Source organism: Schistocerca nitens, chromosome 4, assembly GCF_023898315.1.
Source record: "Schistocerca nitens isolate TAMUIC-IGC-003100 chromosome 4, iqSchNite1.1, whole genome shotgun sequence".
Taxonomy (NCBI): domain Eukaryota; kingdom Metazoa; phylum Arthropoda; class Insecta; order Orthoptera; family Acrididae; genus Schistocerca; species Schistocerca nitens.
In genome coordinates, this window is record NC_064617.1 from 563535182 (window position 1) to 563607270 (window position 72089).

General features: G+C 44.8%; 1 pseudogene; it reads right to left on the minus strand.

Moving 5' to 3' along the window:
* Positions 1–32556: 32556 nt before the first annotated feature.
* On the minus strand, positions 32557–32673 carry LOC126253778 (5S ribosomal RNA; annotated as a pseudogene).
* Positions 32674–72089: the final 39416 nt, after the last annotated feature.

Genomic DNA, 72089 nt, shown 5'->3' on the forward strand with positions numbered 1-72089 from the left:
ATACGGCATCAATCTGCTCGCCAGTGTCTACGGCACTGTGAATTTCTTGGACAAATAGGGCGAGCTGAGTTTCACATGATCTCTGTTTGCGGAATCCATGTTGGTTATGATGAAGGAGATTTGTATTATCTAAGAACGTCATAATACGAGAACATAAAACATGTTCCATTATTCTACAACAGATTGACGTAAGCGAAATAGGCCTATAATTATTCGCATCTGATTTATGCCCCTTCTTGAAAATGGGAACGACCTGCGCTTTCTTCCAGTCGCTAGGTACTTTACGTTCCTCCAGAGATCTACGATAAATTGCTGATAGAAAGGGGGCAAGTTCTTTAGCATAATCACTGTAAAATCTTAAGGGTATCTCGTCTGGTCCGGATGCTTTTCCGCTACTAAGTGATAGCAGTTGTTTTTCAATTCCGATATCGTTTATTTCAATATTTTCCATTTTGGCGTCCGTGCGACGGCTGAAGTCAGGGACCGTGTTACGATTTTCCGCAGTGAAACAGTTTCGGAACACTGAATTCAGTATTTCTGCCTTTCTTCGGTCGTCCTCTGTTTCGGTGCCATCGTGGTCAACGAGTGACTGAATAGGGGATTTAGATCCGCTTACCGATTTTACATATGACCAAAACTTTTTAGGGTTCTTGTTTAGATTGTTTGCCAATGTTTTATGTTCGAATTCGTTGAATGCTTCTCTCATTGCTCTCTTTACGCTCTTTTTCGCTTCGTTCAGCTTTTCCTTATCAGCTATGATTCGACTACTCTTAAACCTATGGTGAAGCTTTCTTTGTTTCCGTAGTACCTTTCGTACATGATTGTTATACCACGGTGGATCTTTCCCCTCGCTTTGGACCTTAGTCGGTACGAACTTATCTAAGGCGTACTGGACGATGTTTCTGAATTTTTTCCATTTTTGTTCCACATCCTCTTCCTCAGAAATGCACGTTTGATGGTGGTCACTCAGATATTCTGCGATTTGTGCCCTATCACTCTTGTTAAGCAAATATATTTTCCTTCCTTTCTTGGCATTTCTTATTACACTTGTAGGCATTGATGCAACCACTGACTTATGATCACTGATACCCTCTTCTACATTCACGGAGTCGAAAAGTTCCGGTCTATTTGTTGCTATGAGGTCTAAAACGTTAGCTTCACGAGTTGGTTCTCTAACTATCTGCTCGAAGTAATTCTCGGACAAGGCAGTCAGGATAATGTCACAAGAGTCTCTGTCCCTGGCTCCAGTTCTGATTGTGTGACTATCCCATTCTATACCTGGTAGATTGAAGTCTCCCCCTATTACAATAGTATGATCACGAAACTTCTTCACGACGTTCTGCAGGTTCTCTCTGAGGCGCTCAACTACTACGGTTGCTGATGCAGGTGGTCTATAGAAGCATCCGACTATCATATCTGACCCACCTTTGATACTTATCTTAACCCAGATTATTTCACATGAGTCTGTAAATGAAGTAAATACTGATATAATGTTGTTCGTTACACTATCCTCAGGCAGCAATAAAAATATCTGCGCTTATACCCCTAACACTCTGTATCATAATGGTATTACGTTCCTGCATTAAGCAAACACAAATTCTTCTTTTTTAACTATCACATATATTTCGGAGATGTTTCACTATCTTCAGTGGATTCATTTACTTTCTGTCAAATAACGTGTAACATGTAGTCTACATAGTTTTGAGTTTATAGTCCTTACATTTATAAAATCATTAACAGAAAAAATCTGTACCTTGGCATCTTATACAAATGTTTATGTGGCTGTCTCACTCTTGTAGTATAAATGATATTTCGTTCCATTCTATCATTTGCAATTAAAACGACTTTTCTATATCATGTTAAGTATATTTACCAAAATCTTCAACTAAAAATGAAACTAATGTTTTTTTCTCTTTTTTTGCTAGCGGTATATTATAGCACTGTCATTACCAAAACATGTTTTTGTGTCAAACAAGAAGAATTTGTGGTTGCTCAAGGCAGAGTCATATGCCCTTAATTATGTATTAGGAAGCAAACACGAACCAAAAAGTGAGCTTCAACCACAAGATGAACAATAGATTTCCGTTTCATTTGAGGCATGTTGAGAACAGTTAACTGACTGTCATTTCGAGAAAAACGTCTGTCCCTGCGAATGTCTGATTCTCCCCTATTTTTCGCCGAAGGACTCCAGAGATGACGTTAAATATATCTGCGGTATTTCGCTGTGTGGCATGATCTTTGGCCCCGAAACCCGCTGATAAAATTATTGTCTCGTTGAAGCGCTCATTTTCGCGATCTGGTTGACACACTGAACAGCACAAATACGAGTGATAGACAGATGGCTCTTCATACTTCTAAAATATTCCAAATCAGCTAAATACAGAAAATAAATACGAAGAGGTCGCTTTAGAACTTTTGTACATGTCATCCAATTTCATCACCACAATGACATCTAGGGGCAGAAGTGATGCCCACAGCATTTTTATATAAACAGTGAGTCATCTACACATCAAATTTCGTTGATATTTCTCCAGGCATTCCTGAATTACGCTTTTAAATCACTCAGGAGTGCTAAGGGTGTCGTACTGTTATGGTAGGCTATTTTTTGCAGATTGCAAATGATACATGTGCTAAGTCGGGTAGGAATTGCTTCAAGTTTTTCAGAGATAAACTGATGTGTCACTGTCTACAGCCCCCCTCCCCCCGTCACCCCCTACCCCTCCCCGCCGCGCCCCTAAGGGTGCAACGTTGTCGGGACTGCTACCACTGTACCTAGCGATCCCGAAAACTGTCGACTGGTCTCACCCATACCACCATGCTTAGGGGTAGTAGTGGTATATCTCGCCTACCGTATTTTTATTCAAATAATTATAGAAATAATGCCAAGGACTGCCAGATTATCCGGCCGGTGTGGCCGAGCGGTTCTAGGGCTTCAGTCTGGAAACCACTACGATCGCAAGTTCGAATCCTGCCTCGGGCATGGATGTGTGTGGTGTCCTTAGGTTCGTTAGGTTTAAGTAAGTTATAGGGGACTGATGACCTCAGATGTTAAGTCTCATAGTGCTCAGAGCCATTTGCAGCATTTGAACTGCCAGATTTTTCAGAATTATCGTGAAGCTGCCCCGTGAGTCAAACAAACCAGTAATCATCCGTGCTACTCTTCTTTGTATAAGTGCAATATCCCATGTTAGTCCTACTTGGGTTTACAGTAATGACGTCGAAGGCTAAGCGCTTCGTCGGTTATGACATGCCCGCTTATTCGAAGAAACCGCACCAAAACTAGCGCCAAGGCACATTGCGGAATTGTCAGAAAAACATGAATGCGGGCTATCGGCCCGGAAAAACTAATCGCGGTCGTCCCAGGTCAACGTACTTCTCATGCTGCGTCGCCTCCCTTAGTTTCTTATCCAATTTCCATTCTAGAGACGCCTTGTGACGGTCGATGCGCTTCGCTAACGGGGCCAGTAGATACAATCGCTGGCATCCAGCCAGTCAGAGGCAGAGCGTCCGATGGAGCCTTATTCTCGCTCACTGAGAGCAGCAAAACGAGGGGTCACAAAGTACAGCATGATTTTAAATAGTGTTCGTGAAGAAGTATGCATCACAGCTGCCACACATCGTGTTTATACTATTTGTCGTGGACATTTCTATCCCAGTTTGCATAATAGTTCATCAGTAACAAATAAATACAGCACCCACATCGCACAGGGACTGTCAGATATGATAAAGTTGGAGATTTTGATAGTAGTGGACACTTTGGTTAGTCTTGCGTTTCGGCAGACGTGTGGTTGTTCCATTACTTTACGAAGAAAACGTATTCTGACAAAAAAAAGCAAAAAGGTGTAGTCCGAAACGTTGAAAATGATGTCATCACAATGCAGAACTATTAAACATGGTTCATATTTGACCTGAAATAGAAATTATAATACTTCTTCATAAATTTAATTATCTCTTGTGTTAGTTATATCTTTAATGGTTGGCTCGTATAGAATCATTGGTGTTTTTAGTCTCCTCATTGTTGTTGTTGGTGGCATCTCAGAGGACGCAATCGCAGTGTATTTTATAATGTGAAAGATTAAAATGTTCTTCAGGCTGCACTTCATTGATGTTGATTACTCATATAGCATACACATCTCATCGTTAGCTTTTTCTGGGAAACCAATCACACCAGCTGGCCGGGGTGGCCGAGCGGTCCTAGGCGCTACAGTGTGGAACCGCGCGACCGCTACGGTCGCAGTTTCGAATCCTGCCTCGGGCATGGATGTGTGTGATGTCCTTAGGTTAGTTAGGTTTAAGTAGTTCTAAGTTCTAGGGGACTGATGACCTCAGACGTTAAGTCCCATAGTGCTCAGAGCCATTTGAACCGTTTTGAACCAATCACACCCATGCGTGGATAGCCACCAACCTCCCATAACACATTACCACGTAGGTTCACTCATATACAGTTATGAGAAGACCTTTTTTTTTTAATTTTACAAGAAATACGAAATCCAAACTGAACGTGAAGCACACAAATTGGCAGAAGAAGGAAGCATTTGCTGTACTGTTTTGTAGCTGCGATATGGAAAACCATTAATGTAAAGCAAAAATGTAAGTTTTATTTTATCCATTAGAAGTGGTTGGCGAAAGCGTGAGGGACCGGCTGGAATAATGCCAGTAGGGATCGAAAGAGCGAAAGAGTATATTATTGCAAGTCGTCACTCGCTTTAATTATAAATGTGTGTCTGAGTGAAGCTACTCACGTATCACCGCAATCAAATAAAAACAGTGAGCAGTGGAGGGAGTATGAATGAGAACAGAGGCGTATTTAAGTTTACAAAATAATGACAAGTTTTATTAAACCTTTAATTATTAAAACCAGCTGATAAATTTTACACATAAATGACTAACACAAATCAGATAAGGAAGGTGTTTGATTGAGGTGGAAGCTATACAGATTCTACCCGAAATTAATCCCTTTTACAATGCAATCTTTGTTTACATGAACCAACTGTGAGGCCCAACTCTATCCAAATGGAATCAACTATACTAGAAACTATGGTTCACCTGAGAACAGGGAGCTGTGAATATCATGTAGCAATAGTACAGCCTGTGCAGCAGTATTTTACCCTCTCACCTTGATCCAGGCCGCAGCGGAAAACTGCGCGTTCTGGACGAGGAGCAGTCGCTGCGGCAGCTGTAATGTTCTGACACGTCCACAAAGATAAACGAACTGCGTGGTCTGGCGTTCTGATTATCAAAACGCGGGGAACTTCCCTGTCAGAGCCCTGAAATCCCTGCATATTTCAGTGTGAGGTGCACCAATTCGCTGGTCTGACCAAACCAATTTGACTCACAGGCACGACGTTGCGTGCTTGAATTGTCAAACGTCAGACGGCCGACTCGGGACGAATAAGTGTACCCTCACGACACACGACATGACCGAGATGATATGCAGGTCTATTGTCAGTAGAGTTTGAAACTGCAACAGGCTCTTAGTCCACCACAAGATACAGGCCACAAGTTCCACCCACTTGAGAAAGACCTGAAGTTCTACACCAGGAGAGGACCAGAAGACGAAGTCCTCGAAGAATCACCACCACTTTCCAGCAAGCCTCGTTACAGGAGCCAAATCAGTGAAACGAAACCACTCCCACATTGCACAAACCAATCGAACTATCCTCTACTCATTGAATCTTCCGTCTTAACTGTTCTGTTGACGTGGTAGCCAATCCAGACACAGGACCAGTGTTCCCATGCTGGGGGAGCAAGCCTCTACTTCGCATATCCTGAGAGGACCCAATCTGTGACTCCAAATCTCCCTTGTCTGAAGAAAGAAGATTATAGGTTAGGGAGTTGTCATTCTATTTGTACCCATAAGCCTGGCCATGTTTTGGCAAAAAACATGTACCTAGATGAGACCACAGTCCCTCATTTATGGAATGCTCTAATCTTTCTGGGCTGACCATTTTCACTATCCTGGAAGAAGGCTGTTAAGCTTCCCAGATAGTCGTGCTCATGAAACATAATGTTCCTTCTACTCATTAAAGAAGCTGGCTACTTCCTGGCGTCAGCAGGAGGGGAGGGGAGGGGAGGGGTAACATTCCCACCTCCACCAGACACATACGCCAGCTCCTCTGTCTGTTCGTCCCAGCTTCTAACATGATAATGCAGGGAGTTTTATGACCTTCCCACCATTTGCACAAAAGCTCAGTTTATAGCAGTTTCTCTTAAACTGCTTGCTCCACCCACTTTCAGCTTGTAATTTTTTTTCCTATCTACGTAATTATGTAGCTCTCAATTCGTTCGATCAATCAATCATTCATGATAGGAAACATAGTCATAGCTCAGTCACTCAAAATGATTCTGAAATTTTACTTGTTAGAATGAAAGCAGGCGATGATTCTTCTTCTCTGCAGGCTCGTGCTTTGCGGCAGTCTGCTAATCTGTACAAATAAAATGCCTCGTATTTTTGGGAGCGTTGTATAATCAGTCGGGAAACCTCAGATCAAGCGGATATTTGGCTTTGATGAAGTTTAACCTTCCGAAGAAATAATGGAGCTCTTGGATTATTAAATGCAGGTTCGTATCCAGTTTTTCGGAAGTTCCCTTCTGATTAACAACTACGCAATATATCGATGAATATCATTAATTCTCAAAAGTCGAATACACACCTTTTGTGTGAAGGAGCCATATATATGTATTTCACTTTTAATCGTACAATTTCGTATCCGTTATCTTCTGTCACAAATCTCAATAATCAGATTACAGTTCTTCAAACCAAGTTCAGGCTAATCGGCACGAAGACAATCTCGGAAGCCCTCTTTCTTTTTTTCTAACAACCACCAGAGAGAGTACTACAAAGAATACTTATGCGCTCATGGCATAGCTATTGTATGAAACTACTTTTCGCATGGATTCTGCGAGTATGAAGATAGAAAATTAGTAAACGTCATTCAAGGGTAGAATTGTATCTGAATAATTCATCGTATATAAAGAGATATTACAATTGTCCCTCGCAGCGAGCAAAGTTAATGATAATACACTTTGCGAGCTAACAGAAAAAATTTTTTTGGGTTGTTTATTCAAAAGAGGAATATTTTGAATTAGTAGAATTTTGCTATAGAGAGTATGGGTAACATGTTAAGACAATAAGTTACGAGAATACCTAAGCTGTAGCTTTTACATGTACCGGGGTATATCTGCATCCCGAGTACATAACCAGGGAAGATGTAGATTGGTGTAATTACGGAAAAGGTCTACCCATTTGGGAACTGGCCTTCACAGGGAAACCCTGGAAAACCCGGAAGAATAGACCCCAGCTCAGGTATTAAAGAAGATAGGAAAGCCTAAATCCAGTAATTTTGAAATATATAGAAGCTCCATAGATTAGATGGAAGGAAAAGTGCCTCATAGCCAAAAAAAATTTACAATATTGCTCAAAAAAAATTTTCATAATTCTTCTTTCGACGATGTAGCCGGCGGTCTCGTTGTGAAGTCGATGGAACAGGAACACTGGGTACGGACACCGGGTAGGCGACGTACAGCATTTGGTGGAGGCAGCACGGAGCACAGGCGATGGCTTATGGTACAGGATAGAAGCTGGTAATGTGCCGTAGAAACAGGAAGATGATCTCCGGAACAGATGGTCAGGGATGTGAACATGAAACAGGTTTAAAGTGGAATAAGAAAAGGTTCTGACTGAATAAATCCCTGGAAGAGAGTGGATTAAGGCAACGAAGTCCCTATTTCATCGTTGAACTCAAAATCGGAGTGGATTCTTATATTCTTCCCTCTGTACTAGACCGGAATATCCATCAGTTCTGACAATCACGAATTTTTTTTGTAGTCCTCAATACCAAAGTTGTTTTGCATTACAACTGCTGATTGTCCAAAACATTGCCAAATAGACTGGGCAATTAAATTTTGTTGTAGCTCATATCGAATGTATTCCTCTCAAAAAAATTTTGTAATCTTATCTTCGTTTTGTTACAGTGCAGGTGGAAGTAGAGCATTGAATCTGTCCGAGGTTTGCTTTCAATTACGAAATTATGAATAAAATTTAAGTTTACACCTGATGAAAAATTTTAAACATAGGTATTCGACACTGACTCCACAAAAGGAATAATTTGAAAAATTTTCATTATTCTTGTAATTAATTGATTTATAGATCCACTTGCAAATAAATATCATAAATGATGACGTATGTTCATTTAACAAATCATCCAATCGCAGAATCTTCTTCATCCTCTCATGAACATTTATGGAAATATATTTCAACAATTATGTCCATAAGATGAAACACACAAATTGCTATTCTTAAAAAGTCAATTAAAATTCTTAAATTAATTCTCCTGGTCGAGAAGGCATAATGAAAAATCTAAAAATTATAATAATTTTCTCTCGCACAACCAGAGAGTTTCTTCAATTGTTTGCAACAGTGATATTATCGACTGTTGCTTCATTTCACAGTTCATTTGTTTTCTTGCGCGAACAGCGCACATCATACTCACAGCGTATTTACCTACATATCCCACACTGTTCAAGTTTCACACGCAATTCTCACATAAGTGCCGTGTCTTGAGGAAATGTAGATGCACTTTCATTGTATATCACTGTGGCTTCTGCTCATAGTCCACACTTAGAAACACTAGTAATTAACAAATTCTTCTACCTATCTAAAAAATTGTCTGCTAAACTATCACAGGAGTAATCTCACTGTCTCTTAACCTACCACAGGAGTAATCTCACTGTCTCTTAACCTACCACAGGAGTAATCTCACTGTCTCTTAACCTCTAGACAACATAAACTTCTTGATATTTATATACACATTCGACTCATAGTCAAATTCCACTCTAAATTCTTCTCCATATTTGGTATCACAGATCTACGATCCTTCAAAAAATTTCTTAATATCATTATGCGGGAATAATCCCTTTATTCTTTTCGATTCGGGATATGCCAACAAGTATGATCCCGGATTTGGTATATTTACAATAACATATGGTCCAGTATAAATAAGATTCCATTTCTTTATGTTCTTCATCAGTTTCGAGGAATGGATGTGTCGTCTCAATAAAACCTTTTCTCCAAGATGAAACGTCTGAATCCGGTGAATCCGTTTGTCATATGTCAATTTCCGTTGTATTGCCTTTTTAGTTAAATTGACAAGTGCGAGTCGAATCTTTTCCTCCAATTTTAAATTCTGGTCTTCATACTTTTCTTCCGTTGCCTCCAGGTTTTGGGACGACTAAGAGCGGAGAACAATATGGACTAGTTGATGGCTCAATCAAGTTCCATTCTAACATTCTATTTATCTCCCTTTGAACGGATTGTTTTAAACGCCAGGGGATCGGATAGTGCGTGTAACAGTAAGTCTGATGTGGCTTCACTTGTAGGTGACAAATATACCCTTTAATAATTCCTGGTTTCTCATCAAAAATCTCTTCATATGCGTCTAACAAATAATGAAGCTGCTGCCTTTGTTCTCCGGTAAGCTGATTTGATTCACTAGCTTTTATCATTGTTGTTTGGTTAAAGTCCTCCTGTTGTATCAAATCCTTTGAAAGCTCCTTCCAACGACCGTTTGTAGTGTCAATTAATTGAATTATGGCACCGCGACAATATTTCTCATGCACCGTTTCCTTTCTATTTAAATCCAGTGCTATCTCTTCTCCATTTAATCTAAATTTAACTATTCCTTCCAAAAAATCAATCTGACAATCGTACTCCTGCATACTCCCAATACCCAGAATACAGTCCACTAATAACTTCTCCACTACAAGGAACGTGCATTTTATTGCTACATTTCCCATTTTCATCTCTAATTGTGTTTGTATTTTGACATTGGGAGAGCGTGCTCCAACAGCTCCAATGATTTTGCAGTTCTGTACTGGCAAAATTGGTACCTTCTTCTTCCTAATAATTCTCCGAAAAAGAGCGCCTGAGATGACATTGGCGGAAGCGGCGGTGTCCAATATCACATTCGTTGGAACTTCCTCAATTTCAACAAATACTTCCGATACCGGAACACTCGATCTGTCATTATGACACGTTATTAAATCCTTTGTTAACTCTTCCGTCAACAGCTCACCATCATTATATCTTAACAATTGTAATTTTACTGTTTCGCCCCTAACAGATCCCCTGACCGCTCCTCCGGGGCACGAAGCGGTCACGTTTAGTTTGACTGACTGTTGGTCCGATTGGTATTTGTCTCTTCAGCTACTTCAGTGATTATCGGTTGTTGTGGTGAATTCGGTCTATATTGTCTTGCTTGATTTGTGTAATTATTGTTGTTGTTCTGCTGGTGTTGGTAGAACTGTCTTGTGTTGTCATACATTGGATTATATCGATTAAAATTCCTATTGTTCCTAAAATAGCCCCTCGCTGCACCATTACCAAAGTTTCCATTATGGTAATAATTATTGTTTGCATTTTGTCCATTTCTAAGTCTCCTCGGAGAGTGTAGTTGGTTATGATTATTGTTACCACTACCATTACTGCCATTCCCATTCGAGTTGCAGCTCGGATTCGCTTCTATTACACTTCTTTGATATGACATTTCTCTTGCCCTTTTATTGTCCTCCTCAATTATATCAATATGATCAAGCGTAGTCATAAATGAGTCTATATCCTTATCATTTATATATAACAGCTGATTCCTTATACTGGTGGGTAGTCTGGACTTGAGAATTCTAAGTATATCCGACAAAGGAATCGGTACATCCCAATACAAAGATTTATTGATGTATTTCTCAAAATATCTCTTTAGAGATCCTCTAGAAAATGAGAAAGGCTCAGGATATAATACTTCCTGCCTAAGTCTTTCTTGTACTCCAGCAGACCAATATTTTGCTAGAAAAGCCTGCTCAAATTCTTTGTAACATTTACAAGAAGATGTTTGTTCGGATGCCCACAATGCTCCTGATCCTTGTATATATCCTGATACAAAACTAATCTTTTGCCATTCTGTCCAAGATCGTGGAAATAGACCTCTGAAACTTCGAATGAAGACTACAGGATGAACATTCTTTTTGTCAGGGTTAAAGATTTGAAATTGTCTCTGTTTAATCATCTTCTCCTCAACGGTACTACGATTCCAAAAATCATCCTGTTCGTACGTTTCCCTGTGGCTATCCGTTATATCGAATCTAACTTGTGACGTTCCAGTTCTGTTTACATCGGATCTTGACGTGGACGGGATGTCACGCGCAGATTGAGAATTTTGTTTCCTACTTCTCGCTGTTTCTAAATCCTCCTGCGAGAGATTTAGTGATCTTGCGATATTTTCTTTCCAACGCGAGAATTCTTCGCCAAGTTGTTCTCGAACTTTCTTTAACCCTTTGTTGAAAAAATTCTCCTCCGAACTCTCTGAAATTGACTGTAAAGCTACTTTCACAGTTTCTTCTATGGTTTCCGAAGGAAAATTTTGCCGCTGTAATGTCATTTCTGAAAACTTTCCCGCAAGTACGTTCATTCTATGTTCCACTGTCTCCTGTTTTTCCTTCACTTCGTCAAATTGCTTCTTTACATTATCTTGGGATTCTATAATTTCTGGTATCATAGCTACGGAACACTGTATGTCCTCTTGAGCTTGTATTACTTGAGGAAACAGTTCTACTTGTTTTTGTATCGGGTCAATTTTGACGGATACATATTCGGTTAGTTCCGCTTTTAATTTACTATTGTTTTCTTGGCATTGTTGGCGGACCTGCTCAATCTGAGCAATAAGATTCTGTTCGGTCCTTTCTGCCTGTTCTTTTATTTCCTGTGTCTGGGTGTTTAATCTCTGATCTAATTCGGTAAAGGTTGCTCTTAACTGATTTTGTAATTCTGTTTGATTTTCGGCTAATTGATTTTGAAGTTCATTCTGTATTACGGATAAGTCTCGTTTTACCTCCGCTTGGCCTTCGGCTAATAGAGACAACTGTTGCATAATAACAACTAATGTGTCAACAACAGTCTGATCAGCTGTTGTATGAATGTTTTCTGAACCAGCGGGATTATTTATATTGCTACCCCTTGCCACAACAGTCTCAGAATTGCTATCCGTGGCCTCTGCTTCTGCGCAAACAGCTGAAGGCTGTTGCACGTCTCGTTGCTGATTCAATGACATTTTAAATGCCGCTCTAGTCAATAACAATAAATAACTATCAATATCAGGTTCTAATCACAAAATACAGTTTCAAATTTACTGTCGTAGACACACTTAACTTTCAAATTACTTCACAGATGGTATAAAGTTCAATGTCCAGATACGAAAATCACACAATATACAGTTCTACAATCTTAACTACTATCTGGAAAAAAGTTCTTTCTAAATTGATTTCAAACTATTTTAACTACAGGATAAAAAAATTAGATTTCTCTGGCCTTTTTCTGTAGTCTCGGTGTTGTCCAATAGTTGAAATCGTTTCTTGGTATCAGCAATCTTTTACTATGGGCACCGTATCTCACTTCAGGTTCATTACTTCTCGTTCTCGTTGGTTTTCATGAAACAAAAAATACATATATTATATAACAATCCAAGAGAGTCCTGTCACACTGGCGCCATTGTAATTTTTTTTTGCTATCTACGTAATTCTGTAGCTCTCAATTCGTTCGATCAATCAATCATTCATGATAGGAAACATAGTCATAGCTCAGTCACTCAAAATGATTCTGAAATTTTACTTGTTAGAATGAAAGCAGGCGATGATTCTTCTTCTCTGCAGGCTCGTGCTTTGCGGCAGTCTGCTAATCTGTACAAATAAAATGCCTCGTATTTTTGGGAGCGTTGTATAATCAGTCGGGAAGCCTCAGATCAAGCGGATATTTGGCTTTGATGAAGTTTAACCTTCCGAAGAAATAATGGAGCTCTTGGATTATTAAATGCAGGTTCGTATCCAGTTTTTCGGAAGTTCCCTTCTGATTAACAACTACGCAATATATCGATGAATATCATTAATTCTCAAAAGTCGAATACACACCTTTTGTGTGAAGGAGCCATATATATGTATTTCACTTTTAATCGTACAATTTCGTATCCGTTATCTTCTGTCACAAATCTCAATAATCAGATTACAGTTCTTCAAACCAAGTTCAGGCTAATCGGCACGAAGACAATCTCGGAAGCCCTCTTTCTTTTTTTCTAACAACCACCAGAGAGAGTACTACAAAGAATACTTATGCGCTCATGGCATAGCTATTGTATGAAACTACTTTTCGCATGGATTCTGCGAGTATGAAGATAGAAAATTAGTAAACGTCATTCAAGGGTAGAATTGTATCTGAATAATTCATCGTATATAAAGAGATATTACAAGCTATCCATCCATCTTCCGTGATGGACTGGCACCTGGCTTATGTAAAATGTTTCGCGAACCTGCGCCATTCTATCCGATCTTTGTAGAATGAGGAGAGTGCTTTGGTTAGAAGTCCCTCCGCAGGTAACAACCACTGAACACTGTTTCCCAGAGTCATTCTCACGGTCCTGTCACGGTGCCCAGCATTTATGGCCCCCAATTCATCTCATTCCATGTTTTCGGCCATCTATGCTACGGCCCCATGGGTACAAACTGTCTACAGGTACACATGAAGGTATATTGGAGTGAAGTTTTCCGTATATTAACACTACGCGAAAAAGCTCACTTGAAAATAGGAGTCATTTTCGAAAAGCGCCGTGCAAGAAATGAATAAAAAACAAGCTACTGGCAGCAGCAAAAGCTAATTTATGAACAAACCCATTCAAAAAAATGTACCTTATTATGGCATCTCAGTGCAGAAACGTGCTAATTTGATTAAATAATCGACGAATCAGTAAGTTGTGTTTTATTTTCACTGGTCAGGTTAGCTGTGGGGCTGAAACGACAAACTCGCTTGACAAAGAGTGTTGGGAGTAATTCTGTTACGGATTACCGGTCAACCAGCTCGCTCCTGTAGTTGGCTAGGCAACGTGCTGCGAGACGCTCCTCTCCCCTGAGGCGTAACGATGGATACTCGTACAGTTAAAGCGCACCGCAAAGGGCGGGGCGGCCGCCCACAGCTCGCCCGAAGGACGAGGGTCACCCAACGCACCCACGCACGCACCCTCCCGGCAGATCAATGGCGCGGTCGGGAGTGCGGTGTCGCGGAACGGGAAGGGGGTAGGAAGCGGCAGCTCGGAGCACGGCACGCGCACGCACGCCAGGGGCGGCGAGCCACGCAACCCGCCGCACCTACCACTGTGCGTTGGCCGCGGGGTGGGGATACTCGCGGCGCCGCTCGCCGAGGTGCGCGCGCAGCCTCGGCGCGTGGTGGAGGGGCTGGGCGCGCGGCCTGAATGGCCCGACACCGCAGTCGTAGCGCGGCCTGCTCTCTGTGTGCACGTAAACAGCACGCACTCCATTCAGCAACCGGTGTTCGTCACAACACCGCAGACTCCACTACTCTGCTTCAGTAGTACAGAGCTGACAGCTAGACTAGGTCACGCGACAACGAACGACTCTCACAGTATTGTGACGATTCTTCCTTTCCAACACTACCAGTGGTAGTCGGCACCACATCTGCTGTACACACTTACGATGTACGCTGATCAGTTCCGGTACGCGAGACAGGACAGAGCAGCGCTGTCGTGAGGACTCAGAAGAGCTCTGGCCGACTAGCGACAAGGCGAGGATACTCGGGCGAAGCGCCGGCGGTCAACGGCCCCAGCGTCGACGGCGCCAGAATACGAGATCCATCCAGCCTCCGCCGCGGCCGCCTCCTGGAAGCTATGCTGTAGTGGGAGTGGCGCGACGGAGAATACGACTGTGGCATGTATCTCATGCAGGTCAGTCACTCTTCTGCCTCAGATGCATTTGGCGCGTGGAGGAAGAAAACTGTCGGCGCTACCACCATCAAAGAAATCTTTACTTATGTAATATAGCATAATAATGTGGCTCAGTGTTTAAGCGCCATATTGCGGATACAAATATCAGGGATTCGATTCCTGGCCAATCCTGTAATTTTTCACTTCTGGTAGTGTTTGATAATGTGAAATATGTTGCACCAGGTTCTGAGTCCACTATGAACCTTAGGTCCCCCTACAACTGGCTGAATAATTCAGTTGAAAGGGTGGGGAAGACAAGGCGTAATTCTTTCAATAGCACCATGGCTAATGAAGTGATCAAAGCAACCTTCGGGTTAATGATACATTTAACTTTTTTATTACGTAATATTGTATACAGCGTCGCCATCTCTAAATTAGAAGGCTACACTTCAGAGACTGGTTCGTCCTATTTTTGTTTGAGAGATATGTACTCGAGTAGTTGGATGTAAAGCAGTCCTGCCTTACACTACACTATTTATTTCTCATCTGTGTCAATATATTACATTTTAGGCATACTTTTGGTTGCCAGCTCTGTCTTAGGACTTCATTTACTGAGTGGAGTTAGCACAGCTATTGAAACCCTGGTCCCGTACTCATCCAGATTCAGGTTTTCATTGCTTTCCTAAACCTTTTGCGAATGCTGGGATGACTCCTTTGAAAAGGGGGCTACCGATTTCCTTCCCCGACCTTGTCTAACTCGAGCGGATCCTCCGCCTGTTGTCACGTTGTGGCCAGAATGATCGTAAGTCTGTTCCTCAACTAGGGGTAAGTAATCTATAAAAAATGCGAGGGTTATTCAGAAAGTAAGGGGTGATCGGCCGTGAAATGGAAACCACAGTGAAAATCCGATGAAGTTTTGCACAGGTGTGTTGGGCAGCGTCTCTAGTATGCCCGTCTATCAAGTTACGTCGTTCTTTTTAGCTCTGAGCACATAAAGATACCTAGAGCAATAGTGTCTCCCGCCAAGTACGAGGGCCTAGTGAGAAATTTCGTCTGAAGCTATGCAGCCAACATTACATACATAACTGTCGTGCGGTTTCTTCTTCGAGACAATTCTCAGTCGCATTCTGCAGGGGCGATGAAGACGCTGTTGCATCGTTTTCGATTGGAAATGTTTGATTACCCACAATACAGCCCGTAATTGTCTCCCTCTGAGTTTCATCTCTGCTCACATAAACCGCTGGCTATGAAGACATTTTGGCAGAGACATAATTACAGTGATTTTGGCCCTCTAACGGATTGTCCAAATTGTGTCCACCATTCTGTAAAGCTCACTTACAAAGCGAGGTGGCACAGTGGTAAGCCAGTGGATACGTATTCTGGCTCAAATCCCCGTCTGGCCATTTACATTAGATCAGTCTTCCCGAATCCGAACTTGTGCTCCATCTCTAATGAGGTTGTCGTCGACGGAACGGAAAGCCCTAATCTTCTACTCCATTCTTTATTTACTTATGAGGAGAATCTCGAACATCAGATGTCGCCATTCCTCTCGCTCGTACGTGCCCTAAAAACTGGTTAGTGACTGGCGTCGGACAGGTATAGACCGGGTTGAATAAGGAAGTACCGTGTGGGGCAGGTCAGACAGCTGCTCGCGCAGGTACAAAGGAAGCCTTGCGGTAGCTGCTGCTGCAACGCGTGTGGCGCCAAGTGGTGATTTGGCCAGACGCTTATCGAGCCGGTCATAATAACGCCATCAGGGGGAGTCTTGGTATAAGCTAGGACCGACGTGAATACACCCTAGTACGTGTGTAATGGTTTGATAGCGAATCAGGGAATGCTGCGCAGGTGTAAGGTAATCTTAACGTTTCAGGGTCTTCGCTGCGATGCTGTTTTGCCACTGTCATGCAAGATCGTGTGGTGCAAAAAGATTTCCACAAGCGACTTCCACCTATGACTCACCACTCACAAAAGGAAAATATAAGTAGTATTGTGTTACAGAAAGGCATGTATAGGCTTCGTATAGTATGGTAGTTCCATAATGGAACCCTTATGGAATTACTTTCGCGTCATGAGTTTATTTCTTATGTAATTGAAGCACTGGAGTGACAGTCTGATGACGGTGCAGCAGTTTCGAAAGGCAGATGGAAGTTCTCGCACCGTCAAAAAGACTATATCCTGACGGAAAGGAATTTATCAGAGCAACAAAGTGCACATAATACTTTAGCATTCATTAGTGCTTCGAGAAAATGAAAAGGCGAATACAGTGCAGTAATTCACAAAAGTCATTGTCTTAGTCACATTATGTTTTGTTAAAATTTGACCTGTCATGGCTTTGCAACCATCGTCAGATAACTACAGTAGTGACACGTAGACGCATTGCTGATTATATCATTAAACTATTCATGCACAGCGTTGTTTAGCCGATTAACCATTTTAGAACTTAATAATTAATTACCGCTAACTGCAGTTTGGCAAAGCCTTCATGTCCTAGTCACTCGCCACGGCTCACGTGAATTCGAATGCGATCCACGTCCTTTTAATGTAGAGTAATAGAAGAAACTGTGCGATACCAGTCTTATAGCTCTTTTTTTTTTTTTTTTTTTTTTTTTTTTTTTTTTTTTGCCACTGATTCCAGAGATTTTTCTTTCGACTGATTAGAGAGATCGATAACTGGAGGATCCCATTCCACAATCGTAATCCCCTCACGCGGCAACATTATCCCCGTCACCTACCCCAAAATACAGGGTCACCGGTGCATCCTAGATACACCTTGAAGAGGACTAGCAGAGATCAAGGAAAATAAAATAAAAATACACGTCTCTGACACCTCAAAGTTTTGCACACGTTGCAGAAGGGGTCGTGGTGGTGGTCAGGAGTATGGTCCGCGTACTGTCTGTCCTCTTTCACAGACATGCACGTGAATCGTGGTCCCCTCCTGTTTGTCATTCTGACAATAACTCCCTGATTTCTGTAAATTCAGCACTACGGGCAGCAATAACTGTTATTATTTTCAGCCATCGTAATCGCCTATAGGCACGGTTTTGTGTTGTAAATGTGAACTGAGGCATTTACAGAGATTCGGTTTGCTACTTTCCTGTTTTCCGTCAAAGAAACAGTCTACGCTTGTAAGACTACGTCAAAAATGAACTTAAAGAAATTCATCGGCCTAATCTTGTTTCGACATATTAACTACTATTTCCGTAAAGAAACAGGGATGAAGATTTGAGTTGGAAACCTCGTCCATGCCATACACAAGGAACACTTGTTGGCGTCCATAGCGTGCTGCTGTCCGACAGCGGACGGTGCCCTCTCTTTTTTTTTCTTCTAAAACATACGGCGACCTGGAACCCTTGCACGGACTGACCTAACCGTATGTTTTGCGCGATCGAGAACAACAATTGTTCATGCACCTGACGAAGGGATTTTAACATCGCGGAACCGGTCGTGGATTGAATAAATCATTAGCACAACTGAAACGGATCTCTTTAGATTAAATTAATTCAACACCACAGATGAACAAGGAAGGGAAATAAACTGGCCGCAGCCTTTTTGAACGCATCATCTCAGAACACATTGTCCGGATACGTACCAAGTGTTTGATCCCCTACTTTTCGGATACGATTACAGTACTTCTCGGATACGATTATAGTGTTTTCCACTTTCCCGATTCGAACACAGGATGTTGAGCACAGAGTGAATCTCTCATTATGCTGCAGAATGTACGCTGTTTTGAAACTCCCTGGCAAGTTAAGAGTGCCTAACCGAGATTGGAAGCGGGAAACTTGCCTTGCGCGGACAGTGCAGTTACCGCCCTTACAATTGTACTTGCGCCAGTATCTGTCTCTGCTACCTTCCAGACTTAACGGACGTCCTGCTGCGTGCCTTGCGTTGACCAGTACACTTGGAAGAAAGGATATTGTGGATAAACGTCTTAGGCAAAGTCTAAGGGAAGATATTTCCTGCGGAATTTAATCGAGTTCAGGTCCGGTAATCTTCCAGGAAGTTTACGGCGAAATCAGATACCACACTTCCAACCGCCAGGAATGACATGTAAGGCGAAGTGAGAATCTATGGAATGTCCCATCAGCGACTAAATATGAGGCTAGTAAGCGGCACGTGGTTATAGAATCACTGTGCTATTCCCTTTCACTGTTGTTACAGATAGCGCGTTAATATCTCCATTTGTGCTGCAGTTGCAGGACATGTAAGGGTCTTGTAACATCATAATAAGACACTAGAGTTCTAATTGTTCCACCAACCTGGCTTCCTCATGTGAAGTGGTTTTCGAAACAGAGAGATAGCGCATAGATGAGACGGTTGCTTTTCACGAGAAGCCTTTATGGAAATTGGAACAGGCTAAGGCCGTTTTTTGATCTAAGTGATGAAGTCGCTAGTTTATAAGAATGCTTGTTATTTTTATTATAAACATATCATCAGAGAAAATAGCAAACTGAGCTCCTATTAGAATTCAATCCTTTATCAAAAAAAAAAAATGGCTCTGAGCACTATGGGACTCAACTGCTGAGGTTATTAGTCCCCTAGAACTTAGAACTAGTTAAACCTAACTAACCTAAGGACATCACAAACATCCATGCCCGAGGCAGGATTCGAACCTGCGACCGTAGCGGTCTTGTGGTTCCAGACTGCAGCGCCTTTAACCGCACGGCCACTTCGAATCCTTTATCACTTTATAAATGAAGAATGTCTATTATTAACCTGTCAGAAGACAAATTAACAGTCTTGAAGTCATTTTATAATCTGCTTTCATCGCAGATGACCGAGCTTAACGGCGCACTTCCTAGCGTCATGCCATTACACTTAACACGAATTGGCTGAGCGACCGAGCGAGGTAGCGCAGTGGTTAGCACACTGGACTCGCATTCGGGAGGACTTAGGTTCAAACCCGCGTCCGGCCATCCTGATTTAGGTTTTCCTCGAGTTCCTTAAATCGCTTAAGCCAAATTCCGGGATGGTTCCTTCGAAATGGCACGGCCGCTTTCCTTCCCCTTGATTCCCTAATCCGAACTTGAGCTCCGTCTCTAATGACCTCCTCGTCGACAGGACGTTAAACACTAATCTCCTCCTCCTCTTCCTCCTGCTTGCAAGCGAAATGCTTTGCTAGACGGTTACTCGTTACATTGCCAATGACGCACTAAGTTTATCAATTTTTTACCTAAAATTAACTCTAAAATGATGTTCTAAGTATGTCATAATTATTTAATACTGATAGCGTCTCAAATTATGTCATAATAATCCGTTACTGAGAGGGTTTCTCATGCTATTTCGATTATATTTGACGATTAATTTATTTACTATAAATAAATGACAATAAGCGGTTTGGCACACGTCCGACACTAGCTTTCTCTTCTGCAGCTGATCAGAGCACAAGTAATTTCTGCTTGCGCAGCTTCCCACCAACGCTGCATCAAGATAGCAGCATTTGTCGTGCCCTTTGGTTATAATTAAAGTGCAGCTACTAACGGAGGCCCAGCGTGGGTCGTAATTATCGTGTGGCAGCAAAACTCGGTGCACATGCTAATGCGTTAATGCGGAACCGATTTACGCCGGAAAAAAAATAGTTTCAGATTTGGCCACCAGTTAACAACACTGATTCTATGACGGAATGACACCCATGCTGTCATTTGAGAAGCTGTAATGTGAGTGAACAGTATGGCTATCGAGAAGAGCTGTTAGTCAAACTGTGATGTTACCTGCAGCAGTTATAGCGCTGAATTGACAGGGTATCGCCGACTGAAAGGTATGAGGAGAGGCCCGATACCATTAAAAGGTTTAAAGGAGAAAATAATGAAATCCCAAAGCACGGGAGATCCTGGTGTGGCACCTGCAAGAGGAAGGAATACTAGCCCGGTGCAAGTTGTCAGCGAGGTCGCTGTTGCTGTAACTGACCACGCAGCACGTGCCTTGCGTAGTGCCAGTGCTCGTGCAGTGTCGCGCGAACTGTCCACCCTTGGTCAAACAGTACGGAAAGTTTTGCAGTGTATTTTTCATTGGTACCCGATAAGATCCAGACGATGCAACAACTTACTTCTCAGTCTCAGTCGTGTGACTAGGGCCTCCCGTCGGGCAGACCGTTCGCCGGGTGCAATTCTTTCGATTTGACGCCACTTCGGCGACTTGCGCGTCGATGGGGATGAAATGATGATGATTAGGACAACACAACACCCAGTCCCTGAGCGGAGAAAATCTCCGACCCAGCCGGGAATCGAACCCGGGCCCATAGGATTGACATTCTGTCGCGCTGACCACTCAGCTACCGGGGCGGACCGGTGCAACAACTGAAACCTCATGATCCGCACCAACGTTCTGAATTTGCCACCAATCGAAGCTGAAATCATGTAGCCGTTCATTATTCTAGGGAGTGACGTTTTACTTTACAAAGTGCTGTGAATACACAGAGCTGCCGAAGTCAGGGTACTGTTAAACCGCGTGTTGTGCACGAAGGGCGACTGGACTCGTCGTAACCGCGTTGTACGGATTCACAACCATCTCTGTCCTCGGCCCGTTCTTCTTTAAGAGAACACACCCAGAAGACCTGTCTGGTGTACCGTGACGTCCGCACGCTATCAAGACCTGCTTGAACTGCTTAGAAGAGCGCGACAGTGTGGAAATCACAGTTTTCATGCAAGATGGGGCAACATCTCATGTCGCTCGCCCAGTGAAAGATATGCTTAATGCAACCGTCCAGGAACTTGTTGTCTCCAGACATGTTCCAGACGCATGGCCTGCAGGATCACATGATCTGAACCCTTGCGAAATTTGGCTCTTGGGATATCTAAAAGTACGCGTGTACCTGATGTGAATGACAGTATACAAGAACACATTGCTCAGCTTCCACTGAAAGTGCTTCGAGCAACTGTTGATCTCATCGTTTAAAGGATGCAGCATCTCGTCGACATCTCTGGTGCTCATGTTGAAGAAGTTGTGCAAGAAGCGGTTAATGATAATATCAACAGTATACCTTCTCTGCCGACGTCCTATTCATAGCAGTTACATTTGAAAAAGTTTCCATATGTCCTTCTTGCATTCACAGCGCCAGACTTGCACCTGGTGGCCAAAATTGGAACTACTTTTTTCCAGCGTAAATCAGTTTCACATTCACGCATTAGAATGTCTACCAAATTTCGCTGTCGCACGATAACAACAGCCCACAAAGGACCACTATGAGTAGCAGTATTTTAATTATAACCACCCAGTAGTTCCCTCAAACTACCTTGTGGCGTCATACGTTTACTGCTATAGGATCGTTCAATCCGTGTGTAATCTGTAGCAATAAAGGAGTGGATCCAAGAGCCGAAAATGCTACTAGTTTTAAGATATTGATCGTTTTGCTACTGCTGTCACAGCCTTTCGTGACCGTCGAACTGTATAATAATGAACAACTGAGTCTAGTGAAGACGGTGCGACGGAGTACAGACGAACGCAAAGCAGCAGCAGCAGGTGACGTAGGACGTGGAGCGGCGTGTGGATGGTAGCACGTGCGTGCGGCCGAGCACGCGCCAGCTGCAGGCAGTGGCAGGCAGGCAGTCAACTTGTGATTCCGGCTGGCTGCAGCAGTAGAGGGGCGAGGCATCCAGATGAGCTTGCCTGCTTGTTTGTGGGCCGGCCGTTACACGAGCCCAGGCCGCGCAGCTGCGCCGCAATCAGTTGTGTCGTCCGGCATGCCTGCCGGCGTTGATTCGCCTTCACGGCTGGCCTCCAGATGCGACAGCTCCGCAGGCTAGTCACCAGCGCGTGAGTCGGAAAGAGTTAATTACGCCAACGACTGCAGGTCATAGACAGTACGACGGTTGGCACTATAATAATGCCATGTACCGGGTGGCTGTAATTAAAGTGCAGATACTCACAGAGGACCAGTGTGGTCTCTAATTATCATACGGCATAACGTGTTGCCCTATCTGTGTTTTCGCTGCACCCTATGGTGTTTCTCGTCACTGAATAGAATACTACCCGGCCACTTCGATCCGTGCCATAAACCGAAGAGCGAGTTCAGAACTTGGCTGAGGATCGTGAGGTTTCAGTTGCTGCTGTATGGGTACCAGTGTAAAACAGAACGCAAAACTTTCCCTACTTGACCATGGGATGGACAATTCTTGTAACACTGCCCGAGCACTAGCACTACACGGTGCATGTGCAGCATGGTCAGTCACAGCAAACGCTCGCATTTTGTTCATCAGGTGACAGTGCGGAATTGTGCGGAACGTCTTCCGGAAGTCAAGGAACACTACACCAACCTGGGCCGCGGCGTTTACCGCCGTCTAGGTCTCGTGGACGAGCAGAGCGAGCTGGGTTTGCTTTATTCCTAGAGTGGAGATTTTCGGCCTCCAGAATGACCTATGTTCGCAAGCATAAAAGGTGTTCTAAAATTTGGCAACAAATTGACATCATCGATAGAGACCTGTAGTTCCGTGCATCTATTCTACGACCGTTCTTAAGACCGGAAACGACTTGGAGAGTCTTCCTGTCGCCAGGAAATCGATCCTTCAGCGCTGCTAGAAGAGGAGCAAGCTCATTCTAATAATCTGCGTAAAATCTCATAGGCAGGCTTAAGTATGTAATTGTATACATGAGGAAACCTACTCCATATCCTCCTAGCCACCCAAATATCTAAAGAAAGATATGTTTAAGAACTGCCAAGAGCTCTTGGGGAAATAAAAACCTTTATACGTACAAGTCCTTCGAGCAAGTCTGTACTACGTATTTCGTTATTTTATGGTACATGCCATCCCAGAAGCTGTCGGCCTATCAATGAAGACGAAGAACTGTAATGTAATGACTTCGCTGCGATAATTTTTTAACACGCGCATGACTGTATCGATAAATGAATTTCATTTCATCGCGAATACTTGCTATATATGGCTCTGAGCACTATGGGACTCAACTGCTGTGGTCATAAGTCCCCTAGAACTTAGAACTAGTTAAACCTAACTAACCTAAGGACAGCACACAACACCCAGCCATCACGAGGCAGAGAAAATCCCTGACCCCGCCGGGAATCGAACCCGGGAACCCGGGCGTGGGACTTGCTATATATCTCCATGAATGTAACATTATGATTATCAGTATTAGTATCGTTCCTTTCCGAAGAAACGTGATTGGCTGTAACTATACAAGCGTTAAGCGGAAGATCAAGAACAAAATGAAGAAGTGGCTGGATTGTAGAGCGAACACACTTCGTTTGCCGCTTTAGATAGTTAAGGCCAGTGTTCGCTGATTGTTGATATCTTACAGTATTCAGAAGGCTTGTAAAACAATGAACCTCGATTTCTCGTACTAGAGTAGCATTCGGTACATCTACATCACGCGGTGCAAGCCACCTAACGGTGCCTCACGGACGGTACTTTCGGTACCAATAACTGATTCCTCCCCTCCCTATTCTGCTCGCGAAAGGCGCATGGGAAGAAAGATTCTCGATAAACTTATTAGCTCTAATTTCGCGAATTTTCTCGTCTGATCATTTCGCGATATTTTATGTGGGAGGAAGTAATATGTTGGTCGTCTCTTCCCGGAAAGTGTTCCCTCGAAATTTCAGTAGCGGAGAGGTTTGCTACTGAACAACATCTGTCTTGTAACGTCTGCTACCAGAGTTCGTTGAGCATTTCTGTAACGTTCTCACGCCGACTAAACGGTCCTGTGACGAAACGCGCCAGTCTTCGTTGGATCTTCTCTGTCTCTTCTATCGGCCTCCCCGGTAAGGATTCCATATTGATGAACAGTACTGAAGAATCTGTCGAACAAGCACCTTATAAGCCACTTCCTTCGTGGATGAGTTACATTTCCTTAACATTCTTTCTATGAATCCCAGTCTGGCATCTGCTTTTCTTACTATTTGTTTTCTGTGTTCATTTCACTTAAGGTCGCTCAGGATAGTTACCCCTAGATATTTTACGGTAGGTACTGTTTTCGGCAGTTTCTCATCAGCAGCGTAGTTTTACATTAGTGGATTTCAGTTCCTATGTATGCATGTACTCATGTTCGAGGTAAAATGCCAGACCCTGCACCATTCATCAGTCCTCTGCAGGTATTTCTGCAAATCGATACTTTGTTCTGGCGTTGCTACTTTTCTACAGACGACTGCATCACCTGTGAACATTCTTAAAGAGCTTCCGACGCTTTCTACTAGATCATTTATATGCAGCTTAATCAGTAACGGTCCTGTCACACGTCCTTGGGATACTGCGGAAATTGCCTTTACATCTATCGGTTTTGTTCCGTTAATGATGACGTGTTGAGCTCTATCTGTAAGGACGTCTTGAATACAGTCGCAAATGCGGTCCGACGCTCGGTAAGCTCGTATCTTTTTCACTAACCAGCAGTGCGGGAGGGTGTGAAGCGCCTCCTGGAAGACACAGGACACGGCATCAACCTGTACGCCGGTATCTACAGCGCTCCTCATCGCATGGGGGAACAGAGGAAGCTGAATTTCGGAAGAACTCTGTTTGCGAAATACATGTTGATTTTTCTAGGGGAAATTTTCATTCTTCAAAAATGTCATAATTCTTGAGCATAAAACATGTTCCATAATTCTACAACAGACTGACGTCAATGATATAGGCCTATAATTAAGTATGTTCTGTAACCGCTCGAGACAAGTGCAAATTTGGTGACTCTTGGCGTGTATGCTTCCCTTGTTAGGGAGGTGCTGCTGCTTGCAGTCCAGCTTCCAGTAAACTCGTGAGGTGCAACTGTGTCCGTCTACTCCGCTTCACACTTACCATTTGCGACTCCGCGTTGCCTTTCACACGGTGGGACTCAGTTACGGGGAAGATCAGATTCGACATCTTTTTATCGTCCTTAGAAGGACGAGCAAAGGAAGAGGGAACCAGCCCGGTATTCGTCACGAGCAGTATGGGACAACAATTAGACTTAAACCAGGACTTCCACAGTAGGATTTGTATTCCGCTGCTCCGAGTACTGGAATGTCCAATATCAAGCTGCTAGCCATTTCGCTCGTTCGAAATTGATGAACTTTTAAGGGAATTGCACTACGAGACTGGAATAAAAATTTTCAGCAATAATGATTTATCGCACATTGTATATGGGCATTCTGTCAAACACTCCCAATGTGACCAACAAAAGAGTCTTCTATTCATTTGCATTTATAAGTGGGGCATTTCTGCGCAATTTTGTTGTAATCTTATGTGTACGAGTCGCTTTGCCGTGCACACGACAGGCATTTTACGTTATAGTATGACCACACGTTCCTCTGAAAGTTTCATTTACATTTTCGAGAAAAATTGCTGGCATAAGCATGTCGAACTAAATATTGACAATGGAAATGTACTCCATGGAAAACTGGCGTAAAGCTCTTGAATTCTGAGTTAATTTGGATTTATCTTCTAATATCCTGTCACATGCTATATATGTAGCTTCCACGTGTACTTACTGTATGCTTTATTGTCTGGCTAAACTTAAATTAGCATTTAAACATTAACAATGGCCACCGTCGCCGCACAAAAGATCGTTTTAGTTAAGCGTCGGTGGTTCTTTGTTCTAAGCCCTCACAGAATGAAGAGACAGTTGCTGTATGATTCTTACACGGCGCCCTAAAGTCTTAGGCAGTTTCTGAAGACTGAGTAGCAAATATTTGTAATCACTAAAATTAAACTACACGCTATACAATATTGTCCTGCCATCCGACTATACATGAAGTCTCATCATAAGCAGTAATGGATAGGCTTGTAATCAATACAGCTTACGAAACTGGAGCCGCAATTTCGCTTTCAAGTAAATCTGCAGTTGGCCTCTCGACAAAGAAAAGTCCTCCACGGTACCGTTTATCCATCCTGAATAGTTCGTCTAGCCGTCTTATGTAGATATGGTGCTGGAATTGTCATCGCTAATCTGTGATTTTTCCGGTTTCTTTCGAAATTACTAACCGCGGGAAGTGTGCCACACTCTTGTTTTCTAACTGTCGCTTCCAGAGCTATAGCTTCATCTTGGTACCAAATCAAACTATACATCATTTAGCTCGTTTAATTTTATGATACCGAAGTTGCACGTCCTTTTAGCGTCTTTATCATTAGAAACTGAATTAGCGTCATTTTCATTAGGGAGAAAAGGAAAGCATTGGATCAGATACCTACATCAGCCAACGGACTTCCCTTAGGAAAGATAGAAAGGGTTGAATCACAAGTGTTCTACTCGGAAGAAGGCTGTTAATGCGAATATGAATGATGTTGAATAGAAATGTCAGGCAGTTTCATGTAATTTTACTTTCCATGCACTTACAGCATTGTTTACTTCAGTCTGTTCAAATGGTTCAACTGGCTCTGAGCACTATGGGACTTAACTGCTGTGGTCATCAGTCCCCTAGAACTTAGAACTACTTAAACCTAACTAACCTAAAGACATCACACACATCCATGCCCGAGGCAGGATTCGAACCTGCGACCGTAGCGGTCACGCGGTTCCCGACTGTAGCGCCTAGACCCGCACGGCCACTCCGGCCGGCTTCAGTCTGTAATACACGTTTAGACAAAAAGTCCAAGTCATTTAATATCATGAGTTTTTGGAGAAATGGTTCAAATGGTTCTGAGCACTATGGGACTTAACATCTGAGGTCATCAGTCCCCTAGAACTTAGAACTACTTAAACCTAACTAACCAAAGGACATCACACACATCCATGTCCGAGGCAGGATTCGAACCTGCGACCGTAGCGGTCGCGCGGTTCCAGACTGTAGCGCCTAGAACCGCTCGGCCAGTTTTTGGAGACAAACTCAGTACTTCGCAGACGTTTCCTAGATCTGTATTGCGTTTCACATTGTTAAACGTTAAATTAACATGTAATTTAGATTTCCTCTGTTACTGTACAAAATATGTCAGACGTGGGCTGGACATGGTGCGAAACTTACGTTATACTATTTGCAATCGAGCTTTATGTATGTACTTTCGATTCTCTATCATTTCCGACTGAAATTGTTTGGTGAACGTGGCGTTATGGTCCAAGGCTCATAGTAAACACGGCACTGCATGTCGGATTTGTTGGAAACGAGCCAGCGGGCGGCCGAGAGAAAAATATCTGTCACGCATGTTTTGAATGAGCACCGCAACTGCCGTAGCTGAAATATCGAACACATTATGACCGTTACGTGATCAAAGCAATACCAACAACCCACAAATCACGAGTGTACCGCACCGCTACACAAAAGGAGTCGTTTATCACCTCATGCAATAGACTATAATTATAGGTGGCTGGTTTCGCGGGATCGTGATTTGTCTGTAATTAACTTGCCAATCACTCAACTGTACGAGGTGTAATTCACTTCGTCTGAGCACAGTGTATGCCACGTGAAAGTTAAAACAGTGTCCCGCACATGGATTCGAACCCAGATCCCTATCGTTCGCTACCATTTCCGTTGTACAAGAACGGCTCCCAGACCAGCTCAAAGAGTCCGTCACGAGCAGGTCACCTTCTTTCCAAACTCTGTAATTGTTTATGTGACAAGGTGAAGTCTGATCTGGGTTAATAAGTATCGCATGGGCGCCAAAGGCCGGATCTGGGAGTGCATTGTTCTCCCTCTGCAGCACAATGTCAGTCTTTCTTTCGTGTTATACGGGACAGTCTTCCCTACTGCTAGTGACCGATTCTTCTTCGTATACATCGTTCTGCTCGTGTTATATACAGGGTCATTCCATGATGATGTTACAGTCCAACAGGGATAATCAGTGACATACTACCCGGGTTACCGGAACTTACCCCACTGGTTTTTCGTCAACGGATGTGGTTCCAACGTGATGGAGCGTCAGCCTACTCTGGACTGAGTGTTCGTGAACACCTGGATCAGACATTTACTGAAAGGTGGCCAGGCAGAGGAGATGATGTTTCGTGGCCAGACTGTTCACCTAATCTCATTTGATTTATTCTTGTAGATCATGTGAAAAGTGTGTACGAGTGGCATGTCGAGACTGAAGAGGATCCTCTGGCATGAATTCTCGCTGCCTGTGACACTCTTCAAACGACACCGGGGGTATTAGAATGGGTACGACAGAATTTTGTGGAACGATGCTATCCCCGCATTGACGCTGAGAGACGCCACTCTGAACAACTGTTGCAAGTGAAGCGGTTTGTGAAACTTGTGCGCATAAATGGAATTCGTAATTAATGTCTTTCTGACATCAAGTTACGTACGCCGTTCGAGCGATCAACAGGGGAAATTATTTGAGGGTATTGGAGAATATTCAGCGGGATTTCTGTACGCCATGATCAGGGTTCGGAAGTTGGGGCCCTTAGTTTTAAGCGCTGCGCGAGGTAAGGCGGAACTTGAACACATTTTGGCTCATACCTTTCCACTCGACTTCAAATTGATACAAGTTCCCTTCTCCATCATCCATGGAAGTTTGTAACATCATTACGGAATCACTTCGTACAAACATGCCCACTTTCTTAGTTCGAAGTTATTTTCTGTTGTGGAAAATTGAAGTAGTCTTTTCTTAGCACAGCGTATCATTTGCGATTGACTGTCGTGTGAATAGCTGTCATGTAACCTTGTGAAGTGTAGTGATTCAGTTGTGTTGGTATGGGTGATTGTGAAAAGACATGGGAGTGTGAAATTGCGTGTTAGCGTGTAACCTGCTCCTCTTACGTTCTAATAAGGAGACCTTCTTTTTTCTTCATTTTTTTCATCAGTTTTCCGACTGATTCGCCTCAGCCCACCACGAATTCCTCTCTTGTGCCAACCTCTTGATTTCAGAGTCGTACTTGCACCCTGTGTCCTGATCGGTTTATTGGCTCTATTCCATTCTATTTCCCTTCAGTTTTAGTCTCTAAGCTTCCTCAGATACCATAGCAGTTGTTCTCTAATGGCTCAACATATATCCTATAATCCTGTCCTTTCTCCGTGTCGTTGTTTTCCTTATCTTTCTTTCTTCGCCGATTCTATACTAAACCCGTACACCTGAGGTTCTGACGAGAGATTTGCTACTCAGTCACAGAAATCGGTGCATCGTCTTATGAAGAGCTTGAAAAGTCAGCCAGCCAGTTCCAAACATTTATTAGCCCTTGACCATGATTTTGATGTTTGTAAAAATATCTTTTTCAAAAGTAGTGGCCTTATTACATCACTGATTGGTTGATGTTTCAATCTTTTCAGGTTTACACAGTTGTTGTTTCGCAACCATCATTAAGATTTTGGCATCGTCTTATTCTGAAAGTATACGCCACCAGTTCTTCCTTACTTCCAGCCAGATTACTGCAGCAGGCGGCATTCGAACCACTACACTACCCTATGTTACCGACCTTTGCTGTGAAGACGAATTTATCGTGTAGCTTTGTCGATAAAGTTAAAGCTAATGTGCGTAAGGCACGTTTTCTAGAGTAAACATCATTATGCTTTTAGTTCTAGATGATATCTCGTAAGCTGCGGTTTTTTCAAAAATTCGCGAAAGTCAATCCCAGTTACTGTGGAAGTTGAGTGATGAGTACCATCACCTCAAGCTGAAGTCCTGCATATACCACGCGCTGTCTTCGCACATGTTGTTACGTCGCATTCGCCATTCTCTGCACTTGGGCATAGTTTTAAGACTACACTAACTTCGCTGACAGCAGAGTTGGTATCGGATTCCTGGGACACTAGTCGACATTCCGAGCTTTAAATCACCCACAGCCACCCTCACCTCTGGAGAGAGAGAGAGACAGCCACCGTCGCAGGTAGTTGCCGAGGCGCTCCAGTCCTCGCTGGCCGCCTCCTTGGACGCAGTTCGCCGCCTTAAACGTAAATCGATGCGGCGGTCCGTAATTACCGCGCCACCAACGAGCCGCGAAGGGCAATAAGCAGTGTGTGGTGTGCGGCGGTATTAATCTCCTGTAAATGGGGCCGCCCCCGCTGCCGGGGCCGGTCTTGTAGCAGCGGCCGGCACCCCGTCTCAGCCCCCACGTAATGGCCTGCGGCTGCAGATCCCGCGCGGGGGACTCCTCGCCTCGCCTGCTGTGCGCTGCTACCACGCCTTCTGTGTCACTGCACAGGGACGTTCTTAACGCGTCCTGGCACATCTACGATTAATTAAAGATCTAGGTTTCTTCTAAAGGTACTAGACAAAAAAGTGCAAATAAAAAATACTAGTAAGCTGGAGACTCGGGTTCACGTCCCGGCCTTCACACAAATTTTAATTCATTACTTCAGCTTCCATCCTTATCGAAGGTGAAGTCGACACTCATACAGCCTATCTCCAGGAAAATGAAATTCCAAATTGAATTATTTATTTTGCTCCGATGCCAGACACTGTATCTATTTATTTTTATTTCATACATTTCTACGCGTTTCGAGTCAGTTTTTCTTATTTTCAAGCGTTTTTTATTGCGTTCATATATAAGCAAAAGTTAGTGAAGTAATATAAAATTACCTTGTGGTCTCTCTAGGCTCTTCAGCCGACGTTTGACAATTTTTATGACGTTGCGCCACCACGAGCGGCAGGCGTTGTCCAGTCCACCACCGGCAATGGAGGTTGAAGCTTTGACAATGCCAGCTACCCGTGCTGGGGAATCGTCATGGAATTCATCAAACAAACGTCGGCCGAAGAACCTGAGACAAAAGCCGAAGCAGGGTGGCTGCTCAAACATGGAAAACAAAATTCGGTGGGAATCCCGAATGTGAAGAGGTAAGTGGTGTCAAGAAGTTCCTGATAAATTAATGATGAACGGGAGAAGGGGGGGGGGGGGCAGCATACCACAATAACCTTTCTTTCCTCTTAACTGCGCTGTATACCAGCCGTAAGTAGTAGTCTAACCGCAGTTTTTAAAAACCGGTAGTTTATATGGTATAATATTCATATAATTAACATAATTTGAAATACTGAGTATTTTAAAATTTGTGATTTGTAAAGATCAATAAGATTTCAATTTCAATGCTATGTTAAAAACATCAGAATTCCCAGATTTTTATGAAATTCCCCGATATGTCCCTTTCTTCCAATTAAAATATAATTCCGTGAAAATTCCAGGTTTTCTAGAAGGATCGTCACCCTGCAATACGTAATTTGTCAACAAGTGGTCACGAAAGCCTTAAGAATTTTGTAATTTAAAATTAACGTTTTGATTCTGTAGGGACTATAGTGTAACCTTGTCCACAGCCGGTGGTGCAGATGGCATGATCCCAGGTTCGATTCCCGACCGGGTCGGAGATTTTCTTTCCGGAGACTTGGTGTTTGTGTCGCCCCAATCATTTCATCTCATCTTCATCGACAAGCAAGTCGCCGATGTGGCGTCAAATAGAAAGACTTGCACCAAGCGGTCAAACAGCCCCACTCGTCATCTCCTTATCAATAACGCCGTATGTTGGAACATTTCATTTCAGTTAACCTTAAGGCAGTCATTTGTTGTGACAAAATGAGGTGAAGTTGGCGGGGCGGCGGAAGGAAGTAACTGAAGAAGGGACGACCAGAGTTGTGGTTGTTGTTGGGCTGCATCCGATGGATTGTGGAATTATCTATGTTTGACTCATGGCGATGTTTTACATAAGTTAGTACGTTGTACTGATTATCTAACATTTCTGATTTCCATCCTCCGTAGTCACTTATTTCCCGGCAGAGCCATTATATTATATTGCGTGCAACAAAAAGATCTGATGACGAACAAAATATGCTCGCTAATAAGTAAAAAAAGGCTCTGCCCGAGCAGGCCATGAAGGTCTGTCATCCTCAGACCCCAGGCGTCACTGGATGCTGATATGGAGGGGCGTGTGGTCAGCACACCGTTCTCCCGGCCGTATGTCTGTTTACGAGACCGGACCCACTACTTCTCGATCAAGTAGCTCCTTCGTTTGCTTCACAAGGGCTGAGTGCGTCCCACTTGCCAACAGCGCTCGGCAGACCGATGGTCACCCATCCATCTGCTAGCCCAGCCCGACAGCGCTTAACTTCGATGATCTGACGGGAACCGGTGTTACCACTACTGCAAGGCCGTTGACGCTCGACAATAAGTAGATAGAAAAAATTAGATAATTTAATCGTAGGTCACGGAGCCAACACTTAGCCACTATGGTCATAACAATTAAAACACAACTCCCTCTGTATCTAAGGCTACTAGTGCGACGGCGGTCGACGAGCAATTTTCTGACCGTACGTCATCATTATTTGGACAGCAAGTGGAGGACAGGAGGTGAAGTCAAGTTATTTTCTTTATGAAGTAAACATCCGCAGCTTCACTGTTCTTATTTTATTTTTGTATCTTCCGTTCTTTGCTGCTAGTTTATGAATCAACTCTGCTATCAGCCAAGCCGTCATTCCGATATCATAACCAGAAGCATACGCTCTGGTCGATGCGTATCAAATTCCAGTGCAACTTCAGTTTGGCTATGAACAGTGATGTTGCCAGAAATCAGCCCGACGGCTCGGCTAATGGCAGGTTTGATTGCTTGAAAGTGAGGCTGCTAGAAAGACAAGTAAATAAAAACAATGTACCTGTTGAACATTTGTTTCCGAAACAAACTATCAGATACGGACCCACCAATAAAATTCTAATCGAAAAATAGAGGAGAAGGTAGTGGAAGCGAAGCCTATAATAACGAAACCATGCATCTATGTCGTGAACCCCTCCGAGGTGTTTCATGAACTAACGGCATTTGACGTCGTTGCGACTGGGCACGGTGAACATGGTAGTCCCCTTAGTGCTACTAGAGAGGCGTTGGATTTGGACCTGTACCACATCTCAACATCTCCCTTCTTTTCAATCCGTAGAACAGTGTGCAGCTACACTTCGCGAGCCACATTATAGTGTGTGGTAGACGATGCTTTGTGTAGTAGTGTCACTTCGCCCTCTCCCTGTTTCAGTCACAAATGGTTAGCGGAAAGGACTATTGCTGGTAAGCCTCTTTGTGGGCTGGAGTCTCTCTGATTTTATCTTCACGATCATTTCGCGAGACATACGTAAGAGGAAGCAGTCTGTGGGCTGACTCTTCTAGGAACGTACGCTCTCTCAACGTTCAACAACGGACCAATGGGAATGCAGAACGCGTCTCTTGTAGCGTCTGCCACCGATGTTAGTTGTGACGCTTTCGTGCTTACTCAATCAACCTGTAAGGAAATGTGCTGCTCTTTTTTGGACCTTTATTTTCGCTATAAATCCTATCTGGTACGGATCCCGGACTAACGAGCAGTATGGAAGTATTGGTCGAATGAGTGTTTAGTTAAGTTGCTTCCTTCGTTAATGCGCTACGTTTGCTGACAATTCTTTCAAAGAATCTTGCACTTGATACTTCACAACATGTCAGACGAAGGCTGTGGCAAACGACTTTCACTAGGAATTTGCCTACAACGGTAGTCGAAGACACTCGCATTTCTGCCAACACCCACTGCCTGAAAGAGTACGAATTTGATACGCGGGGAAAAAAAGGAAAATCCAATGACACACGTACATAATTGGGCAACTTATTGGTAATCGTTATTATTGCTGACGCAAAACACCGAAAAATTGGCCATCCTGTATGAGTTAAAGGTAAACAGACTTCATTTATTTGTCCTAAGCTTCGCGCTGACATTGGGTGTCAGTACTGCTCATGAAGCATCGTGTGAGATAAAAACGTGCTTATTCGGTGCAAAGCTGCTTGCTACATCATTTATACATTTCTTCTGCGCTCACCGCGCGGGGTAGCCGCGCGTTCTAGGGCGCCTTGTCACGGTCCGTGCGGCTGCCCCCGTCGGAGGTTCGAGTCCTCCCTCAGGCATGGATGTGCGTGTGTTGTCCACAGTGTAAGTTAGTTTAAGTTAGATTAAGTAGTGTGCATTCTTAGGGACCGATGACCTCTGCAGTTTGGTCCCATAAGACCTTACCACAAATTTCCAAAATTTTCTTCTGCGCTTGGTGCATGTTATTCACGTCAACGGACAGGAGTACATGATTTCGCCGCACACAAAAAATATTGCAAGAACAAGGTCCTTGCAGTAGTATTTAGTTTCCGTTTAACAACGTCCTCAGCTCTACTGTTGAAATACAACTACTTTCACTTTGTATTTCCTTGCGCGTTTTAAGCTTTGGAAAGGAGGCCTGCAGTTTACAAAACGAGTCATGGGAACATTCCAAAAAAGCTCTGTTGGATTCAGGTCGGAATGTCTAGCTGACCACTTCTTAAGCGGAACCGCTGGCTATTAAAGATATTCAGGTGAGTAGCGCCCTGTGTAATCGAACGCTGTCATCTTGTATGGAGAAATAACCACCTACTGTAACACCGTGCACAAATTCGCAAGTATCACAGCAGTTCTTTCTGTAGGTGAGTACAGTTTCAATTCAACCTAGATAGACGTGCTGATTTGTTTGTCGCCTTGAAAAGGTACCACAAATTGATCTGGCACTATGGTTAAGGCCGCGGACTCGCATTCGAAAGGATGGCGTCTCCGTCTCAAATCCCCACCCGATCACCCATATTTTAGTTTCTCATGGGTTCCGATAATCGAGAAAGGCTTTCAGAGCTCGTGATGTTGTCGCCGACAAGATCGAAATCGATTTCCTTTTATTACGGACAGAAAACATCCCCGCGCACAAAGACTGTCTCATTCATTCATCCAGCTGGATTACCTGGCGCCCAAACTGCACTTCCGTTTAGTGCCGCCCCTCCCCTCGCCGCCACGCTTCCTTGACATTCCATATCTTTTGTTTAATCTTTATCGCTGTTGAGCCTGTTCATTAGTTTATTCAAATCAATACTACTTTAAAATGAAGAAAAGGTACACTAGATTTTCTCATTGACTCTACATTTATACAATGTACACTATTTCAGTTTCAATCTTGTCTTTTTCAAGTGGTTACAGGTGCTGAAATACAGCATTTGTCGACATTAGTAAAGATAATAAAAATGGCGTAAGTCTCTATGGCTCGTGTCAGCCTTTTTCAAATACGCCATCATTTGTAACGGATACAATAAAAAATCGTGAAACAAAAGTCCTTTCTGCAGATGTCAGTAACGACCACCGTACTCAGTAATGTAATAAATTTACAGTCAGTCGCGAATATAAGTTATTTCAAAAATTCTACGAGACAGTGATCCCGCAATAAATATAACTGCGCGAAGGTCACACATTTCAGTAATTATTTTTCGTATCAAACAATTAAAAATATGGGTAAAACACAGTCGAATGTCGCATTGCTTGCGACAGTTGCGCGATTTGTTTTTCATTATTTCATTGCCCATCAATACTAATATGTGTCAAACAAAACAACAAACGCAAAATATACTCTTTACATTTTCGTTGCCTTGGCTGACCAGAGATAAGAATAGAGGTTCTATCTAGCAGTCGTACCAGGGAGAGGTAGATCGCACGGGACTACTCCTCAACTCACTCCTATCTTCTTGCTCTTCTTTCCCCCTTTCCTCTGCTTCTTTCCTTTTCTTTCGCTCTACTTCATATCTAGCTCCTGTCACAAAACGGCGCACAGGGTACGCCCCCCCCCCTCCCCGCTGCCATAACCTAGTTTCATTGTACTTCACACATATTTGAAACTTGCACGAAGCTTTTTAAGTGAAATTTACTTCCAGCTGTGTCTGCTATTTCTCTTGGTTCATCTGTAGATGTCGTTATCACTAGAGGAAGACATACGCCCTTCGACCACTAGGTACTTGTCGCCTTGCAGACAGGTACACCCACCCACCCACACACACCCACACACACACACGCACACACGCACACACGCACACGTGTGTACCAGCGCTAGCGGCGCGGCCGTGTTCCCGGACGTCGCGGCGCCCCGTCCAGGCCAGATCTAAATCAGGAGTCCGTTTATTTCCGCTGCAGCGGTCACGCCGTCTGGTCAGTTTCACTTGCTCCAGCGCATCTTTTTGCTTCCCGACTTCTGCTCAGGGGGGGGGGGGGGGGGGCGGTAGCGTCATTCTCGCGGAATTTCCGTTTGGCGCCGGAGTTAGCTCTGAAAAGTAAAGATACGAAAACAGGAAAATTAGTGAGCAGCGAGAACGTCCTACACTGATGACATGTCGTCATACTCAGATTCATCGTCTCAGACGTCTTGCTGCAAACGATCCCATCGTCGAATGATCCTGCACGTCGAGCGAGCAATGTGTGTCTTCTGTCGGGCGCTAGTCGCGTGGGGCCGAAGAGACCCTGCCATGGCTTTGAGTACGGCCTTTGTGGACCCATCGATTCGCTGTTCAATTTGCAGCACCTACATACACACTTTGCCAGACTACTGTGAAGTGCATGGCGGAGGGCACTTCCCATTGTGCTAATTCTTACGGCTTCTTCCCGTTCCATTTACGTATGGTGCGCGTGAAAAGTGATAGCGTGAACGCCTCTATACGCTCTGTAATTGGCGTAGTCTGTAGGAGCGAGACCACGCAGGTTGTAGAACATTCCTAGATTCCTGACTTAAAGTTGGTTTTAGAAACATTCTAAGACTTTCACGGGATAGTTTGCGTATATATACAAGCATCTGCCAGTTCAACATCCCCTGTTAGTCCCTTTTGGTACGGGTCCTACACACTTGAGCAATATTCTACAATGGGTTGCACGAGTGTTTTGTGCAGCCTGTTTACATTTCCCTAGTATTCCACCAAAAAGATTCAGCCTGCCACGTACTTTACCTATGACCGAGCCTGTGTGATATCCCTTCAAACAGTTATATTCAGGCGTTTGTATGAGTCGAACCATTCCAGCTGAACCTCATTGTTATTGTAATCAGAGGACGCTATGATTTTTCATTTTTTAGGGGGAAGTGCAAAATTTTACATTTCCGAATACTTAAAGCAAGTTGCCAATCCTTGCATGTTCGTACAATCCCGATCAGCGCGAGCAGCAACACCGCAGAACGTCAAACCACAGTCGCAAAACGCAGACAACCTGCAGCTGTAAGTTTTCGACACCTGTTGATAGACGTTTCTCGCTCTTACGAGATAAGTAACACGATCTGCGCACGATCAAATAACATTCAAATACGACTGTGAATGAAAAACTTGGTGTGTTATGTCTTCTTATACTCTTAGTGCCGTTGAAGTGACTTCATCCCACTTAGTGTGGCTGCGCTGAATCTGCACGGTACAGTCCATGCTTATTTGACATTTCTTATATGTTACCTTTATCGTATTTCAATTTTAATCGTTAGTAATGTATTAACTGAAATGTCAAGACGAAGCAAATCATTGGGGAATTAGTAGACTCGTGTGTATTCTCCGCCGCATAAAGAAATTGTACTTTTTCTTTGGAAGAAGTGCTCCTGTGCCAAGAGTGCCTTTTGGTTCTAGGACCTGAAAATGAAAAGTCTGAAACATAAGGGAAATGCAAGAAAGTCTCAAAAACAATGAAAATGCAAATGGTAATGGTTAGAATGTGAAAATGTATAGCAGGAGGATAGAAAACATAATAAAGCATCCGGAACACATGAAAACATACTTCCATTCAATGAATTCTGACCTTTGTGTCTCATGCACACAGCATGGATGTGTCACTTTGCTATAACAATAGTAATGTCAGTACGAAGTGTGATTACAACGAATAACAATAGTACTACTAACCGTGACAGGTAATGCTTTTCATTGTTCTGTCCGTGAAGGCCGTAGGAAGTCCGCCTCGGTAGCTGTGGGGTGACCGTGGCAGATTGCGAAGCTGAGGGGCCCGGTTTCGATTCCCGGCCGGCTCGGAGATTTGATTTTTCTCTCCTCTGGGGCTGTTTGTTGTGATGTCCTTATCTTCAATCGTCACAACTGACACGAAAATCGCCTGCAAGTCTAGGCATATATAATTTCGTAGCAGGGCACGGCTTTTCCCTAATGAATGTTTTGCATCGTCGAAATACACTGTCGTATCTTCCACTGTTGAGAAGCTAGTAGGGACACGTCCCGAAAGCCAATTTTTTGGGAAAAAAGCTCCATAGGAACTGATGGCCATCATTTTTTGGAGGCTGCTCTTACGGTCGATGGCAATTTTTGTTCCGAATTGTGTGCTGTCGAAGATGTGTAGTCATAGTTACACGTGCAGAGACATCAAAGTGGATGATTGTTTTTAAAAATGAACCACTTCCAATCGCAAGCACCCCATCTTTCAAAGAAATTTCTTTCGATTGTGTTTTTATGGCTAATTACTACTTTCGGCTTCCAGCAAATCAAAACACAACTGATGTCAAATCTGCAGCTAAAAATCCTCAGCAGTGGCGTTTTATGGGTTCCACCGATGTGCAGTCCAGTGTAAGTGATGGCGTAGACACAGAAAACGCTCGCTGCCGTAAGTAACGATGTACAGCACACAAATCATTGCTTCCTTCCCATGCTCGCCGCCTTCATGAGGCCTTCTCGCTATTTTCCATGGCTGAAGAAATAACAGACTATAGTTTAGCTGCAGTGGGCTACTTCTCCTAAGCCTCTGTAGTGGTGAATATTGGTCATACGCACGCGACCTGGAGCTTGACCATCCCTTGCTTCACCTTTCCGATGGCGGTGTACATCTAGAAATTTTTACCACAGTATCTGAACAAAACAAAATCCCTTTTATCTCTTCATCCAGCTCGTCCGCTGATACTTCGGCACCATTCGCTCAACGCTTACTTTGTTGACAGTGGTGGCGCAGTGGTTAACATACTGGACTCTCATTCGGGAGGAACGATATTATAACCTCCGCATGGCTATCCAAATTTAGGTTTTCCGAGGTTTCCTCGAATCGGACGATGCCAAAGATGGGACATCAGTGTTGGAAAGGACACGAAAGAATTGCCTCCGAAACCTGGGCCTAGCCAAGCATGTGTTCTCTAATGATGTAATCGTTAAACGGACGTTGAACCCCAAGTTTCCTTCCCGACTGTTTCCTCTCGTTCTCGCACCACCAGTTGCACTCTCAGACATAAGAATGAAGCAAGCGGACAGCATTGTCGCGGATAACGGAATCACTGTGGTAACTGCGTCTAATTGCTACCATCTGGTTTGTGTTTGCCAGAGTTATCGCTGTGTTTGTAATTTTCCCCTAACTTTCTAAAACGCCGTAAACAGTAAATATACATAACCAAGACAAAAAAAAATAGTTCAAATGGCTCTGAGCGCTATGGGACTTAACATCTGACATCATCAGTCCCCTAGAACTTAGAACTACTTAAAGCTAACTAACCTAAGGACATCACACACACATCCATGCCCGAAGAAGGATTCGAACCTGCGCCGTAGCAATCGCGCTGTTCCGGACTGAAGCGCCTAGAACCGCTCGGCCACCGCGGCCGGCTGTTCAGTTATTAGGGCTCATCTAAAGTGTTCATGTTTGTTTCCGCTGGTGCACCCGCCAACTACTCCGTCAGCAGCCACTGTCTGCTGGGTTCCTTGGTCTTAGGGCAGTACGTCAGCAGCGTTTCCACTTTACAAGCGATTCCACGTTTCACTGTATACGTCTTAGAATTCACAGTTCCGTGATCGCTTTCGCCAACCCAATGTAGATTCATGGAAAAGCATTTCATTCCGTGGTCGTCGACTTCAGTTGTCTTCTCTCCAACTGGTTCAAAAGGCTCTGAGCACTATGGGACTTAACATCTACGGTCATCAGTCCCCTAGAACTTAGAACTACTTAAACCTAACTAACCTAAGGACAGCACAGAACACCCAGTCATCACGAGGCAGAGAAAATCCCTGACCCCGCCGGGAATCGAACCCGGGAACCCGGGCGCAGGAAGCGAGAACGCTACCGCACGACCACGAGCTGCGGACTTCTCTCCAACTGTAGAGTATCTCGTCTAGCAGGGGTGGCAGTATAGTGCCGTGGGGTTGAGTGCCTCGTGAAGTCCTCCTTGGCCTTCCTGGATTCCGTGGCTGCAGTATCGTCCAGGCCAGGTTGACTCGTGCCTCAGTGCTGCTCGGAGATCCACCGTCTTTACTGACTGACGACCTATACTCGCTGTCTCTCCGTAGAGCGCGGCGTCCTACAGTGTATGCTGTGGAATGCCCTCGTTGCTGCAGGCACAGCTGTCATTAGTTTGCCTTTTAATTTTGTATAGGTACGTAGCATACGGGTTGTGACCAGTCAGGTAATGTATCAGTCAACTCGACGACTGAAGAAATCTCATTGTTAGTCTCTCCCTGATGTTAGCGAGACATTCGTATATTCTTCTTCCGATGCCTGAAAGAGTTCCATTCATGTTTCCACAGTGCAGTATGCGATCTTGTATAAATATTTTTGTGCAGGCCTCAGTTCCAAATATCCTTCGTACTTTCATTTGATTGCCTTTCTTTAACCGATGAAGTGCTTCCATTTTCCTTATTGCCAAATCCAGTGGCCATATTCCAAGAGTAACTAACAATGCATCATTCAGGATAGTGCAGTCGGCGCCAGTTAATCTTAATTGCACTCCTCGTTGAACTCGTCTCACTAACGAAGATGGTTTCACAAAACGCCATATCCAACGACTGACGCAACTGTAGATTGATCGTATTGTCTGATTGTGTTCAAGAAAAGTCGAAATTGCCTATTTGCGATGATTATAGGTTTGTTCATCATGTTAGTGCCATTTTCCCCCTCTCAATTATATAATGTGCGAAGTTACGGCGTTCGTCCATGAATACCTCTACCTCGTTACTGCGCTTCTTCTGATAATTACATCATTCAGTTTTATCTTAGGGTTTATTGCTAGATTCCCTTTCAGCAAGAGATACGTGGTGTGGTGCTAGTGACAGTCTGACATCTACACTTCCCTTCTAGTTCATGGAGCGCTGCGTTCCATATGTCATCTGAAATTCTTCTGGATCATCGCTTGCAACGAACAGCACGTCCTCCGCAAATGCTACCAGTAAGCCTACGTTACCACTGTCATGTAAGTTCTGTGGTATGGGTTCCGATGCTATATCCCAAAACTCTGGTCCACACACTGATCCCTGTGGACAGCCTTTTGTTCTGATCTTCTTTTTTTCTTCCTAACGAAATTACTGTCACATAGTAATAGAAAAGTAAACAAAAGCGAAACGTGGATATTCATGTGTAGTCAAATTACATCAGGTGATGCTGAGGAAATTAGATTAGGAAATGACACTTTGAGTAGAATATTAGTTTCGCTATTTGGGAAGCAAAATAACTGATGATGTTCGAAGTAGAGAATATATAAAATGAAGATTGGCTATGGCAAGGAAAGCTTTTCTGAAGAAGAGAAATTTGTTAGCAAAAAATTTGTTAACATCGAGTGTAAATTTAAGTGTTAGGAAATCCTCTGTGAAAGTCTTTGTATGGAGTGTAGCCAGGTATGGAAGTGAAACATGGACGATAAACAGTTTAGACAAGACGAGAATAGAAGCTTTCGAAATGCGGTGGTGCAGAAGAATGCCGAAGACTGGATGGGTAAATCAAGTAACTAATGAGGAGGTGTTGAACAGAATTGGGGAGAAGAGGAATTTGTGGCACAACATGACTAGAAGAAGGGATCGGCTGGTAGGACACATTCTGAGGCATCAAGGGATCACAAATTTAGTATTGGAGGGAAGCGTGGAGGGTAAAAATCGTAGAGAGAGATCAGGAGATGGATACACTAATCAGATTCAGAATGATGTAGGATGCAGTAGTTACTCGGAGATGAAGAAGCTTGCACACGATAAAGTAGTATGGAGAGTTGCATCAAACCAGTCTCTGGACTGAAGACCACAACAACAACAACAACAACAACAACAACAGTAATATATCTGTAAACGTTATACAAAACATTTATTATGTACATGCAACCAACTTGTATTATAGGGCACTGATAATGCTTCGTAACAGGAACGAAATATGTATGACTTAAAAACAAACAGTCTGTTATGTAGTTGCATAGACAGACCACATCTCCAAAAAGATTAACCGTTGGCACAGGGCAGCTTGCATGTTATTTGACGCCACAGTACTAATGCTGCCGTGTAGGTTGTCGTAATTAGCTTATAAGGTGATCTGCAGATCAAAAATACACTCCTGGAAATGGAAAAAAGAACACATTGACACCGGTGTGTCAGACCCACCATACTTGCTCCGGACACTGCGAGAGGGCTGTACAAGCAATGATCACACGCACGGCACAGCGGACACACCAGGAACCGCGGTGTTGGCCGTCGAATGGCGCTAGCTGCGCAGCATTTGTGCACCGCCGCCGTCAGTGTCAGCCAGTTTGCCGTGGCATACGGAGCTCCATCGCAGTCTTTAACACTGGTAGCATGCCGCGACAGCGTGGACGTGAACCGTATGTGCAGTTGACGGACTTTGAGCGAGGGCGTATAGTGGGCATGCGGGAGGCCGGGTGGACGTACCGCCGAATTGCTCAACACGTGGGGCGTGAGGTCTCCACAGTACATCGATGTTGTCGCCAGTGGTCGGCGGAAGGTGCACGTGCCCGTCGACCTGGGACCGGACCGCAGCGACGCACGGATGCACGCCAAGACCGTAGGATCCTGCGCAGTGCCGTAGGGGACCGCACCGCCACTTCCCAGCAAATTAGGGACACTGTTGCTCCTGGGGTATCGGCGAGGACCATTCGCAACCGTCTCCATGAAGCTGGGCTACGGTCCCGCACACCGTTAGGCCGTCTTCCGCTCACGCCCCAACATCGTGCAGCCCGCCTCCAGTGGTGTCGCGACAGGCGTGAATGGAGGGACGAATGGAGACGTGTCGTCTTCAGCGATGAGAGTCGCTTCTGCCTTGGTGCCAATGATGGTCGTATGCGTGTTTGGCGCCGTGCAGGTGAGCGCCACAATCAGGACTGCATACGACCGAGGCACACAGGGCCAACACCCGGCATCATGGTGTGGGGAGCGATCTCCTACACTGGCCGTACACCACTGGTGATCGTCGAGGGGACACTGAATAGTGCACGGTACATCCAAACCGTCATCGAACCCATCGTTCTACCATTCCTAGACCGGCAAGGGAACTTGCTGTTCCAACAGGACAATGCACGTCCGCATGTATCCCGTGCCACCCAACGTGCTCTAGAAGGTGTAAGTCAACTACCCTGGCCAGCAAGATCTCCGGATCTGTCCCCCATTGAGCATGTTTGGGACTGGATGAAGCGTCGTCTCACGCGGTCTGCACGTCCAGCACGAACGCTGGTCCAACTGAGGCGCCAGGTGGAAATGGCATGGCAAGCCGTTCCACAGGACTACATCCAGCATCTCTACGATCGTCTCCATGGGAGAATAGCAGCCTGCATTGCTGCGAAAGGTGTATATACACTGTACTAGTGCCGACATTGTGCATGCTCTGTTGCCTGTGTCTATGTGCCTGTGGTTCTGTCAGTGTGATCATGTGATGTATCTGACCCCAGGAATGTGTCAATAAAGTTTCCCCTTCCTGGGATAATGAATTCACGGTGTTCTTATTTCAATTTCCAGGAGTGTAGTTATAAATACAGAATTATTTATCATTAGCTCTTGGCGGTTGATATATGTCGTCTTTCCCATAAGAAAGTGGGCATATGTAGTACTCGGTGGTCAGCTGTGCGAAGCTGAGGTCAGGTGCTGCTTTGTCTTGGCACACATGTGGCGGACGGGGTGCTTGGCTGGACTGAGGCACGCAGGGCGTTGTCCCCAGACACGTGGCTACTACACGTCATCTCATTACATTACGCGCTTTGCCGAGGCTACGGCTCATTTGCGTGAGTGAGGTCTGCGAGCATTACTTTATCACTACGAGACTATTTCGACAAACAATTATGAAAATGCCGTCACACACTGAGACATTTATTTTCATTGTCCTCTATTTTTAAAACACTCTGTTTTTCCATCCTTGTGAACATAACTCACCTGTATAATCCCGCAGCATACGTAACGCTCGCCGCGCGGTCTAGGGCGCCTTGCCACGGTTCGCACGGGTTCCCCCGTCGGAGTTTCGAGTCCTCCCTTGGGCATGGGTGTGTGTGTGTGTTGTCCTCAGCATAAGTTAGTTTATGTGACTACGTAGGCTTTCCCGGCGTAATAAGTCTTGAAAGTCTCTTCAGGTTTGCTGCCGGATCCTAAAATCAACTTGACTCGATATTTCGGCGATCCAACTGTTCGCTATCTTCAGGAAATGCTGCTTCTGCTGATGAGTACCGCTGAGAACTGACGCAAGATTGCAATTCGACGTCCTATATAGGCCACCGTTCAGTACACGGCGCATGCGCCGCCCATCACGGTTTCTGGCTTCCAAAACAGGGAGGTGGCGCCGCCCTTAGTGAAACACTGCTGGCAACGATATATCGCAATCCAGGCCGCACCGAAGAACGTTCAGTTTTGATGCGAGATAATACAGGATTCCACGTTTTGCTAAGAGGAAACCCATTGTCCCTGTTGATTAAATTATCAGCCAACCTAATTTCAATCGCCTCTTTATACACACTATTCCAAAAACCGGAAATGTTGGCAATTACAACAGTTTCCTCAAATTTCATTTTGTGTCCCTCATTTAGGCAGTGCTCTGCTACGGCCGATTTTTCCGGCTGTTGTAGCCTCGTGTGACGGCGATGTTCCACACACCTGTCATTCACTGTGCGAATAGAACGGCCAACGTAAGCTTTCCCACATTGACACGGGATTTTGTACACCCCGGGTTTCCTAAGTCCCAAATCATCCTTCACAGAGCCGAGCAGAGCCCTAATCTTAGAGGGTGGACGGAACACACTGTTAATGTGAAAACTCCTTAAAATTCGTCCAATCTTAAACGATAAGCCTCCAGCATAAGGAAGAAAGGCCACAGATCTATGTTCCTCTTCGAACACCTCCGGAGACGGTCCAAATTGCATAGCCCGACGAATCTGTTTCTCGGTGTATCCATTTTCCTTAAAAACAGTCATCAAATGCTCAATTTCTTGGGTTAAGCTGTCTGCGTCGAAAATGGCATATGCTCTCCGTACCAAAGTCCTAAGGAGGTTGAAAATGATGGGATGCTTCCATTTTTAGACGTAATGGTTTATAAAAAACCAGATGGAACTTTGGGACAAAGTGTTCACCGAAAGCCGACACACACAGATTTGTATCTGCACTCTAAGAGTTGTCATCCACCACAGCAACGTAGTGGCGTCCTTAGGACTTTGGTACGGAGAGCATATGCCATTTCCGACACAGACAGCTTAACCCAAGAAATTGAGCATTTGATGACTGTTTTTAAGGAAAATGGATACACCGAGAAACAGATTCGTCGGGCTATGCAATTTGGACCGTCTCCGGAGGTGTTCGAAGAGAAACATAGATCTGTGGCCTTTCTTCCTTATGCTGGAGGCTTATCGTTTAAGATTGGACGAACTTTAAGAAGTTTTAACATTAAGAGTGTGTTCCGTCCACCCTCTGAGATTAGGGCTCTGCTCGGCTCTGTGAAGGATGATTTGGGACTTAGGAAACCCGGGGTGTACAAAATCCCGTGTCAATGTGGGAAAGCTTACGTTGGCCGTTCTATTCGCACAGTGAATGACAGGTGTGTGGAACATCGCCGTCACACGAGGCTACAACAGCCGGAAAAATCGGCCTTAGCAGAACACTGCCTAAATGAGGGACACAAAATGAAATTTGAGGAAACTGTTGTAATTGCCAACATTTCCGGTTTTTGGAATAGTGTGTATAAAGAGGCGATTGAAATTAGGTTGGCTGATAATTTAATCAACAGGGACAATGGGTTTCCTCTTAGCAAAACGTGGAATCCTGTATTATCTCGCATCAAAACTGAACGTTCTTCGGTGCGGCCTGGATTGCGATATATCGTTGCCAGCAGTGTTTCACTAAGGGCGGCGCCACCTCCCTGTTTTGGAAGCCAGAAACCGTGATGGGCGGCGCATGCGCCGTGTACTGAACGGTGGCCTATATAGGACGTCGAATTGCAATCTTGCGTCGTCTTCAGCAAGGTCCTGGAATCTATCCTCACCCGCCGCATCCACCAGCATCTCCGCCAGCACCGCCTCCTCCCCGTTACCCAGTGTGGCTTTCGGCCGTCCTTCTCTTCCGACGATCTTCTCCTTCACCTCACTCATCTCCTTTCCGAACAGCTCAATTCCCGTCGCTCCGCAATCTTCCTCTCTCTTGACCTCGAACGCGCATATGACCGCGTATGGCATTCCGGTCTCCTCTTCAAGCTCCAAACCTTCGCCCTTCCCATTAACTACGTTCGTCTGATCGGTTCCTTTCTCTCCCGCCGTCCTTCCCATGTCACCATCCATAACGCCGATTCCTACACCTTCTTCCCCTCCGCCGGTGTGCCCCAAGGCTCCGTCCTCTCCCCCCTTCTGTACTTGTTGTACACGGCGGACATGCCGCCGCCGTCACCCCCCGTCCACCTTCTCCAGTTTGCCGATGACACCGCCTTCCTTGCCCTTGCCCCCACCCTGCAACGCTCCCAACACCTTCTCCAATCCCATCTTGACCGGTTCACCGCTTGGTGCGACCAGTGGCTGCTCACGGTCAATCCTTCCAAAACCCAGGCGATCATTGTAGGCAAAACCACCCCTTCCTTCCGCCTCCTTGATTTCTATCTCACCGTTTATGGCCGTCCCATCGCTCTCACCCCCACCCTTAAGTACCTTGGCGTCACCCTCGACCGTCGCCTCTCCTGGACTCCCCATCTCCAGACAATCCAAGCCAAGGCACGTTCCCGACTCCGTCTCCTCAAGCTCCTTTCCGGCCGTACGTGGGGTCTGGACCCCTCCACCATCCTCCACACCTATAAGTCCCTCATCCGCCCTATCCTCTGTTACGCCCATCCCGCCTGGATCTCCGCCCCCCCTTCCTTTTATAAATCCCTCCAAATCCTTGAACGCCATGCTCTCCGCCTTGCCTATCGCATCCGTCTCCCCTCCCCCACGCGGATCCTGTATGATCTTATCCCCTTCCCCCACCTCCTCCTCTTCCTCGAACGAATACGCATCCTCTACACCTCCCGTAAACTCGATCCTCCTCACCCGCTCGTCTCCCCGATCCTCTCCCACCCCCGCCCGCTGCCGCGCCTGTACTCCCATGTCCCACCCGGTCTCCATCTCTCCACCCTCCTTACCCTCTCCCAAGGTGGCTTCCGCCAGCTCCCCCTCCCTGATGATGTCCTCCTCCCCTCCATCTACCCCTCCTACCAACTTTGATCCTTCCACCCTCCTCCTGTGCGTGCTCCTCAGGGCACCCTCCCTCCCTTCTCTCCCTTTTTCCCTCCCCCCTCCTTTTCTCTCCCCTCCTCCCCCGGGCCTCCCCTCCCCTGTCCCTCTCCCTCCTGCCCCCGTCTCCTCCGCCATTGGCGTCCTTTTCTCCCTTCTCCCCCACCTCACCCCCGTTCCCCTCTTGGCAGGTCCCCGGACTCGCACACGCTACGTGGACTTTCGCGCGCCGGAGATCGCCGCCATCAGTGTCTTGTGTGTGCCGTCGTGTTTAGTGTTCAGTGTTCACCGTCACACTCCGTTGTTCACCAGTGCCATCGTCTTCTTCAGTGTTTGTGCGTCGTCTCAACAGTTTGCAGTGTGGTTTATCGTCGAGTGTGAACGGCTCCGTGTTTGTCTCTCTGTGTCTCCTGTTTTATCGCCCACCATTTTGTGACTTTTCTGTTTTTCTCCTGTTTTTTATGCTTATGTCTTCTTTGGCTGAAGAGCAGCGTAGTGTGCTGCTGCCAGCCTGCCTATTGTATAGGTTTTACAATGACAATAAAGTAAAAAAAAAAAAAAAAAATCTTGCGTCAGTTCTCAGCGGGACTCATCAGCAGAAGCAGCATTTCCTGAAGATGGCGAACAGTTGGATCGCCGAAATATCGAGTCAAGTTGATTTTAGGATCCGGCAGCAAACCCGAAGAGACTTTCATAAGTTAGTTTAAGTTAGATTAAGTAGTGTGTACGCCTAGGGACCGATGACCTCAGCAGTTCGGTCCCATAGGAACTTACTACAGAATTTAAAAAAAATTACGTAACGTTCTGGCTCTCTTGTGTTGCGATATGCGTTGGCGCAGACCATTGGGAAATTAAGAATGCATCGAATACATGCGAGGCGATACGTCTCCCTCATCAACAGAGCACCGACCCGGTAGCATCGATATAATACTGTAGAATGAAATGCGCCCCCTTCATACGTCTACAGTCGTTTTTCACCAGCGAACGACAACGCTAGCTGCTGACCGATTATGAGCATCCATTCCATTTGATTAGCCCACAGCACCCCATAGGCGACTTTTATTTCCAGCACGATATAGCATCCATCGATTCCTCCCTGATTGTGCCGGAATTATTTGAGGAACATTCCATATGCATTAGAGCGGTTATCTGACGACCTACGTAAACGTACTTTCGTCATGTTGAGCACAAATGGATGGCGTGAAGCAAGGTGTGCTACCTTGGATGCAGCGGCGAGCAATTTCAGGAGTTGTGTGATAAAATTGAGCGGAAATGTATCATGACGTCTCTCCAATGTTTTCGGCGCCTCTGTGCCAAAACACGTCGCCGCCGTCATTGTGATAGAGGATGCAACTTGCTGCTACCATTGTTGCGCCAGGAGAAATCGAAGCAGCAGGTAGACTTGTCAGCTAGCGCTGACACTATACTTTCCACTGCCAGCAAGGGTCATTCTACCGCACTTCGCTAATCGTATTTCCTGTTATCGTGCCCCTCGCCCCTCTGTCACTTCGAGGCGCAACATAAACCGTACGTGCCTTTAATTTTCAGCTGCTCATGATTCTAGTTTACATGAGTACACATACTTCTTGCCTTTTCGTTTATACGCGTTACGCATACACGCGTAATTCTGTATGTCGTGTACTTTTATAACTATAGAGGTCGCCGCAACCGCACATTTTAAATCTACTCGCCTGCAAGAGGCGAATTTATATCGTACAAACTCCGCTTTACAAAGTTTCCATGCTACCATGAAAACCATGGATGCTGTCGACTGCAGGATATCATTAGGGCTCTCAAGCTAGTGCAGGACGTAGGCATCTTTCCAGTGAACAGGTCGGTAGATTGGGTGTAACAATGAACTCTGACTTCTGTAATTTTTTTTAAATTATCAGTCTTCTGGCTGGTTTGGTGCGGCCCGCCACGAATTCCTCTCCTATGCCAACCTCTTCATCTCACATTAGCACGTGCAACCAAGTAAACCTAGTAAATAACAAGCAATATTCGTGTCCGACACCCCTCATAATAATGACTTCTAGACGTCGCCAGATATGAGAAAATACTATTTTTGAAGAGAGCCAACAGTCAGGTATCAATCCATCCCCCGTTGGGGATACAGCTACGAAAAGCCGTTTGAAAAAGAGAGGGAGTAAGATCCAGATACAACTTCTGAAAACAGACTGTGGTACTGACGCTTTTACTTGAAATTTGGATTGTGTCATGTGCTCCTACTATTTCATAAACAATTCGGGATATCGAACAAGGTTCTGAATGAGTGGCAGTACGCAAGTCGGCGAGTATTTGGATGTGTAGTTTGTACTCGCAACTTTGTTTGCTGGTGTATTTAATCGAATGTGGGTCTTCAAGTCTGCCTTCCAGCATTTGACAGACAAAGAGGATTGCAGAGATGTAGCACATGCCAATAATCCATCTCAAACTTATCGGGAGAATAGCGTGGTAATGTATTTTGTGTTAGAGTGCAGACTTCAGTAACGAGAATATTTGGAGGAGAAACTTGACTTGCGCCTTGGTAGTAGGTACTCGTGTGTTTTCCATCGATGGGCGTGAGATAATAGAGTTTTCATCATTAAAGAGAATCTGTCATCATCGCCCCGAATAACGTTGTAGTTTGTTTCCATCGTCCTATTGTTGTTAATGTTGAATGCCTGGAGAGCAAATAATTCTTGTGAAGGTAATTTCATGTACCCTTGGTCGAGCAGTCTTCCCTGTTTCCTACAGAACTGCGTGGCACACTTGTTTCGTTCTCTCCTGCGCTCTTAAGCGCCATTATTAGTAGACGGCTGTCATGTGATTCGTTGGCTATTGGGAAACCCCTTTGTGTAACGCGATAGCATCGCTATCACTTATGCCTTCCCGACGGGCAACTTCCAGCAAGAACATCCCTTCCAGCCGCGAAAGAACGGAGAGTGTACGTTTTGCAACGATTCTGCAGTGTTCATTCACCGATTTCAAGGTTCATAGTAATGTGTTCTGAATGTGCAGGTATTGAAGATTACTGTGAGTAAGATAAGAATTTCTGATTAACACTGATGCCTGTAATCAATGGTACTATCTGTTATTCCGTCGTTGTTGGACTGTCATTCGGAATACCGTAATTGTTTGTTTCAAATGTTATATTTTGTTTCAGAGCGTAGTCACCCGTTTATTTTTTTTATAATCATTGAATATTTAGGACAGTTTGCACAGCCCCCTTACGAAAGATATAGTGCATTTCTACAAGTATATTTCTGTTGGGCCCAGTCAGTTGTTTGCTTTTCGTTTCATTTCGAAGCTATTCCAATAGGTCGGTCATCATAGGTAATTGACTATGACACATTAGCAAAACTGAATGGCATACAAAAAAAGGTGTAAAATTTCTTTGAGTATGTAAACATTCTCTACAACACATGTATGTGCAATGAATAGAGCGTACACAACTTGATTCCGTTAGAGATGGCAGGTGCATCGTCCTGGGATACATTCCTTCTAGGAATAAAATCAGATCCTGGTGTGGCACTTAGTCAGCTAAAAGGCTTCTGCTCCGACGTCACTTCGGCAGGAGTGTCCGTTACCCTCTTTAATTGTTCAACCAGCTCGTCATTTGGCTTCACGTGACTGAGGTGCTCCTTTAGAGGCCGCTGCAACACAGAAACAACGCCAACCACTAGACCATCAAGAACATTATTAGACTTCCAGTAGACAGATCTACCGTAACAATCTGAGAGTGTACTTGCACTGGTTGTGAAAACGTACCTACAAAAATAGCTGTTAAGCAGACACACACACACACACACACACACACACACACACACACACGATGCGTGCTGAAACGTCGTCTACAGAAAATTGCTCTTCCATTTTTTTTAATTAAATGGTTTATTCTATAGTTGACGTCAGAGGTCATTTCTCTGTGTATGTGGCCAGAACAGACAGCCACTTGCTGATGTGGGAAGAGGTATTCGCAAAGCTCATGTGCAAGGTAAACAATGTCCCACGCCTCCCAGTCACCGAGTACATCTGCTGGCTAAGCCTGGAAGAAGTATGGTATTTATTAAGTTACTGCTCTCGTTGGCTGGTTCACGACTCAACTGGCCCGTGCAGTTTCCGATCACCGTGATTCATTTAAAGTAGGAGCTAAACGAAATCTTTATAATATAATAGCTTCGTAAACATTTCTTTGCATGAGAAATATTGCGTAACTTTTCGATTCCTTTCAGCATTATTTGTACGCTGTTCCATTTTACGTATTGTTGTTGTTTTGTTTTTCGATGGTTTGATGCAGCTCTCCTCGCTAGCCTATTCTTCATCTTTGAATAACTACTGCAACTTTTTCCAATTTCATCGAATAGCCTCACTATACAGAGACGATGTGAAACGTTCCTCGATAGTGTATCACCTGTAGTCGCTAGGTGAAGCACGAAATGCCCTGCGCTGGAGCGCGGTGTGCCAGCTGGCCTTGAAGCTAGCTGCGTCATGTGTGGCGCCTCATAGGGCTTCACGGGTCTGCACCGGCTTCCACTGAAACTGCTCGCCGTTTCTCACCATGCCCTAAGTGAGCTCCATTACATCTAATACGATCCTGCCTTTAGATCCTCACGTTCAGTATCTTAGGTGTTTTCTTATTGTACTTCTGTAAGGATAAGATTTAGTATGCCGTTAACAACTGAATATCACGTTTCCGGTATTCCTTTACAACGTCACCTCCATTTAAAAGGGGCGACCAAAACGTTTTCGTTTGAGAGCGTTGCTGCAGCATACAGTGTATGCAACGTAGCGCGACTCCGATGCGGGTATATAAGCACCGACATCTAGGCAAGGGATTAGTTGGCATTCGCCTCTTTCCGACGTGCGTGCGTTGCTGCAGGCGACGAAAGTTGGTGCCACCACTAGGAACCGGAGTCGAAAGAGTCGACATTGCAGTGATGTCGTCCAGCGTCCCTTCATTCCAAGAAATTCAAGAGGCACGTTCCTTCGTTCCAAGAATGCCTCTCCTGGGCCAAGCTGTTCAACTCAGTGTAACATCTGCGCTCAACGTTCTCAATTATTTGCTGGATATATTCCAGTTTCTGCCTTCCCCTATCTCCTACAGCTCCATCTAGCATCATGGAGGCCATTTCCTGATGTGTTAACACTTGTCTTACCATCCTGTCCATTGTTATCGTCAGAGTTTTCCACACATTCGTTTCCTTGCAGATTATGCGGATTCTCCATATTTCTTGCTGGCCGGAGTGGCCGTGCGGTTCTAGGCGCTACAGTTTGGAGCCGAGCGACCGCTACGGTCGCAGGTTCGAATCCTGCCTCGGGCATGGTTGTGTGTGATGTCCTTAGGTTAGTTAGGTTTAATTAGTTCTAAGTTCTAGGCGACTGATGACCTCAGAAGTTAAGTCGCATAGTGCTCAGATCCATTTGAACCATATTTCTTACTTTATCAGTCCAGCTAATTTTCAACATCATTCTAAAGCACCAAATTTCAGAAGCTTCGATTTTCCGGTTTTCCGACAGTGCATGATTCATTTCCACGTACTGCTGTGCTTCAAATAAACATCTCACATATTTAGTACTCAGATTAAGACCAATATTTGATACTTCTACACGATGGGCCAAAACGTTGGAACACCTGTTTAATAGATCGTTGTTCCAAATTTCAAACACAGTACAACTGAGAGTCTGCTTGGTATGTATTCTACAAGTCCTTGACGGGATTCCAGAAGTAAAATGGAAATGCCTTGTAGCTAGGACCTCCCGTCGGGCAGACCTTTCGCCTGGTGCAAGTCTCTCGAGTTGACGCCACATCGGCGACTTGCGTGTCGCTGATGATAAGGACAACACAACACCCAGTCCATGAGCGGAGAAAATCTCCGACCCAGCCGTGAATCGAACCCGGGCCGTTAGGTATGACATTCTGTCGCGCTGACCACTCAGCTTCCAGGGCCGGACATTCCAGAAGTATGTGGCACCAAATGTCTACGCTCAGGTCAAGCAATTCCACGAATTACGGAATGCTGTTTAAAGGGTACGCAGCTGGCGCCCGATATGTGTTCCAGTGGATCCATATACTGGCCAAGATATCAATGTGAGTTCACTATAATGCCGCTCAGACAACTGCAGTGCAATTCTGACCTTGCAACACGGACAGTTATCCTGCTGGAAGAAGTCATCGCCGTAGAGGGAGTCGTAAAGAGTAAAGCGATGCAGGTGGTCTGCAACAATGCTCATGTAGTTCGTCGCTGTGAAGATGCCTTCGATTACCGTCACAGATTCCATTGAAGCTCAACTCATTGTACCCCGTAGCATAATCTACCCTCACCAGATTCATCTGTGGCGCACTGCATGTTTCGTGCAGCCATTCGCCTGCATGACGGCGTGTGCGGACTCAAATATCGACCTAATGTAATAAGAAACGCGATTCATTCGACAGGTGACACCTTCTTATCAATCCACAGTCAAAACTCAGTGCCTGCTGCGATCATAACTGACGATGTCGTTGCGTCAACACAAGGACACGTAGGGGTCGTGTGATGTGGAGCTCAGTGTTCGAACGACGTGCTCCGAAACACTTGTGCCTGCGCCTGCACTGTACCCTGTCGTCAGATCTGCCACAAATCGCTGCCTATTCTGGATTACACAGTAGGGATCCTCGGACGTCCACGTCTTGTGACGAGACGTGGACGTCCTGTACTGTGCGGCCTACGCGTTATTCCACAATCCTTCAAACACTTTCCGTAGTCGCTCACGACAGTAATACGCCAACAGCCGACCAGCTTCGCCGTTTCAGAGATACTCGTTTCTAGCCGCAGAGCCACATCATCGTGCCCTTTGACAAGACCTCTTATGTAAGTGGATTTCCGCGTTTACGGCCCGTATTTTCAGCACTATGACTTTCTTTCCTTACAGCGTCGCGTGCCCACAACGCCACCAAGAGGCTTTCAGCCTCGCTGTGGGTACTGGTCAGAATGCTGTGGTTCCTCAGTGTAGACTTCTAGTGGTTATGAATGACCCCTTTTTCTTAGTCTGCTTTTTATGTCATACTTGCTTTGCCCATCATACGTTAGCTCCTAAAGAGAAATCTGTTAACAGTGTGACATAGATGTGTGTGGTTGCTTATTATAGTCCATACTGCCAGATAAGATCCCTGACAGTTAAATTGGATAGGCGCTGTTGCTTCGCTTATCTACTACAAGCAGTCAGGTGCGGTGAATTTGCTTACGACTCGTTGGTAAATCCTCGGTGTTGCCGAAATTCTATGCAGCTATGGCTGCATTTAGTACTGACGTCATACAATTGTGCTTACCCGCCAGGATAGCTGTGAGCCTTAACGTGCCGCTTCCGGGACATCGGGAGGCGATACTCACCCGGATCAAATCCGCCTCGCGAGTTAACGTCGATACGTCGATGGCTGGGGAGCCGGCCACCATGGATGTGGATTTTAGGTGGTTTCCCATATCCACCAGTTAAATACTGTGCCGATACCGACGTCTCAGCCCAGATACACACTACGAAAACATTTACAAAACTTCCTCTCTCTTGCACTGAGATTTACTCGGACAGATTCCGTTCTGGGCGGTGAATGAGAGTGTGATGACCACAGAACTTTAGTCTCCTTAAACCCATAATCTTCGTCATCACCGTCACCATTGCTCTTGCGGTTGAATGCGGGCAACAGCACTGTCATTTCTTAGGGATCTCTTCCCGCCATACGATTTAAAGTACGTGGCGGTTTAGTAATGTAATGACACTCTGTGACCTGTTTAATGAACGAATAACCACTAAAATTGTTAATTCTTGTGTAACAGTAGGAGCAAGTACTCGGGATATCTATTAAGTTCAATGAAGGTGTAGGAAAGCAGACCATCAAGACAATTTCAGAACTCACTTTGGAGATACAATAATGTTTTAACGGAATGAAACTTAAATTCTTCATTTTCAGTGCACTGTTGTTGAACTTACTGACAGATTAAAACGAACAGAGTGAGCCGATTATCACGAGACCGCTATTTGTGAAATCCATAAAGATTCCTACAGAGGAAAATTCCAGTCTGCAGGAAGCCTATTCGATAGCTAAGTCAAGCATCCTCACGCGCAGCTTATATTCGAAGCTCTGACTTAACATCATTCTCAGTTTGCTTATTGGCGACCTTGCTCTGGTGGTTGCTGGTGCTCTTAACTGCTGGTGTGAACAGGTGCTGCGGGTAGCTGTGCAGGCTATTATAGCTGTTGTTCTACATAAAAGCAACAGAAATATTTCTGAAATCAGCGAGTTTGATACCGCTTGACACAATGTGTCGAAGGAATCATTCTGGCATTCGCTTGAAATGACTTTGGGAAAAGTAGGAACCTTAATCAATATGGGCGGACGGGGAGTCAAGACCACCAACAAAAAATGATTCTTGAGTACACTGCCTTATCCACTGACCACCTCGATCAGTCTCTCTCTCTCTCTCTCTTCCTGTTGCGTGCGTGTGTGTGTTTGTGTTTGTGTGTGTGTGTGTGTGTGTGTGTGTGTGTGTTTGTGTTCCACATACCTTCTGGTAGCAGTCTTCAGGAGCACCAGCTAATTCAATAAGCGTTGAAAGTTACCCTCGCTTGCAAGTACTCGGAACTAACGAGATGCAAATTGTATTGTTTATCACAACAACGCCAGCTGGCAGTAAAAGGCGAGCACACTGCATAGTCGCGTTCTCGTTTTATACGTAATGGAGTTTCTTCGTAACTGCAATTCTGGTCGGAATAAGCCGAGCTCTTTTGAAGCATTCAGCTGGAACACCCGTTATTTTTGCCATCTAGAAGATTGAAAGTGGTATCGCTTTATTTGAATGCGTTCTGGAAACTGAAAGGTAGCTTCGCTCTAGAGACTATTCGATTGCCAGCAGAATAATTTAACTGAGAGCGCACTTAATTATGAATGGCGTCCTCGGATGTGGAGGAGGCACCGACACGTTAGCAATGTCTTTCAGAAGTTCCCTCAGCAGCGATTTACGAAACTTTTGACAATGCTGAAAGAGGAATTAAGTACGAGGGATAAAAGGTTTTATCTCCAATTATGTATAATGTAAATTGTCGTTCAAGGAATCTCTTCGGTGGGCGTTGTTATGCACAGCTCTCTCTCTCACCCTGGCTTCCTCCCACCGACTGCCCCCATCTCCCGCCCCTCTCTCCTGCCGCTCTCTCTTGGACAGCGTCTACAAGAACTGGGCTCAGGAAAGAATTTGTTGGAGTCAACTGCGACATCTGCGTGGTTCAAGGAAAGCACCGAAAACGGGCATTTCGTGCTAGGAGCCTGGCGTTGTGGTTAAGGTACTAGAAGAATTGACTGAATTTCTTAAGTTTCTCTGTTGCATTCTTAAATTTGATTCAATGCCATTATGGCTAACTTAAATTGACCTAACCTTATTATTGTCTATTACTGACAGTACAGTGAAATGTTCAAATGTGTGTGAAATCTTACGGAACTTAACTCCTAAGGTTATCAGTCCCTAAGCTTACACACTACTTAATCTAAAATTATTCTAAGGACAAACACACACGCACCCACCCACCCATCCACCCACCCACCCACCCACCCACCCACCCACCCACCCACCCACCCACCCACCCACCCACGCCCGAGGGAGGACTCGAACCTCCGCCGAGACCAGCCGCACAGTCCATTACTGCAGCGCCCTAGAACTCTCGGCTAATCCCGCGCGGCGGTACAGTGAAAAAAAAAAAAAATGAAATGTCCTGTGGCTAGGGCCTCCCGTCGGGTAGACCGTTCGCCTGGTGCAGGTCTTGTCGAGTTGACGCCACTTCGGCGACCTGCGCGTCGATGATGATGAAATGATGATTATTAGGACAACACAACACCCAGTCCCTGAGCGGAGAAAATCTCCGACCCAGCCGGGAATCGAACCCGGGACCTTAGGATTGACATTCTGTCACGCTGACCACTCAGCTACCGGGGCCGGACGGCGGTACAGTGACTCTGAACATATTTAAAAAAAAACTTTAGAGTTCGTCTTAAGAGTACTACAACGTCATCTCTACTAGCCTAATTCCAAGGAAGTGCTCGTGTCTTTTGCGGTGTTACTGGCGGGACGGAAGTCTGTATCCATCATGAACAGTCGAGTACGATGGACGCTTGGGTCTGAAACTAATCTCTAGCGCTATTCCCACGTGTTCTCCAGCTCTGTTGAGTACCCTGGTGCATAAGACACACGAACATGAACACTTTGTGAGGTATTGCAGTTTTTACAATGGTTAAACTTTTTATGGAATGATTCTGAAGAGCCTATCCAGTCATAAAACTCAATACTCAGTTGTTGCACACACATGCGCCTATACTAAACGTACACAGCACCATTAATATGCGGGACAGATCACGTGGAAGGCACGACTTGCACCACAAGAGCAGTTGCCGCGTGTAGACTCAGGCTGCAAGGGATAGATGGTGCTGGCTCACGTGACTATGACGAAGGGTAACTGGGAATGAAGGCGACGCGAAAAACCAAACTGGTGAGGCTCGTCGAATCTTCGCATGTTTTCATTAATAAATGTTCACGCTAACGCTGGCAGACGAAATGGCGTTGGATGCCCAAGTACCATCTAAGAAACTGGATGTTTGTGAAGTGTACATTTTGTAAAAAACAACAGTAGATGGATTTTCTTCGTAACTGACCGTAGCAGGAAAACGTCACTTAAGCGGGTAACGCTCTGTTGACAGTGACGCCAGTAGTGCAGTGATTACCGGAAGGCATTTCATACAGTTCTTCACTATCGCGTAGTGGGAAAATATGAGCATCTGACCTGATTTATGATTGGATTCGACAGATGAAACTCAACACGTTGTCCGTAACGAACAAAATCGACCGATGTAAAAGGAAATATCGACCGTATTCAAGGTGGTGTTATAGAGCCGTTACTGTTTTTATACTGGACGCTGGGTCAGGCTATTCGCGGACACTGTTTTCCATAGGAAGGCTGCAACGTCAGCAGGCTGTAACGAAATTAAGGGAAATCCGCAGAGGATCGACGATAGCAAGTGTCGCTAGGGAGACGAGTGATGCAGAGGATAATTAGCTTTCTTTTCCTTTCTTTTGTGAGGAGTTGCAGGTAGCACTCGCGATGGACTGAGAATTGCCCCGTAATTCTATAAAAGAAAAGACTGTTAGAAATAAGCAGTATCAATTGACTCATTAGTTCCTTAGCTCGTGTTTTAATTAAATACCTCTCTCTCTCTCTCTCTCTCTCTCTCTCTCTCTCTCTCTCTCTCACACACACACACACACACACACACACACACTCATTCTCTGTCCATGCGGTATGGGGGCTCTTGGAGTGAGCATACCGCTCTTCCAGACGTTGCCAGTTTTCGTGACCTGGAGCAGCTACTACTCGCTCAAGTGGCTCCTCAATTGGCATCACAAAGCTAAGTGCACCCCTGTTTAGTCCTCCCACAAAGGAAAAAAATCCTTGAAGTACCGGGAATCGAACCAGGGTCCTCCGCACGGCAGCTAGCCGCGCTGACCACTTAGCTACGGAGGCGGGCTAATTTATGTTTCGTCATTTTAAAAATGAAAGCTTTTTTTTTGTTCTAAACCTTGGGCGCTAATGCTAGTCGCGGTGTAGGGGTGTTAATGGCCAATGTCTTATTGCACTCAAGCATAACCGCCTCAGAAAGGTTGGAATCCACTGCTCCAGGCCGACATTTTTTTAACGAATGAATACTCTATTTGAAACTCTGAAGGTAATAGGGGTAAAACAGAGGGACTGAAAGGCTATTTACAACTTTTACTGAAACCAGACGGCACTTATAAGTGTCAATAAGTGCCAAGGGGCGCAGAAGGGAAGCAGTGGTTGAGAAAGGAGTGAAAGAGGGTTGTAGCGTATCCCCGATGTTATTCGATCTGTACATTGACCAAGCAGTAAAGGAAACAAAAAAATATGTAATAGCAATTGAAGTCCAGAGAGAAGAAATAAAAACTTTGAGGCTTGCGGATGACATTGTAATTCTGCCAGAACAGGAAAGGACTTAGAAAAGAAGTTTAATGGGATAGACTGTGTCTTGAAAGGAGGATGTATGAGGGTACAAGATGAACATGAACAAAAGCAACACAAGGCTAATGGAATTTAGTCTAATTAGATCACGTAAGCTTTGGAGTTAATATAGGAAACGACATACTTTTAACGTAGTTGACGATTTATGTTATTTGGGCAGCACAATAACTGATGATGGCCGAAGTAGAGAGAGTATAAAATAGTGACTGGAAATGGTAATAAAAGCGTTTCTGAAGAAGAGAAGTTTATTAACATGCAATACATATATCAGTGTTAGGAACTGCTTTCCGAAGGTACTTGTATGGAATGCATCCGTGTATAAAAATGGTTCAAATGGCTCTGAGCACTATGGGACTTAACATCTGTGGTCATCAGTCCCCTAGAACTACTTAAACCTAACTAACCTAAGGACATCACACACATCCATGCCCGAGGCAGGAATCGAACCTGCGACCGTTGTGGTCACGCGGTTCAAGACTGAAGCGCCTAGAACCGCATAGCCACACTGGCCCGCATAGAAATGAAACAAGGACGATAAACGGGTTAGACAAGAAGAGAATAGAGGATTCTGAAATGTGGTGCTACAGAAGAATGCTGAAGATTGAAGAGGTAGATCATGTAACTAATGAAGAGGTACTGAGTAGAATCGGAGGGAAGGAAAAAAATTGGTGGCACTACGTGACTAGAAGAAGCGATCAGTTGACAGGGTACGTTCTGAGACAACAAGGGATCACCAAATTATTATTGGAGGGAATTGAGGGGATAAAAATCGTAGAGGGAGACGAGGGAGACCAAAAGATGAATACTGTAAGCAGAGTCAGAAGGATGCTTGCACAGGATAGAGTAGCATACAGAGCTCCATCAAACCAGTCTTCGGGCTGAAGATCACAACAACACCTTTCAGCACACTTGGCATCTTCATAAAGGCAATTTTATCTATAGATTTCAATCTTAAACTAAACCATGTATACCTTTCATTAAATTGTTGTAATTAACAGTACACACCCCTAAAATCATCGGAGACTTTTCGGCTAACAAGCTGGTTTCAAGCTTTAAAGTCTTGCGCACACAGCTGAGTTGTGGTTAAAAGAGGGTGGCGAAAGCTTGGGGAAGAATAAAGTGCTGATCCTCCTCTCTCTTCCAGTAGACGTGTGTGCGTGGTCGTCGTACCTTCCCCGCAAGAGCGTCTCCTAGCTCTTACTCGTGTATGTGCACCCGTGTGTTTTGCCGCGGGAGAGGGTCAGGAAGGCTAGTGTGAGAGTAAGCTGAAAGCTCTCCATTGCTGCGGCCGCTATCGAGGGAAAGAGGTGATCGCCGGTGTTTTTCTTTTTTCACTCGGTTCCTCACCTTTAGAGCTCAACGTCCAGAGCCGAAGAGGGAGGGAAGACAGCTGAGCCGAGTTCTTAACTTATTCATCGAGGGAAGGCGGTGAGTCGGAATTTCCATACGTCAACACGGCAGCTGTTTGTCTCGTGGAAATTTCCCTTCGCTCGCCTTTCCACCGGCAACGACGTAATTTCCTGGGTGAAACGCGTCGCGTCCTGCTAGCGCTTTCCCCCCGTGGTTAACCCAAGGCCGCCCGTAATTCTGTCGCTCTCATCCCACAGGATGACGTTACGTTAAGCTTTCAGCTAACGTTCATTATAATGTAAACATGTACTTTACCTAACGCCGTCAGCCGCTTCGTACGAAGTAGAAGAAAGAAACATCGTGTGCCGCAGCTGTTTTAGACATCTCGTACGGTCGTAAAGACTGTCTCTTAACGACTGTCGCCAGGCTGCAGCTATGTTTTTCTGGTGAAACCATAAAGCGCTAACTATCATCATCAAAATAAAATACTAATTCTAAAATTAATTATGAATTTTTTAGTGAAGTGTAACCTCGCTTTGTAAAACTCCAAAACACTGAAAGATAAATTAAAAAAACTATCACCACAAATAACTGAAGTTGCGCACTTGTTTTTTGTTTGTCTGTAGTTAAAAACAAAAATAATTACGTAACTTTAGCTATTTTTGGTGACAGTTACGAGATAGGTTTAAACACAGCTGCTTCTTCTTCTTTCTGAAACGTTTCTGCTTATGCAGCTCGTTTGCAGAGTCTCTTCCGAGCTTCTCTTTTCCCCCATAGTCTCCTCCCATTGCAGTCCTCTTCGGTTCACATCATCCTTCATCTGGTCTCTCTATCTTTTTCGTGGTCTTCCAATTCGTCTTCGTCCATATTACGTCCATTGCAGAGCTCTTCTCGGAAGTCTGTCTGGTTCGATTCTTTTAATGTGGCCAAACCATTTAAGTCTGTTACTCTCCGTAGTTTGTTTTAGGGGCTTGATCTGCAGGGTGTTTCGTAATGTTTCCGTATCCTGTCCGTTCTCGTCTCACCCAGAATCCCTCATACAAAGCGCATCTCTGTTGCTTGTATTCTGCTCAGATCTTTCTTTGTCTAAGTCCAGAATTCTGATCTGTAAGTCAAAACTGGCAGATCATATGATTTGTATATCATAATCTTTGCTTTGGTAAGTATTTTCCAATTTCTAATTATATCCAATACACAATAATAAGATTTCGAATAATTTTCTATACTTTCCGAAATTTCTGCTTGATGTTTCCTTTCTTGGCTAATTTACTTGCTAGATGTTTGCAAGCATCTGCTTCTTTAATCATTTTTCCGTTTCACGTTATATCCCACACAGCTGTGCTGTGTAATAGTCCTGTGATGGAGTCACCCGGTTGCGGAAGTGACTTGTAATATTCCTTTTGCCGCTGCTGATCCTGATTCGTTTTCCGGGTTCACATTGGACATTCGTGAATGTGTCAGTAGTTCTTTTGAGTCGATATTTCGAAGGTCTGTCAACTGGCATCCTAACTCTGGGAATGGTAGCAAAATTAACAGCTCTTACAGTCTATTAGTAATAGACAAAGATAGAAGCCATTATGCAGTGCGGCGAGTCCGGAACCGCGCGACTGCTACGGTCGCAGGTTCGAATCCTGCCTCGGGCATGGATGTGTGTGATGTCCTTAGGTTAGTTAGGTTTAAGTAGTTCTAAGTTATAGGGGACTGATGACCACAGATGTTAAGTCCCATAGTGCTCAGAGCCATTTTTTTTTTGCAGTGCGGCGTCTTCAAATCCCGTGAAATAACGAAGTTCGAACAAACGTAACGATTATCGGCTTTTACGTGGAATCATCTATCTGTGTGGACACTTGCTTGCGTTCCGTGCCTTAAGCCTCCACTTCCAATAGACTCCGGGAGCTAAGTCGCCCTCGTTAAATAAAAAATCCTAAAGTGAAAATCGTAGTTGTTTATGTAAACTGATAACGGTAATCACTACTCAATTTTGTTACAGTGCCTTTTCGCCACACGGTAACAACGTTCGACTGGTCCGGAGATGGCTCAGTAATGAGCCGAAACCGATAATCAGGAAAGCCAATTTGCGTTGGAGACGTATGATTTTTATCTACGAATGTTTTACATCAACAGGTAGTGTATCTCCGCAATGACAATGTCAAAGAATAACTTATTTCATGACGGTCGTTGTTTCAGAGTAGTCCTTGTAGATAAATGCTATTGCCATATACACGGTCCAGACACGTTAATGTAGCCACCACCTCTGTTCGACATTAAAGTGCAATACACACTCAGAGGTAGCAGATGGCAGCACTAGCAGTGGAGGAAGTGTAAAGCGTGTCGGGAAGACACGGAAAATATTGCAGTCGTCGTCCTAGTGTGGAAACGGAGCGAACTGTCTCACGTCCAAAAGGACATGATCGTTGGCTTTCGGGCCAAAGGTGGAAGCATTTCCGAAACGTCTAAGTTTGTCAACAATTCGCGCGCCGCGTATACCGTGCATTACAAAATAGCCCTATCCAAAACCGGCGCCTAGGCGACTGTGGTGCACCAAGGGCCACAGATGACAGGGATGAACGACGGCCGCGAAGACGTGTACGGCACAATAGACGTGCCAACTGCTGAGCAGCTGACCGCCCAGATGAACTGCGGTGCCACCAACACCGTCCCCTCATCGCCCCAGAGAACTTTGCTGCGTATAGGCCTCCACAGCAGGCGCCTGGTTCATGCACCCATGCTACTGCTGCTTATCGGCGACGAAGGCTGGAACTTGACGCCAATACAGCAACTGACCGTCCACTGAGTGGTGACAGGTGGCCTTTCCTGGTGAATGACGTTCTGTACTGCATCGGACATATGGCCGTTGGCGTGTACGGGTGAAACATCTGAAAGCAAACACCGTGCCACAAGGGAGAGAGCGTTATGGTCTTGGGAACGTTTTCGTGGCATTCCCCGAGTGATCTCGTCATTCTCGAAGGCACAAGAGATTAATACTAGTATGTGTCTCTCCTTAAGAGCCATGTGCTTTCCCACACACAGTTTGTTTCTCCTCGGCACCGTGACATCTGCCACTAGCACAATGTAGTGTGTCACACAGCTCGTAGTGAACGTGCGTGTTGCAAAGAGCATCAGGATGAGTTTACCGTACTACCCTGGCCACCTAACTCCCCCTATTTAAACCCAATCGAGAATTTATGGGACCACCTCGGTAGGGCTGTTCGCATCATGCGTTCTCGACCGAGAAGTGCAGGTGGGCATGGCACCGGAGTCTGCATGGCTCCACATCCCAGAATCTTAATGACTCTCCTCCTACCCGTTTCGCAGTGGTCTGCGCTGCAAGGATGATTATTCAGGCTTTTTTCAAGTGGTCACATTAATGTGACTCGACAGTGTAACAACATTCGCGTTGAGTAAAAGATACTGGAACGACGCCGATGCGTCCACTGTTGCGACTGGGCGTAGATAAGTTGTGTCAGACGGGAAAACACAAGAGTGTCCTCACTCTACGACATTAAGGGAATTAGAACTAGTCTTAGAAGCGCGAACCTATTACACTGAAGCCCAAATAAAATTTTCTTCTCGAGATTTCAGTTGTTTATATCTGATGACAACGCACAGTATGGCGCACACACACACACAATGAAGCAGTCGATCTAGCTGTCACAAGCTAGTGTGCTACAGTGCCTGCCGATTTCAGAATGATACGAGGAGTTATCAGATCAAACTCAATCCATTACGCAGTTGAGTTCCGCACAGAAAAGTCGTATCGGAAGTTGTGCAGTTCGGGCACCTTGCATGCAAAGTCGTTAGATGAGATACTACACATCCTCACAATACCCTCAATGAAATAAAATAAATTAGTGTTGTTCTTCGAGCATGTCTCGTACTGAAGGTACCTGAATCCATCTGTAAAATGTCGCGGACTACAATGGACTGTAGTAGAAAATTACAGTACATTGTCGTGAATTGAGGCGGACAATTACCAACTTCAGTGCCCCCGTGGTAGAACTGTGCACTCACATTCGGCTTGGCTGAAGTTCAAATTTCCGTAAGGTGATTCATACTCAGGTGTTTCTTGGTTCTCACATAACGCACAACACAGGGATGGTTCCTTTGAAAAGGACGCCGCCAATTTCTTTGCCTGTTTTTGGCTTGATCTCTGTTTCTTACGACTTCGCCGTCAATGGAGTGTTAAATTCCATTCTTCGGTTCTTATTTCTCACGAGTATCAGGATCTGTTCACTCAAGTTTTGACTCGTCTCTCAAACATGGCAGCAGGCACTAATTTTGCGGAAACAGTCCTCAAAAAATGGTTCAAATCGCTCTAAGCACTATAGGACTTAACATCTGAGATCATGAGTCCCCTAGACTTAGAACTACTTAAACCTAACTAACCTAAGGACATCACACACATTCATGCTCGAGGCAGGATTCGAACCTGCGACCGTAGCAGCCGCGGGGTTCCGGACTGAAGCGCCGAGAACCGCTCGGTCACAGCGGCCGGCGAAACAGTCATCAGTTTCTAGACATTTCTCAGGAGACACTACCATTCTATGTGTGACACCCTCGTCTGCCACCAATTGTAAACTCATGTTGATAAGTGAATTAAGAATTTCTTTTCGCAGTTGCAGCTCGGTATAATACCCACCGCTCACACTATTATGACGGGAACTTGAAGGAACCAAATACCTGCGTCCACAAGCACCGTTACCGGTGTCCGCGACATCGAGGCGGGCCATTCCTTTTACTCTTCTTTTCTTTTTACGGTACCTCAATCGGTAAAAACGGAACTCTTATATGATCAATTTGTTGTCTGCCTATCTGTCTGTCTTTCCAATTTCTAATGAACGGATAGAGGTGTCAAGTTGAGATTTATGTCACGTACTAGAGTCTACATTCCCTTGGCGATGTAAATGGAATAAGCTTCGAAGCCAATGCAGTCAAAAGATGCCGCAAGATATGTTACTTATTTTGATACTGGCAAACTGATCGATGAAATCCTGTGGATGACCTATCAATATACATGTCGGACATGCGGTCCAGCGGTAAAGCGCGTGCTTGTAATCCGTAAAGAGGGGTGGGGGGGGGGGAGGGGGTTGAGATCAAGGGGGGGGGGGGAGATCGAATCTCGGTCCATTCACGCATTTTTCAGTCCTCGTTTTAACCTAGGCTTCACCTTTCAGCGATGCGAGGAGTAGCTAGAAACAACAAGTGGTTCGGATTCCAAGTTAAACTGTACGTCCACTTTCCCCGTGTGGATAACTGGAGCACATAATCGACACTCAAGTTGCCGAAGTGGCGTCCAATAGAAATACTTCCACGAGGTCAGTGAGCCACAAGAAATTATCATTCTCGCTGTCTACATACATAATTAAATTTGTACGGGACCCTCAGAGCACAAGTGCTACATGCACTTGTGCTTTTCTTTTTTTGTTGGTGCAGCTTTCTTCTTATTTTAAAGAAACTAATAGTTTCATGAAATGGTAATGAAAATAAATTTTTTTACAATTTGGGAGGTAACAAAAAGGTAGGATAGATTATATAGATTACAGCAGCCATCTTGATGTCTATTGGTGATTACCTCGCTATTAGTCATCAAGTCGTTGACCCGCAGACACCATACTTGATTATGTGTGAGTGGTAGGGCAATGGGATTAAGCTATATTTCATTTGCTGGGTGTAATATACATTGAACTAAGCTTACGGACATGTTTATAGTACGTTAGGTGGCAATAAACCAGCAGTTTAAAAGTACTATCTTATACCTGTGTGCAGTTTTAAAGTGATATTTCGATAACAGTGACCGATCTCTGTATAGTCTGATGTATCTATACACAATATATCTGTCGTCGAAGTGTCTGGAGCTCGTATTTAATATATGTCTTCTCCTTCTTCTGTCCTATGGACTCTCTCGTTTTGATGCACAATGACTTGCTCTGTATATAGTCTATTGCACAGGTATTCTTTGTAAGTTGTATTATGTCTGCTGATTTGTTTAAATGCCTCCATTCATCAACGTTTCCCGTGATGTCTCTCTGATCTTTCTCTAATTCCCGTAAAATAGGAATGTGTGTTTTGGGGTTCCTATTACCCCATATTTGCAATTTTGTGTCTGACAGACTCAAACGGCTAACGTGTGCATTAAGACTTCAAGCTGGCAGTCTGCTGCTCTGTATTCCATAGCAAAGGTGAATGCCAGTGGACTGGATACGGGCAGCGCCGAATAGAAAAACGCCTGCTGTGGGTGGACGGTCAGTGTGGGACCAGAGCCCCGCAGCTAAAGCAGCCGCAGGCGGCCGGGGGAAGAGTGTGGACCGGGTGCTCAGCCTGTCGCACCCTCTCCGCGGTGGCGCCAGGTGCACCCGAAATACCCGGCTGGCGGGGCTGCGTTTGATGTGCCGCCTGCTGGCTGAGCGCATTCATTGTCGTGTATTTCTGGAGGGCGCGCCATTAGCAGAGCGCGCCCCGCCCCGCCGCCAGACAAATCGGGCCATCAGTCCCTGCACTGCCGGCGGCCGGGCAGGCCATCTGGAGCCGGCGGCTCTGCAGGGGGGTCGCCGAGCTGCGGCTCCGGCAGCCATCCGTCTACGTGCAAACGGCGGACAGTACCTGCGAGGGGCACGAGACGCACAGTACTGCGGTACAATGGACTGCAAGCTATCCTAGAAAAAGAGTGCAACATGACGTCAGCGTCACAGTTAATGTTCAGATAAGCATCCACGGTTATTTAACGCGGTGATGGGAACGCGTTTAAACGATGAGACCATGTCATATTTGAAATCCTTGGATCGCTACGAAGCAGTCGGGAAACATTTCAAATCTAAGCTACTGTTCAGGAAAACTAAAGTTGTGACGTACAAGGCTTTAGTGAGGCCCAGGGCTGACACACCGACCTGAAGCTTGGACACTAACGAATGTTGATGGAAAGGCAGTATTACAACTCCTGTGTTGTTAAGAAGTGTGATGCAGTGTCCCTTCGGACATGCATTGCGTCGTACTTCTTACCAAGACAGGTACAGCAATAACGTATTTACCGGCCATTAACGGGCATGCGACTTTCTATTAAAATGTCTCCCCAGTTACATGACACATACTAACAGACACATGGACGACGACATATGGAAGTGTGGGTATGCCCGTGAGTCGTGCTCGGATAGCCGAATGGTTAAGGCGACCCTCGAGTATGGAGGGAAATGCGGGTTTGGTTTCGTCTCGCACAAATTCTCATTGTCATCATAGCATTATACAGCTGAAGGTTGCCCATATTCCCAATTGTGAATTAATTTCATGTATCAGGTATTTTGTAACAAAGTTTTCCTATTATTAAATTTATAAAAATATATATTCCATATTTTAAAATAGGTATATAAAAACACAAGCGCGTTGCAGTGCAACGTTGTATCAAGGTTTCAAAGCATTCGGTCAAAATGTTCCGGAGATTTGCGATTAGGCACATTTACAGTTTCCATATAAGTACAAACATAGAAATTCGTTTCTTCAAAATCTTTAATCATCGAGAGTTCTTCATGGCGTACATAAAGCCCGGGAACACTTTCAATTATTTATTACACAAGAACCAAACATTGTACAGATATTACACGTATGTCATTTTGAAGAGAAGCGCTGAAAGGTTTTTTTTTTCTTTTTTTTTCATGTATACCGCCACAGCGTAATTTGGTAATTTGCCAATAGTCAGCGCTAGTCGCAAACATGGCGACTTCAGGTGCGGAGCAAGCTTTCTGTGTGTTGTTCAACAAAAACAAGTGTGCTACACCTGTTCAAAAAATGGTTCAAATGGCTCTGAGCATTATGGGACTTAACTGCTGAGGTCATCAGTCCCCTAGAACTTAGAACTACTTAAACCTAACTAACCTAAGGACATCACACACAACCATACGACCGTAGAGGTCGCGCGGTTCCAGACTGTGGCGCTTAGAACCGCTCGGCCACTTCGGCCGGCGCTACAGCTGTTCAACGGATGTTTAGAACTAAGTACGGTAAGAAGCCACCAACAAGGAAGGCCATTTACCACTGGCACATCAAATTCGTTCCGACGGATTGCTTGTGCCCGGAAAAGAGAAGCGGACGTCCCAGTGTGAGTGAAGTGAATGTGGAGCGCGTACGAGAGACATTCATAAAGAGTCCAAAGGAATCGGTGCGGCACTCATGGTTCGCATATCGAATATTTGCCAAAAAAAAAAAAAAAACCTTTCAGAGTTTCTCTTCAAAATGACATATGTATGATATCTGTACAATGTTTGACTATTGTACAATAAATAATTGGAAGTGTTCCCGGATTTTATGTACATCCTATATATATATATATATATATATATATATATATATATATATATATATATATATATATATATACCAGACGGCGTTCCAAAACGGGAAATTTTATTAAAGTGTGAATGTTAGTTTGTTCAAAATCGTTAATCTCCGAAAGTTAGTGACCGACTACTTTGAAATTTTGACGTAACGTCCCACGTATTTTATTTACCTTTTTTTTAAATATATGTAGTACAGAAATTTATATAATATACAACAATGAAACGATGATAGCAAACAGGAAACTTTTATTTGTGGCTTATTGGTTTATGACCAGAATATTGCTGCAGTAGATGTCATAGAGAGGGGGCAAGAGGAGATTCACGGAAGGGAGGGAGGCAATGGTCATAGAAACTGAGGAAGAAGGAGATGGAGAGAGGGGGGGGGGGTGGCGGAGATGGGCAGAGAAAAGGGGAAGGAAGTGATGGACTGAGAGAGAGGTGAGGAGACGATGAACAGAAAGAGAGGAGGAGAAGACAGACATAAGGAGGAGGAGGAGGAGGAGCAGATGGACAAACAAAGGGGTTGGAGGGAGATGTACAGAGACAGGTGAGGGGAGGGATTAGGACGTATATCCCATTCCCATACACATTAGAAACGTGTGGTTTTTGTTTTCTTTCATTTTCATTTAAGCAGGCTGAGCCACAGCAAAGCCTAGCCGAGTGCAGTTAGTAAACTGTATAATGAACCAGACATTGTCACTTGCGTTCGCATAAAAAGAGCAAGAATGAGCAGGACTTGTACTAAGAGCTAACGACAGAATAAGAAGATATTCAACGCAGTGCCTGAAACAATCAGCGGGGTTGGAAGACCGAAGCTAAGGTGGAAGCAACGTGTCAGAGAGGAACATGAGGAAATTTGAGCTCAGAATCGGAGGATTTCGGCACTAATCAGGAAATAATGGAAAAATTATCTGCGGAAAGCAAAGGCCCATAAAGGTGTGTCGTACTGATAATCAAATGATGCTGTTGGCAACAAGTTAGCAGTTCAAATCAACGCTTGGTACTATCGTCAAAACTAAGTAGCGTGAGATGGATGTGCGGATATGAGAACGTAGTTTTTCACGGCGTCATTCTTTGATATGTGCGTGAGGGATTTCTTGCCGCGTCAGGTTTGTATGTGATCTCAAGCTTTCGTCGACTCCTTTCGTCGTCATCTTCTCGACTCCTTCTGTCGTCATCTTCTGAAGTTCTCAGTGTGCCGTGTGGTAGTTTATATGCAGGATGACCCAAAAGTTCAAATGGTTTAAATGGCTCTGAGTACTATGGGACTTAACATCTGAGGTCATCAGTCCCCTAAACTTAGAACTACTTAAACCTAACTAACCTAAGGACATCACACACATCCACGCCCGAGGCAGGATTCGAACCTGCGACCGTAGCATGACCCAAAAGTCCAATACTTCACGGAATAATGTAGGAAGAGAGAAATGGACACACATGCTTGAAATAACGTAAGGTTTTATTGAAACCAAAACAAAGTGAAGAAAATGCGCAACAGACGACGCTTGCTGTTATCAAAAGCAGTGACTAGCATACCAATTGATGTTTAACAAAGACGATGATCTTTATAGCAAATGACCTCAGGTGGGCCGTCATTCATCACCAGTGCCTGTAGTCTAGCGACAACGTTATGAACAGCACTGTACAGCCTATCAGTAGGTATGGCAAGAAATTGCTGTCGGATGATGTTCTTTAGCATCCCTAAAGAGGTAGGTCGTCGCAGTAGACTTGCGACTTCAGCTAACTCAGACCAATAATGACACGGATTCAGTTCAGGGGACGAGAGAGCTAAGCGTGATGGAAGTGGCGACTCTGCAATAAATCCTCACCAAACAATGTGCGCAAGACATCTTTCACACATGTAGCAATATTGGGCGGAACGCCGTCCTGCATAAAAGTCATATTTTCCAGCAGGTATTTATCAACCGGGCTAGGGGTGATGCGATTCTGTAACATATCGGCATACTCTATCGACGTACCTCGCACCCGTTACGTCACGGAACTTCTTTGTGTGACCAAAGATAATGCCGACGCTGATGTCGTGAGACGGTGAATAACTCACCTTACTTCTGTGCATCCTTCGGCCTCAAGGACCCATTTCTATGGGTCACTAAGGATATAGTCACTGTCTCGATTAAAGTTGTTGAATTTTGTGATGTCAACGACTTCTTCGAAGACGTACAGCATTATGTACCGTTGCGAGCAGTGGCATTTTGCATGGTACACGACTTCAAATGTCCATTTCATGCATTTCAATGACAGCAGTATTTCCTCTCGAGTTTGAAATCAAATGCTATTCCTGTCAGTCATCTTACTTGTACGACCACTGCTCTTATGCTGTGTGGCTGCGAGTGATGCATCATTCCCCGTGCACACGCTGGACAGGGTGCGTTGATCTACCAACAAGGCGAAAAACTACATTCGTTGTGTTTTCATGGACACGTCCAAACTCGATAGCTTCTTTCTGCCATTTTATCACTTCTCTACTTCGACCCATGTTACTGCACTGATCCCATACATCCGACTGACACATATGCATCACTTCACTACCGTGACATACGTCAGCAGTGGAGAACGACATGACCCCCTGTTACCATTTCTGCACCACGTATTGCGGTCCGTGTCGACCATCGCGCAGAGGGTCACTAATAAA